The sequence below is a fragment of the Ornithorhynchus anatinus genome, chromosome 4 (genome assembly GCF_004115215.2).
Source record: "Ornithorhynchus anatinus isolate Pmale09 chromosome 4, mOrnAna1.pri.v4, whole genome shotgun sequence".
Lineage (NCBI taxonomy): Eukaryota > Metazoa > Chordata > Mammalia > Monotremata > Ornithorhynchidae > Ornithorhynchus > Ornithorhynchus anatinus.
In genome coordinates this window covers 88,333,237-88,405,325 of record NC_041731.1, presented here as the reverse complement: position 1 = coordinate 88,405,325, position 72,089 = coordinate 88,333,237, and the positions used below count along the sequence as shown (strand labels likewise).

The 72,089-nt window shown below is 43.7% G+C and overlaps 1 protein-coding gene across 3 annotated transcripts; it reads left to right on the top strand.

Moving 5' to 3' along the window:
• The first annotated feature begins 53,010 nt into the window (after positions 1–53,010).
• VCAM1 (vascular cell adhesion molecule 1) lies at positions 53,011–71,556 on the top strand. 3 transcript variants are annotated; one of them, XM_029063701.2, is made up of 9 exons: positions 53,017–53,240; positions 54,097–54,372; positions 57,290–57,610; positions 59,737–60,003; positions 60,625–60,891; positions 62,626–62,892; positions 66,407–66,673; positions 68,544–68,810; positions 70,515–71,556. In XM_029063701.2, the coding sequence occupies exons 1-9, from the start codon at positions 53,177–53,179 to the stop codon at positions 70,673–70,675; spliced, it is 2,157 nt and encodes a 718-aa protein (XP_028919534.1). In that variant the 5' UTR covers positions 53,017–53,176; the 3' UTR covers positions 70,676–71,556. The 3 variants fall into 3 exon arrangements, with proteins under 3 accessions (XP_007663114.1, XP_028919534.1, XP_007663113.2); XM_007664924.4 differs by lacking the exon at positions 60,625–60,891 and having other exon boundaries at positions 53,011–53,240; XM_007664923.3 differs by lacking the exon at positions 68,544–68,810 and having other exon boundaries at positions 53,022–53,240.
• Positions 71,557–72,089: the final 533 nt, after the last annotated feature.

Here is a 72,089-nt window from a genome sequence, read left to right as displayed (position 1 = left end):
TCAAGGCGATGTACAATTCATTAACAAAATAAATAGGGTAACGAAAATATATACAGTTGAGCGGACGAGTACAGTGCTGTGGGGATGGGAAGGGAGAGGTGGAGGAGCAGAGGGAAAAGGGGAAAATGAGGCTTTAGCTGCGGAGAGGTAAAGGGGGGATGGCAGAGGGAGTAGAGGGGAAAGAGGATCTCAGTCTGGGAACGCCTCTTGGAGGAGGTGATTTTTAAGTAAGGTTTTGAAGAGGGAAAGAGAATCAGTTTGGCGGAGGTGAGGAGGGAGGGCGTTCCAGGACCGCGGGAGGACGTGACCCAGGGGTCGACGGCGGGATAGGCGAGACTGAGGGACGGCGAGGAGGTGGGCGGTGGAGGAGCGGAGCGTGCGGGGTGGGCGGTAGAAAGAGAGAAGGGAGGAGAGGTAGGAAGGGGCAAGGTGATGGAGAGCCTTGAAGCCTAGAGTGAGGAGTTTTTGTTTGGAGCGGAGGTCGATAGGCAACCACTGGAGTTGTTTAAGAAGGGGAGTGACAGACCCAGATCGTTTCTGCAGGAAGATGAGCCAGGCAGCGGAGTGAAGAATAGACCGGAGCGGGGCGAGAGAGGAGGAAGGGAGGTCAGAGAGAAGGCTGACACAGTAGTCTAGCCGGGATATAACGAGAGCCCGTAATAGTAAGGTAGCCGTTTGGGTGGAGAGGAAAGGGCGGATCTTGGCGATATTGTAGAGGTGAAACCGGCAGGTCTCGGTAATGGATAGGATGTGTGGGGTGAACGAGAGGGACGAGTCAAGGATGACACCGAGATTGCGGGCCTGCGGGACGGGAAGGATGGTCGTGCCATCCACGGTGATGGAGAAGTCTGGGAGCGGACCGGGCTTGGGAGGGAAGATGAGGAGCTCAGTCTTGCTCATGTTGAGTTTTAGGTGGCGGGCCGACATCCAGGTGGAGACGTCCCGGAGGCGGGAGGAGATGAGAGCCTGAAGGGAGGGGGAGAAGACAGGGGCAGAGATGTAGATCTGTGTGTCATCTGCGTAGAGATGGTAGTCAAAGCCGTGAGAGCGGATGAGTTCACCGAGGGAGTGAGTGTAAATGGAGAACAGAAGAGGGCCAAGAACTGACCCTTGAGGAACTCCAACAGTTAAAGGATGGGAGGGGGAGGAGGCTCCAGCGTAGGAGACCGAGAATGATCGGCCAGAGAGGTAAGAGGAGAACCAGGAGAGGACAGAGTCCGTGAAGCCAAGGTGAGATAAGGTATGGAGGAGGAGGGGATGGTCAACAGTGTCAAAGGCAGCAGAGAGGTCAAGGAGGATCAGAATGGAGTAGGAGCCATTGGATTTGGCAAGAAGGAGGTCATGGGTGACCTTAGAGAGAGCAGTCTCGGTAGAGTGGAGGGGACGGAAGTCAGATTGGAGGGGGTCTAGGAGAGAATGGGAGTTAAGGAATTCTAGGCATCGATTGTAGACGACTCGTTCTAAGATTTTGGAAAGGAAGGGTAGTAGGGAGATAGGACGATAACTGGAGGGGGAAGTGGGGTCAAGAGCGGGTTTTTTTAGGATGGGGGAGATGTGGGCATGTTTGAAGGCAGAGGGGAAGGAGCCCTTGGAGATTGAGTGGTTAAAAATAGAAGTTAAGGAAGGGAGGAGGGCAGGGGCGATGGTTTTAAGAAGGTGAGAGGGAATGGGGTCCGAGGCGCAGGTGGAGGGGGTGGCACTTGCGAGGAGGGAGGAGATCTCCTCTGAGGATACTGCAGGGAAGGATGGGAAAGTAGGGGAGGGGGTTGTTGGGGGGAGGGAGAGGCGGAGGGGTGACTTTGGGGAGCTCAGACCTGATCGTGTTGATTTTCGTGAGGAAATAGGTGGCCAGATCATTAGGGGTGAGAGATGGGGGAGGGGGAGGAACAGGGGGCCTAAGGAGAGAGTTAAAGGTCCGGAACAATCGGCGGGGGTGACGGGCATGGATGTCGATGAGGGAGGAGAAGAAGCTTTGCCTGGTGGAGGAGAGGGCAGAGTTAAGGCAGGAAAGGATAAATTTGAAGTGTGTGAGGTCGGCTTGGTGCTTGGACTTTCGCCAGCAGCGCTCAGCAGCTCGAGCATAGGAGCGTAGGAGGCGGACGGAGGAGGTGATCCAGGGCTGTGGGTTAGTGGAGCAAGAGCGGCGGAGGGAAAGGGGGGCGAGAGAGTCGAGATGAGTAGAGAGGGTGGAGTTGAGAGCGGAGACCCGCTCGTCGAGAGTGGGAAGAGAGGACAGGGTGGCAAGGTGAGGCGAGATGCTATTGGAAAGACGGATGGGATCGAGAGAGCGGAGGTCTCTGTGGGGCAGTAGCGAAGATTTGCAGGGGGAGGGAGTGTGAGAGATGAGGCAGGTGAGAAGGTTATGGTCAGAGAGAGGGATTTCAGAGTTGGTGAGTGAGGAGATAGTGCAGCGGTAGGAGATGACGAGATCGAGGGTGTGACCGAGTCGGTGAGTGGGCGCGGTATGGTGGAGGAGGAGGTCGGCAGAGTCGAGGAGGGATAGCAGGCGGGCGGCAGAGGAGTCGTCGGGTACATCCGTATGGATGTTGAAGTCTCCAAGGATCAGAGTGGGCAGAGAGAAGGAGAGGAGGAAGGTGAGAAAGGGGTCAAGGTGGTTGAAGAAGTCGGAGGTGGGACCGGGAGGGCGGTAGATGACGGCGACAAGTAACTGGAGTGGGTGGTAGAGGCGAATGATATGGGCTTCGAAGGAGGGGAAGGAGAGGGAGGGGGGAGGAGGGATAGTGCGGAAGCGGCATCGGGGCGAGAGGAGGAAGCCGACGCCTCCTCCCTTACCGGTGAGTCTGGGGGAGTGGGAGGAGAGGCCTCCGCTGGAGAGAGTGGCGGCGGAGACCGTGTCTTCGGGAGAGAGCCACGTTTCCGAAAGGGCGAGGAGGAGGAGAGAGCGGGAGAGGAAAAGGTCATGGATGAAAGGTAGCTTGCCTGTAATAGAGCGGGGGTTCCAGAGGCCACACTTGAAAGTAGCTGTGGGTGCAAGGGGAGGAGGAGGGGAAGGGCGGGGGGAGGGGAGGGCTTCACTTCTCTGTGCCTCAGTTACCTATCTGTAACATGGGGATTAAGACCACAAGCCCAACTTGGGCATGAACTATGTCCACCCTGATTTATTTGCATCTATCCCAGCACTTAGTACAGTGCCTGGCACATAGTAAGCAGTTAAAAAGTACCATTCAGCACTTGGTAAATACCACCGATTAATTAATGGCAATTTCTTATATTCTTCTCTGGGTTCCATGGTTAGTTTTGCAATATTAACTCTCTGGTGAAGGGGATACTTAGTAGTCAAGGAAAATGCTCAGTGGTCTTATTAGAACAAGTTTAAATTAAAGTTTAAAATGAAAACAAGTTTAGCATAACTGACTTCATATGTTTCCTGCAAGGTTATCGTATGTCAAAGATTTCTTCCACTTTACTGTACATTTCATGATTTATGCTGGGAGACAGGAAATTTCAAGGTAGAAATTTAATTCTGAAAGATGAACACAAATGGATTTTGGGGTGCCTTCTCCTGGCTCTTGTTTGGGAGGCTCAGTGGCAGCATGACCTAGTGGCTAGAGCATAGGTCTGAAAGTCAGAAGGACCTGGGTTCTAATCTTGGCTCCGCCACTTGCCTGCTGTGTGACCTTGGGCAAGTCACTTCACTTCTCTGTACCTCAGTTATCTTGTCTGGAAAATGGGGATTAAGATTGTGAGCCCCCTGTGAGACAGGTAACTGTCTCACAGTTTGGTATGGGTCTCATATGGGTCACATTTTGCCTGCACCAAACTGGATCACTGAACATTGCCTGAATCCTGGGATGGGTGGCTAGAGGGAGTCATTCTCCTCAGGTTATTCAGACCCAGGGCCTTTCAGTATCTGTCTAGAGCCCCGGCGGTCACTGCCAGTGAAGACATTGCAGGACATGTCTTAACCCAACCCAAGGGACCTAGTGGGTATAAGTGCTCATTAAATACCACAGATACCATATATAAAGATTAAAATGAGTGGATGAGCCTTAGTTCTGCTGCAAAGAGAAAAGTATAAACTGACAGCCATTTAGCTTTCTGTGGTTGGCTGTCATTTGGGGAGCCATTCAGGTTCCATGGGGATTTGGGGGACCATGGGGATGACAAGACAAGTGTATGTGTGTATGCGTGCGTGTGTGTATGTATGAAGGTATGTATGTTGTGTGTCAATGGTTTTGTCTTCCTTTAAGTCCCATCTGCCAACTGGAGGAGAATCTAGAGTTGGGTCCAGCACCCCTTCTTTTAGACTGGCAACTCAGTGGTTAAGTTCATTCTCTTAATCACTGCCTTCCCAAATGAGGAAGTTTCAGTGCTCTTTCCAAAGATGATGGTACTCAGAAATTTATTATCTCTTCCCAATAATAGTCGGATGCAGTTCAGATAAACATTTATTTATCCTCAGATCCAACTGTGAATAAGCACTCCTCTGCTTAATAGGTGTATTTAAGGAGTTCCCACAGTACTGATTTCTATGGGGGGACTCTCCTGTCTTATCAAATACTTTCTCAGCATGGCTGATGTTCCCAGAAGTGCAGGCTAGTTTCTTTCTCTTCAACAACTCTCATTCTTCATGTCCTAAATTAGTCCCTTGGCAGGAATAACACTAAGAAATTTCCTTCATAGCTGCCCAAGGGGCAACGGGAAGCAATCAGTTAAAATTCCATATAAGTGTCATTATAGTTGCTTCCTGTTAGAGTCAACTGATTTCCTTCATTCTGCTAAAGGCCTTTGAATATAGAATACCATTTACCTTACCCTCACTATTACCTAGGAGTTCACTAATAAGAATCCAGCATATCCACCATGGTCAGTGAGAGTTAGAACCAATTCAGCGCCACTCAGGCTTTCTAGGTAGGGCAGTGTCATGGAGCCTGGGGAGTTTTCTGTAAACCTGATGGTCTTTGTAGTCAGTGCACCATTTACATTCCTAATCCAGGCCAGTACTTCCTGGCACTCATGTTTCTTCCCATGGGACGAGTGAGGTTCCAGATGCAGGAAGGCCAAATACAAAACGAGCAAGGGTTCTGCAGGAAAGTCGTGCAGAAAGGAAAGCTTCAAGAAGCTTCCTGCATTGATGAAACTTCTCACTGTGGGCAGAGACTGTGTCTGCTAATTCTGTTGCACTGTGCTCTCCCAAGGTCTTAGTACAGTGCTCTGCATATAGTGATCACTCAATAAATACAGTTGATTGATTAATTGATTGAACCAGAATTCCCATTCACTGCCAGCATTTTTGTTTTTGTGTCTGAAGGGAGTGTAAATCTTGGCACTGGCGATGAGGCTTTAGACACATATCTTGTTCCTCACCCTTCCACTCCAGGAATCCTTATGAAATAGTTTGCTTCCCCACTCTAAAAAGGAGGGACGGGGGCATGATGTCCTGGTGGGGCTACACTACAGGGATGTGAGTTGTGCGAAGTGTGTTTGATTGGATTATGAATTTGCCAGGACACACCGATCCAATCAATCTCCATCCAGTTATAGGGGTTGGTTTACAACCCACTAATAAGCCACAACCTCTGATTGGTTCATGCAGAAGGGATCTGATTTCATTGAAACAGCTGCCAGTTATATGACACACTCTGACACAGATAGAGAGGAGGATTCAGGCAATTTTCACATGGGCCTCACCCCTTGGATCTCCCCACCCCATCCTTAAAATGATCCCACTTGACTTCTCAGGGGCGGTGGCAGGGTTGGGGATGGTGTCATGTCTGTGGCCCTAACTCTTGGCTACTGTGGTCTCTGCCTCTCTGGAAGACCAAGAAGGCGTCTAGGGGTTCTCTGGGCATATTGTGCTGTTGTTGCTGCCCAACCAGAGGATAAAAAAGGAGGTGTGTTGGGGAAAAACTGAGCAGCTGCAGGAGGGCAGGAGCGGGGATCATGGAATGCCCACCACCCTTTCCCCAGTGCCACTCCCTTGTCACTCAGTCAGTGACTATGTAGTTTAAACCATTAAAACCAATGGATGAGGTGCTAAAATAAGATGACTACTAATCAGGTCAGCTTGAAGAACTTCACCTGATAAACGGGCTGTAGCTCAGAATGACACACATTCTTTGTGGTTCCCCAGTGGGTAAAAGGCTCACTGTGACTTTGATGGAGGTTGTGCCCTTGGAACAGACTATAAGGGATGGAAAGAAAACAATTTTAAAACACATCACTTTTCATTATTACATGTTGATGGTGAGAGATTTAATTCTGGAAAAAAACCAAACACTACTAGCAGTGCCATTCTCATACATGGAAGACTGTTCTGCCACTACTTCTGTCTCATTGCCCTTCTAAATAGCACTAGTGTAATACCAGTGTTTCATCCACACTTTAGGAAGCAGCTTCATACCTCAAATCTACACACATACACACAAACATTCCACTCACTCTGAGTGAGCGGCTACCCCACCCACACAAACAAAACTAGGGATGGCACCTTGTCAGAGACGCAGCAACAGAAGGAGAGGACTGGTGAGAGGCTGGTAGAGGCCTCCAACTCTACTTCTCTCCCTGCTGATCTGGGGCTTTCCCTGAATCCAGACTTACCTAAATTGAACAGTAGGCCTCCTGTGTTGATTGGAGCTGTGGTTCCCACATGAGTCCTGCCTCGGGTGGGTCGTGTCATAGCTACTGGAATTTCTATTCTTACTTCCTCTATGGTGGGTTTCCCCTCAACCCTCACCTTTCCTGAGAGATTGGCAGGACATGGACCCGGTAAGAATAGAAGTTCTAGATACTGTCACTGCTGCAGTTGGCTCAGCATTTAAACACTCAGTGACCTTGCCCATTCCTACCTCACCTCACTACTTTCCTACAATAATCCAGTCCACACACTTCACTCCTCTACTGTCAACAGTGTTTGGCACCTAGTAAGTGCTTAACAAATGCCATCATTATTACTCTCACTGGATTTCAATCTCATCTATCTCACCATCGACCTCTCTCCCATGTCCTGTCTCTGCGTTCTTCCTGGAACTCCATCCCTCTTCAGAGCTGACAGACAATTACTCTTCCCAACCTCAAAGCCTTATTGATGGCGTATCTCCTCCAAAAGACCTTCCCTGACTAAGCCCTCCTTTCCTCTTTTCCCACTCCCTTCTGCGTCTGCCTGACCTGCTCCCTTCATTCACCACAGCTCCCAGCCCCACAGCACTTATGTCCATATCTGTAATTTTATTTATATTAATGTCTTTCTCCCCTCTATACTGTAAGCTCACTGTGGGCAGGGAATGTACTTGTTATATTGTTATATTGTATTGTCCCCAGAACTTAGTACAGTGCCCTGCACACAAAAAGTGCAAAATAAATATGATTGACTAACATTTATATCTACTGCGACCAAGTTCTTCTTCTTCCTTCTTCTTTCTTCTTCTTTCTTTTTCTTTCTTCTTTCTTCTTCTTTCTTCTTCCTTCTTCCTTCTTCTTTCTTCTTTCTTCTTCCTTCTCCTTTCTTCTTCTTTCTTCTTCTTCTTCCACTATTCTAAGCACTGGGGTAGATATAAATTAATCAGGTTGGACATAGTCCCTCCCAACATGAGACTCACAGTCTAAGTAGAAGGGAGTAATAATAATAATAATTCTTATAATAATAATAATTCTTATTACATTTGTTAAGCACTTACCATGTGCCAGGCACTGTACTAAGGGCTGGGGTGGAGACAAGCAAATCGGGTTGAACACAGTCCCTGTCTCTCATAGGGCTCACAGTCTTAATCCCTATTTTACAGATGAGGGAACTGAGGCAGGGAGGAGTTAAGTGACTTGCCCAAAGTCACACAGCAGACAAGTGGCAGAGCCAGTATTAGAACCCAGGACCTTCTGACTCCCAGGCCCATGCTCTAACCACTAGACCACACTGCTTCTCCAGGATTGAATCCCCATTTTACAGTAGAGGAAACTGAAGCACAGAGAAGTAAAGTAACTTGCCTAAAATCACACAACACACTTGTGATGGAGTGGCATTAGAACCCAGGTCTTCTGACTCCCAGGTTTGTCTTATTTCCACTAAGCCATGTTGCATATGCATTATAAACTCAATGTGGGCAGTGAATGTGTCCACCAACTCTGTTCTACTGTACTCTTCCAAGCACTTAGTACAGTACAGTGCACAATAAGCACTCAAATACAATTGATTGGTATGGACATCTCGCAATACAGCTGGGTTTTGTTCCTTGAAAGTGTGATTGCATTATGAATAATTGTATTGTAGGGTATATTTTCCCAAGGCCATAGATGTTATAGATTTGGTCCACTTCCAAAACTTCTGGAATGGTAATGTGACATTGCTGTACATGGGGTCTACTGTAAGGTCAAACAAGACTAATCTGTGGTTAAGTATTTCTTCAGTGCTTATAAAAGCATAAGGACACATCATTCAATAAATGAATTAAAATATAGGGAATGTGTCTGTTTCAGTGTTCTGTTGTACTCTCCCAATTGTTTAATACAATGCTCCGCCCACAGTTAGCACTCAATAAATACAATTGGCTGCTTGATTGATTGATTGATTAATCTGAGTGTGAGTTTCTGCAGGAGACTGCAGAAGTAAAGATTTGTTCAGGTCAACCAACTGTTCTTTTGACTGTAATTGGAGTTATTCAATTTAGTGAAGAAATGACTCAGTTCAGGTGAACTGCAGGCTTCTTTTTCCTGAAGCATCTGTTCAGGCTAATTCCTCCTGGACATCTCTGTGAAGTTTTCAGCTTCTCTATCAGGGTCTTCTTCAATCATTTTTATGAATTCACCTACTTTCTTGAACATTGGTGGACTAGTCATAATAATGTTTAGTTTATTTTAGCTGGTGATGGAGAGGTCGTAACTACTGATTCTTGGCGTCTGCTTCATCATCCAGCACACTGGTGCATTGGATCCTCCTAGTTGGATGGATCCTCCTATGCTATTGGCTCCTATGAACAAGATATCCATCAATCATTCAGTGGTATTTATTGAGCACCTTATTATGTGCAGACCACTGTACTAAGCACTTGTAAGAGTACGATATAAGAGAATTAGCATACACATTCCTGCCATAACAAGCTAAATTTACCATCCATTTCTAAAACAAGTTGACTTTCCAGTTCAACAGCTTCTTTGGTTAGCTCTTTATGGGCAAGAAAAATGTCTACCAACTCTGTTTTTGTGTACTCTCCCAAGTACTAAGCACTAAGCACATAGTAAAGCCTCAATAAATACCATTAGTGATGTTCTGTTCAACTCTCTCTTCTGTGCTTTGAAAATTTGAGATAACCTGTGGGCAGAGCTTCTAATGAAATCCCTTTATTATTGATTGCTTAATCTCAATCCAGATTGGGAGGATGAGGGAGAGTTTGATTTACCTGTGGGGCATAACTGGAATGTCAGGATTGGTTAGCCTTATGTGTGGGGCATGGCATCAAGCAATATAAGTTATACGCCAAGAGGGTTATCCCCCTCTAAGCTGCAAGATCCTTGTGTGCAGGGAACACGTCTATCAACTCTGTGGAATTATACTCTCCCATGCATTTAGAAGAGTGCTCTGCACACAGTAAGCACTCAATAAATGCTATTGATTGATGGATTGATCCAGTGATGGTTATAACCTGGGGTAAGACACCAACTAATACCATTTGTATCCTGGAATGGTTGTTAATTATATTCTATTTTCTAGTCTATTATTCAATTTTTTTGTTTTTCTATTCTCTGGCTTTTACCAGCTGTATCTTTGTATCCTCCCCTAGAAGCCACTATTACCAATAATTTTTTTATGATTCCTCCGTTAGATTGTAAACTACTTGAAGGTAAGCATCATGTCTTTTGCTTCTAGAATACTTTCCCAAGCACTCTGCACAATGTGCCACATGCAGAAGGTGTCTACAAGTTGACCAAGCTATTCTCCTTCTCGGAGAAGGTCAGAGATTTCATTTTAATTTTCGTTATCAAGTGGAATGGAAGATTCTGTTGGCCTCACTAAGGCAGATCCTGGTCAACTGGGCTGCTGGGCAGTAGAGTGTGGATGACCCAGTGCAAAACATCACAACTACTACAAAAAACAACTCAAGTACTCAATCCACTGTCCTGCTGGCAGTGGGCTGTACCTTTCCCCTCTTAATCCTTGACATCTGAACATTGTTCCACCTGAACTGAAAAGGTGTGGTTCTATATTTCCACGGGTACAGTGTACAAGTCTGCAAGGGATTTTCCATCAATGACACCCTCACTCAAAGATAATGATAATAATAATAATGATAATGATTGTTGTATTTAAGTGATTATTATGTGTCATGAACTGTTCTAGGCACTGCAATAGATCCAAGGTAATTATGTCAGATGTGGTCCCTGTCCAACATGGGGTTCACAGTCTAAGTAGGAGGGAGAGCAGGGATTGAATCCCCCATTTTTAGATGAGGAAACTGAGGCACAGAGAAGATAAGTCGCTTGACCAAAGTCTCAAAGCAGGTAAATGGTAAAGCTAGGTTTAGAACCCAGGTCCTCTGCCTCCAAGGCTCGTTGTCTTTTCACTAGGCCACACTGCTCCTCAATCTCATCAGTCTAATCTCACTGACAGAGGTGCATCAACTCACCAAAGGATAACGCTACTCCTAATAGTAGGAGGATGTTGGAAGGACACCCTCACAGAATCAGATTACATGAGCATATGAAGATAAACCCCAGGAGGAGAGTCCCCTGCTCTAAAAGCTGAAACTTCCCCAGAGAGCCTAGGATAATAGGTCCCTGGTCCCAAAACAGACTCAATCGTTCACAGGCTGATTCATGCCAAGTGCATCCCAGTGAAAATAGCATAATGAAAATATTATCTGGGACCACTGGTCCCAGTGGACTGACATGGGACCAACTTTCAAGTTAATGCCTGGTTGGTTTTTCAGGTTACTAAAGTCTGGCCCAGTCCCAGGCAGACTTGCTTTGTGCACGTGACTCTTTTGGCCAAGGAAGGAATGTCCTTTTCTTGCGGAATTCCATTGCTCAGGGAAATGAGTGTTCCTGGCCTTCCTTGAAAATTGCTTTCCCTTTTGTTCCAGTGACACATGAGATGAAGCTGTCACCCTAAGGAAGGACAGACAGTTGAGGAATCAAAACAGGAGAATCAGAAAAGCTGATGGCTAAAAAAAGAGGAAAAACAATGGAAATATTGTGCATGTCAGGGTTTTGGGGGCCGTTGCAAAAAGGCTTGCCATTGTTGAATGTTTTCTTCAGACATCCTGTCACTTGTGTTGTGCCCCTGAGACAGGAAAAAAAAATTGTTAGGAAGGTTAAACGCATGGCTGTTTGGAGTGATTGCCTCTGCTCAACTCAAAAAATGGTGGTGCTGCAGGTATAGATGAGGATAGTAGCGTCTCCTGACCGATGAAGAAGCTTTTAAAGTTAGCAATTCCTTTTGGACAGAATAGGAAGCCACCCAAGCCAGGAAGCTGTAAGTCATGGAGGTTGCCAGCTCTTTATACTTGTTATGAAAGGTTTCTAAACAATCAAAAATGGGGTTCTTTAGCCATTTGCAAGTCAGCTCTCTCTGTTTTCTGTAACTGGAAACCAGACACCTCTGGAGCCAGAGCTTTGAACCTCTCTGTGAAGCAGCGTGGCTCAGTGGAAAGAGCCTGGGCTTTGGAGTCAGAGGTCATGAGTTCGAATCCCAGCTCTGCCACTTGTCAGCTGTGTGACTGTGGGCAAGTCACTTAACTTCTCTGTGCCTCAGTTCCCTCATCTGTAAAATGGGGATGAAGACTGTGAGCCCCACGTGGGACAACCTGATTCCCCTGTGTCTACCCCAGCGCTTAGAACAGTGCTCTGCACATAGTAAGCGCTTAACAAATACCAACATTATTATTATTAACAAGTCCCAGAAGATGTTATTAATGCACCACTCCTAATTATTATATTATAAGAATAATTATTGTATTTGTTAATTTGTTAAATGTTTACTATGTGTCAAAGACTATACTAAGCCCTAGGGTAGATACAAGACAATTAGGTCCCATGTGGGGCTTACAATATAACTAGGGGGGAGAACAGGTATTGAACCTCTATTTTGCAGATGAGGAAACTGAGATACAGAGAAGGTAAGTGTCTTGCCCAAGGTCACACAGCAGCTAAGCAGCATAATGGGGGTTAGAATCCAGGTCTTCCAACTCCCAAGCCTGTGTTCTTTCCAGTACACCACATTGCTTCCCTAATAATGATGATGGCAAGGTACCTCTACCCATACCTGAGGTCTTCTCTCCCAGGCACTTATTTAGATCGGGACTGGTTGTGTGTGGTAGAGTGGTAAGAGACCAGGAAGGCAGGGGATATCGTGTCAAGCATTTGTCATTTCCCTGAGGGTCCACACTGGGTTCCTTATAGTGGTTGAGGTGAATGCTGGGAAGATGGGCCCTTGTAAGCTCAATGTGGGCAGGGAATATGCCTGCTATATTGTTGGGTTGTACTCTCCCAAGGGCTTAATATAATGCCCTGCACATAGTAAGCACTCAATGAATGCAATTAATTGATTGATATTCTCTCTTCAAGAATGGCTCCTCCTTGCTGTCTTTACTCCTTTGGAAACCCTCAATACCTGCTTATTCAATTCAGTTCAATCATATTTATTGAGCACTTACTCTATGCAGAACACTGTATTAAGCGCTTGGGAGAGTACAATACAACAATAAGCAGACACATTCCCTGCTCACATTGAGCTTACAGTCTTGAGGGTGAGAGAAAAGACAATAGTATAAATAAACAAGTGCTGCAGGGTTGAGGGGTGGGAGTAGAACAAAGGGAGCAAGTCAGGGCGAGGCAGAAGGAATTGGGAGAAGAGAAAAAGGGTGACCTGATCTGGGAAGGCCTCTTGGAGGAGATGTGCTTTCAGAAAGATTTTGAAAAGAGGGGAAAAGTGATTGTCAGATTTGAGGAGGGAGTGCATTTCAGGCCAGAGGCCAGAGGGTGAGGGGTTGGCGGTGAGATAAGCGAGATCGAGGCACAGTGAGAAGTTTAGCATTAGAGGAGCAAAGTGTGTGGGCTGGGGTGTAGTAGGAAAGTGGTGAGATGAGGTAGGAGGGGGCAAGGAGAAGGAATGCTTTAAAACCAATGGTGAGGAGTTTTTGTTGGATGCAGAGGTGGATGGGCAATCGCTGGAGTTTTTTGAGGAGCAGGGTGATATGTCCTGAGCAATTTTGTAGAAAAATGATGGGGCAGCACAGTGAAGTATGGACTGGAGTGGGGAAGAGGCAGGAGGCTGGGAGGTCAGCAAGGAGACTGATGCAGTAATCAAGGTAGGATAATATCAGTGATTGTATTATCATGATAGCAATTTGGATGGAGAGGCAAGAGCAGATTTTAGCTATGTTGTGAAGATGGGACCAATAGAATTTAGTGATGGATTGAATATACGGGTTGAATGACAGAGAAGAGTCAAGGACAACGCCAAGGTTATGGGCTTGGGAGACAGGAAGGATAATGGTGCCATCTACAGTGATGGGAAAGTCACAGGGAGCACAGGGTTTGGGTGGGAAGATACAGATTTCTGTTTTGGACATGTTAAGTTTGAGGTGATGGGAGGACATCCAAGTAGAGATGTCTTGAAGGCAAGAAGAAATGCGAGACTGCAAAGAGCGAGCAAAAGCCATGCTGGAGATGTAGACCTGGGTATCATCTGGAAAGAGATGGTAGCTGAAGCCAAGGGAGTGAATTAGTTCTTCAAGGGAGTAGGTGTAAATGGAGAATAGATGGGAACCCAGAACTGAACCTTTGGAGATCCCCACAGTATCCCAAAGCAAAGGAAGTTCTAGTCACTATTAAGGCTTAGGCAGAATACTAAACCTTGAAACGTCTCATCATCTGAACATCCTATTTTTTTTTAAAAAGGAAGGATCAGAGGTATATGAAGTTGTGGCTTGCTAAAGTTGTAACTTCCTAAAGGTCACATTGAGTTAAGAGTAAATAGGAGTCAATAAGACTAAAAGAGAGAGATACAATATTTACAATCTAAGGGGGAGACAAGAAGGCACAAATCACCAAATTCACAATTATTATTTTGACTAAAATTTATGAAGTGGTTAGCATGGGTGAGGCCCTCTGGGGTAATTTCGGGAAAATAAATTAAGGTCCACCACTCACAAGGGTCTTACAAGGACGGACCGTTAGAACAATGAGACTATTCATTCAATCGTATTTATTGAGTGCTTACTTTGTGCAGAGCACTGTACTAAGCACTTGGAAAGTGCAATTCAGCAATGAATATAGATAATCCCTGCCCAACAATGGACTCACAGTCTAGAATATAATCCAATAAATATTATGAGCGAGTTAGAATTCTAAAATAAATAACAACAGCAACAGTAATAACAATGGTATTTGTTAAGTGCTTTCTGTGAGCCAAGAACAGTGCTCAATACTGTGATAGATACAGAATGATTTGATCAGGCACAGTCAGCCCACATGGGGCTCTCACAGTCTAAAACAAAGGGGTACAGCAATTTTCTCCACATTTTACATATGAAGTAACAGAGGCATTTAGAAATTAAGTGACTTGGCCAAGGTCACACTACAAGTGAATTGTGAAAGAGGGATTAGAATGAAATTTCCAATAATGAAACATGTCAGAGAAACAGTCTTTGGAGAGTGTGATTGAATGAATGAATGAATGGTCCTTGGCCAGCCACCCCACCTATGCCACTGTTTTATTTGGAGGGCAGGGGGTTCTGGCCCCCCTGCATCCCAGTGAGGGTGAGGGCTGATGTGCCACGGTGACTGGAAGTAGAATGGGGTGGAGCTGTGCCATTAGTCATTGTGCTTTCCCATGTCTTTGGCCTCTCCTCAGGGCTCAGAAAATGAAAGACTATTAGAATCAATCATTCAATCTAACAGTGGTATGTATTAAACACTTACTGCGTGCAGAGCACTGTATTGAGTGATTTGGAGAGTACAGTAAAACAGAGTTGGTAGATACATTTGCTGCCCTCAAAGAGCTTACAATCTGGAGGGGGAGACAGACAGTATAAATGAATAAATTCAGGATATGTACATAAAGGGTCCCCTTTCAGGGTGGCACCTGAGAGTTTCTTGTAAGAAGCAGCATGGCTCAGTGGAAAGAGCACGGGCTTTGTAGTCAGAGGTCATGAGTTCGGATCCTGGCTCTGCCACTTGTCAGCTGTGACTGTGGGCAAGTCACTTCACTTCTCTGTGCCTCAGTTACCTCATCTGTAAAATGGGGATTAAGACTGTGAGCCCCACGTGGGACATCCTGATTCCCCTGTGTCTACCCCAGCGCTTAGAACAGTGCTAGGCACATAGTAAGCTCTTAACAAAAACCAACATTATTTCCAGTACTCTACCAGTCTCAACTATGGGATAGAGAGTCAAGCCGAGGCATATCCATTCCATTCCTAGCTTGGGCAGTGGCTAGCGAGTGGAAAGCAATCTGCTGCAAATCAAAACTCACCCATGCTGGGCAGCAGTGGCATGGGAGAGCGTCGCCGGCAGAGGCTCAGGTTTCCTGCACAGGAGGCAAGGGTAAACCACTTCCATATTTTTACCAAGAAAAGTCTATGGATACACTACCAGAATAATTGCAGGTGGAGGTGGGGCTTTCCGAGAGAGATGTGTCCATGGTGTCGCTGTGGGTCAGAGATGACTCGATGACATAAGACAAGACTAGACATAAAGGATGAAAATCCAAGGGCAAGGGTGATGCAGAAGAGAGAATAGGAAATGAGTATTTAGTTGGAGAAATCTTCTTGGAGGAGATATGCTTTTAATAAGGTTTTGAAGGTAGGGTGAGTGATTGTTGGTCAGATCATATTTATTGAGTGCTTACTGTGTTTAGAGCATTGTACTATGCACTTGGTCGAGCATACTACAACAGAGATGGTAGATATGCTCCATCCCTGAAAGGAGCTTACAGCCTAGAGGGGAAGACATACATTAAAATAAATTATCAATCAGTCTGGAGCAGAGGATGGGGTGAACACAGGGTACAATAAAAATCACTGCTGACTTAAAGATCCCCCCAGCACTCCCACCCCGGCTCAAACCACGTAAACTTTCAAAAAGCAAAGCTCCCCAAGAAAATAATCCAAGGGAGGTGAAATGGAAGTTCAAGGCAAGAACCGCCCTCCAGAAAATCTGTGCTAGATCAGTCAAATCATTTTCCAGGATGTCTGCCATTAATGGGCATGCAAATGACGCGGGTAGCTGTGGTACTTGACCCTCAAGAATGTGACCCATATTGAGATCTCTCGTTTTCTGGAATTTTCACTGGGTTATTAATAGAGCTCTTTGAAGTATGATAAATTGCTTCTTCGGCCAGTTTTTTCCTCCTAACTTTTTCTCTAAGAAATGCTCCATTAATCATAGTTGAAGGAGAGAATAAGTGTTTAGATTTACATTTTTAGGGCATTAAACATCCTTTTTTTAAATGGTATTTGTTAAGCGCTTACTATGTGCTAGGCCCTGTACTAAGTGTTGGGAGATAGATATAAGATAATCATCCTGAACATAGTCCCTGTCCTGCACAGGGCTCCCAGTCTTACACCTCATTTTACAGATGAGGTAAATGAGGCCTAGAGGAGTGAAGTGACTTGCCCATTCATTCAATAGTATTTATTGAGCGCTTACTATGAGCAGAGCACTGTACTAAGCATTTGAAATGTACAATTTGGCAACAGATAGAGACAGTCCCTGCCCAATGATGGGCTCACAGTCTAATCGGGGGAGACAGACAGCAGAGAAAAACAGAACGAAACAAAAACAAGACAACATTATCACGATTAATAGAATCAAGAGGATGTACACCTCATTAACAAAATAAATAGAGTAATAGAAAATGTATACAAATGAGCGCAGTGCTGAGGAAGGGAAGGGGGGGAGGAGCAGAGGGAAAGGGGCTTAGCTGAGGGGAGGTGAAGGGGGAAGGGGGAGAAGTAGAGGGCGGGGGGCAGCAGAGGGGGAGCAGAGGGAGCAGAGGGAAAAGGGGGTAGCTCAGTCTGGGAAGGCCTCTTGGAGGAGGTGAACTCTCAGGAGGGCTTTGAAGAGGGGAAGAGAGTTAGTTTGGCAGACGTGAGGTGGGAGGGCATTCCAGGACAGCGGTAGGACGTGGGCCAGAGGTCGATGGCGGGATAGGCATGAACGCGGGACAGTGAGCAGGTCAGCGGCAGAGGAGCAGAATGTATGGGATGGGCAGTAGAAAGAAAGAAGGGAGGTAAGGTAGGAGGGGGCAAAGTGATGGAGAGCCTTGAAGCCCAGAGTGAAAAGTTTTTGTTGTGTGCGGAGGTTGATGGGCAACCACTGGAAGTTCTTAAGGAGGGGAGTGACATGCCCAGAGCGTTTCTGCAGGAAGATGATCTGGGCAGCGGAATGAAGAATAGACTGGAGTGAGGAGAGACAGGAGGAAGAGAGGTCAGAGAGAAGGCTGATACAATAATACAGCCGGGATATTATGAGAGCTTGTACCAGTATGATAGCCATTTGGACAGAGAGGAAAGGGCGGATCTTGGTGATATTGTAATGGTGAGACTGGCAGGCGTTGGTGACAGATTGGAAGTGTGGGGTGAATGAGAGAGCTGAGTCAAGGATTACACCAAGGTTGTGGGCTTGTGAGACGGGAAGGATGGCCGTGCCGCCCACAGTGACAGGGAAGTCAGGAAGAGGACTGGTCACACAGCAGGCAAGTAGCATAGCTGGAATGAGAACCCAGGTCCTCTGATTCCCAGGCCTGGGCTCTTTCTATTAGGCCATTCTGCTTTTGCTTCACCCTGTCTACAAATAAGCATGACTCACAGTACCAGGCAACCCTGATTTAAACTCTAGTTTTAATTCACTGCCTGGGATCCAGGGGGTGCTTAATAATAATAGTGGATTTGTTAAGTGCTTACTAGGTGCCAAGCACTGTACTAAGCACTGGGGTTGATACATTATAAGCAGGTGGAACATAATTCCTATTTTACAGGGGGCACACAATCTAATAGGGCAGGAGATCAGAAATTCTATCCCATTTTAGAGTTAACAAAAGCACAGAGAAGTTAATTGACTTCACCAAGGTTATCCAGCAGGTAAATGGCAGATTAAACCCCAGCTCCTCTGACTCCTAGACCTGTGCTTTTTCCACTAGGTCATGCTGCTTCTCATAAAAAGAGTCTCAGTAATGTGACTCAATCTGCAAAGCTTTAGGAACTTCTCAGAACAAAGGCACCTTAAGAAGATATATAATAGCAATGAAAATGAAAAGGCCAGTAGCTGTTCTTTCTACCCAGGTATGGTGCATTTGGGTTTTTTATGTTATTTGTTAAGCACTACTGTGTGTCAGACACTGTTCTAAGCACTGGGATAAGTACTGGAAGGCACTGGAAGGTGAGGGCAGGTATTTAATCCCTATTATACAGTTGAGGGAACTGAGGCACAGAGAAGTTAAGTGTCTAGCCCAAGGTCACATACACTGAGCAATTGACTTAACAGAGATTAGAATACAGGTCCTCTGACTCTCAGGTCCTTATTCTTTCCACTAGGCCATGCTGCACCTCTGGTTCCCAGGATTATGAGTGCCACTACTAATAGTGATAATAATGATAATTATGGTACTTTTTAAGTGCTTACTGTGTGCCAAGCATTGTTCTAAGTGCTGGGGTAGATACAAGTTAATCAGGTTGGACATAGTCCCTGTCCCACCTGGGGTTCACAGTCTTAATCCCCATTTTACAGATGAGGCAACTGAGGCCCAGAGAAGTTAAGCAACTTGCTGAAGGCCATACAGCAGACATATGGTGGAGCCAGGATTAAAACCCATGTCCTTCTGACTTCCAAGCCCGTGCTCTTTCTACTATGCCTTGCTCAATCAGTTCTGCTTTCTCCTGTCTGAATGGGAGGGACCATCCAGCCTGGGCATGGAGAACAGCAGGCTCTCCCTTTTGACCTGCCTGCCAAGAGGAAGTAAAACTTCTCCCACCTCAAAGCACTCCTCAGTGGGGCCACCAGGACTACAGCAGCCTGTCTGAAGTTTCGCCGCTGTGTCCTCTATAAACTCTTTCCTCTAATCATGGAGTACAGAGCTCTTTCACATCCTACTCAATTTGTTTCTCTTCTCCCTAAGTTTTATCCCCACCACTACCATTCTGAATGTACCTGCAGGCACCTGAAGCCCTGTTGTACATTCTCTATTACTTAAGCCCGCATTATCCTTCTATATATCTGTCAATCACTTTGGTGTCTGCCTCCCCCAGTTTGACTGTAAACACCTCGAAGACAGGGATTTTGTCTAACACAGTTGTACCCTACCAAATGCTTAGTATTGTGCTCTGAACACAGCAAGAGGTGCTCAACTAATACTACCGATTGAGTGCGAGTCAAGAAAGGCCTTCGTTACACCAGACAAATTACAGACGGAAGGAAGAAGAGACTAGAAAGATGGACATGTGGATGAGTAAGTCCTTAATAAATAGAATGTGTGTCAGTGAATACCAATGGTGGATGTGACGTAAAACTGTTGAAATCAGAGTTGGGAAGATATGAGCTGGGGACAGGATAAATGAATCAGGGAAAGCCTACAGTAGGCAGTTAGATTTCAGAAAGGCTTTGCTCTTCTCCCCTCTCCCTGTCCCAATTCACTTATGTATATATGTAAACATCTATAATTCAATATTTTTATATTGATGCCTGTTTACTTGTTTTGATGTGTATATATCTATAATTCTATTTGTTTATATTGATGCCTGTTGAGTTGTTTTAATGTCTGTCTCCCCCACTCTAGACTGTGAGCTCGTTGTGGGCAGGGATTATCTGTCTTTATTGCTGAATTGTACTTTCCGAGCACTTAATACAGTGCTCTGCACACAGTAAACGCTCAGTGAATGCGGGTGAATGAATGAATGAATGAATGAAAGGGAGAATTGTGGTCTGGCCAGTTTGAATGGGGGAGGGAAATCCAGAAAGGGGAAGAGTGTAAGCAAAGGATCAGAGGTAGGAGAGATGAGATTGAGGTGCACTGAGTAGATTTAGCTTGTGAGGAATGGAGCATGTAAATAAAGATATATTTGAAAAAAGAAGAGTAAATGAATACAAGGCAGAGAGCTGAGGGTGCCTTAAAGCCAATGGTCAGGAGTTTCTGTTTAATGTGGTCATTGGTCAGGAGTTCCTGTTTAATGTGGAGTGGAATAGGTAACCAATGAATTTTTTGAGGAATGAGGAGTTGTGTTAAGATAGATGTTTTAGAAAAATGATCTGGGCAGTAGAAGGAAGTATGGACTAGAGAGAGAAGAGGTTGAAGGCAGAGACACCAATGAGGAGGCTATGGTAATCTAATCAGGATGAGATAAAGGAAAAGTACAGAGAACACTATGAAGACCTCTACAGAGTTTGCATAGGCTTTACCAAAGCATTTGATGTTATCAGTAGATCTGGCCTTGGAAATTTAATGATAATAATTATAATAATAATATTTGTTAAGCACTTACTATGTGCCAAGCACTGTTCTAAGCACTGGGGTAGATATAAGGTAATCAGGTTGGTCACAGTTCCTGTCCCACATGGGGCTTACGGACTTAATCCCCATTTTACAGATGAGGTAACTGAGGCCCAAAGAAGTGAAGTGAATTGCCTCAAGGTGGAGGTGGAATTAGAACCCATGACCTTCTGACTTCCAGGTCCGTGCTCTATCCATTACACAGTGCTGTTTCTAAAAACATTTATTAAACAAATTTACCAAATTCTTTAAGGTTCTAAGATTACTTCATGATAACATGGCTGATTGGTCAGAGGTGAAGGTCATACTGAAGATTAGCAAAAGGCAAGTCAAGTTGGTGAATAATAAAATTCTGGAACATAATCAGTTTCCTAGCACTGGAGCTTTGTGTCTGTTAACTATCCCGCATGGACATGTGAGGACAATGAGTGATAGCAAGATACCCAAATAGTTGCTCTATGGACAGCTGAAATTTGGAAACTCAAAGCAAGGAAGCAAAGTTAGAACTTGGTGAAACAAAGCCTCAGACAATGTTGCATCTCAGGTGAAAACTGGGAGTAGGTTTTTTTAGAAATGACATTTGTTGTTGCAAAGTGCCAGGCACTCTACTAAGTGATGGGGTAGACACAAATTGATCAGGTTAGACACAGCCCTGCCTCATATATAGGTCTCACAGTCTTCTCTCCCATTTTACAGATGAGATAACTGAGGTACAGAGAAATTAAGTGACTTGCCCAAGGTCACACAGCAGACCAATGAGTCAGTTGTCAAGTATAGATCAGCAGATTGTACTGTTATCAAGAAAAGGCTGTCTCTTTTCAGACAAAGACTCCCTAAGGAACCAGAGACGAGGCAGCAGGTAAGTAGAGCCTGGAGCTGCAAATATGGAACATTATAACATAATGAGTGACAACCTTTTTGTTTATGCAATATGGCCAGGATGGTAAGTCCTGCATTGGTATTCATTAGTGAATTTCACCATTGGCAAAATTTTCCTTGAATCTGAAGAACTATATATAATCTAGTCCATATGTCAAATATCTGGCCAGGATATTGGCTGCTTAAATGGAGAGAAAAGGGCAGATTCAAGAAATGTTGAGAAGTAGTGTGTCCTAGTGGGAAGAGCACTGAACTACCATTTTAGTCCTGGCTCTGTTACTTACCTGCTGTGTAATCTTGGACAAGTTACTTAACTTCTCTGTGCCTCAATTTCCTCATCTGTAAAATGGGGATAAAATACTTGTGCTCCCTATCAGGCCCCTGTGGGACAGGGACTGATCTGATTCTCTTATATCTACCTCACACTTAGAACAGTAGTTGGCCATAGTAAGCTTATAAAAGACCATCATTTATTATTGTTGTGGAAGAAAAATTGACAGGCTACAGTGGCAGGCTGAGTTGTGGGATCTTATCTGCAACAAATTCAAACATTCCTTGGTAGGTTGCATCTGACCCAAGGAAGTGTTTATTGCAACATGAACCCATATAAAAATAAACCAGGATTGCCCTGTAGAGAGCAGCTGGGACCCATCTTTGGATCCACTGACCCAAGATAGAGAGCAATGTCATGAATCAATCAATCAATCAATCAAAGGTATTTATTGAGAAGATACCGTATGCAGAACACTGCATTAAGCACTTGGGAAAGTACAATACAAGACACCTAGGAAATGTGAGCAATTCAGTTGTCATGTTGTCTCTGAAGAGGGTCAAACACTTTTAGTCCTGCACCCCTCTTTGGGGGAGTTCCAGGGACAATTAAAACCAGCCTAAAAGTGACCTGGATGATTTAAGCAGATTGTCCAGAGACAAAAATAATCTCATTATTCAGTCAGTCAATTATATTTATTGAGCACTTGCTGTGTGCAGATCACTGTACCCAAGGGCTTGGGAGAGTACAACAGAGTTGGTAGACACATTCCATGCCCACAGCAGGGGGAGGCAGGGAATTGATACAAATAAATATTTTATAGATATGTAAATAGGTGCTGTGGGGCTGAGAGTGGGATGAATACCAAATGCCCAAATGATACGGAGTTTCTCACTGCTCATTAGTTTCACCTTTGGTGACTTTGCTGCCATAAATGTCTTCAGTGTTAGAAGATATTAGCAAGTCACTTGTTTATATTTCTTCTGTCACTTCAGCTGGTACACCTCACAGACTGGGACACTTGTTTCCCAGAACTGCCTTACACACATTTCTTCTGAGACATTGCTAGTAGGAAAAATCCAGGGCATGAAGGGTTATTATGGATTCATTCAGCACCACGATCTCCCCTTTGATTTTCCATTTTCCAGTCTCCAAGGCGCTGGCAGCTAGTGAGTCTTCTTAAAGAGAGGCAGTTTTTTTGTCTAAAAACCAGGGACCCAAACTCCCCCAGGGAGTGAAGGACTTTCTGGCAATAGTTTAGCATCTCTTGAAGGGTGCAGAATGGTTTCAAGCTATTGTGCAGCAAACACTAGCTCTCTGAATGGGACCCTAGTGGACTGAAAGAATTAATTCAGTTTCCAAAGGGGCCCAAGCTACAACCTACTACAAATTTTTCTCCCTCTTTTGTATTCATTTCATATAACTAAATGGCTTTCAGGACCAGCTTGTGTTGTGAAAAGAGCAAAGCTCCTCCTTGAGAATCTTTATTCACTGTAAGTTTACATTATCCAAGCTGCACAAGCTCCACACTGAAGTTGTATTCATTGTGGGGATTTTGTTTTTGTGGATGGTGAGATTGCTTCAAAGGGCCTCTTTTCCGGAAGAGCCATAGCATTCTCTCCTTCTGTGCTCTGCCCATGCCAAGCTGCAGGAAACATAATGAGGCTTTCTGCTGCTTGTTCCAGGTGTTGGGGTTAGGGCTGGTTGAAGATGGCCTAATGATTTTTCCCTCTAAAACTAGTACAGCATTCAGCAGGTACAAATGAATGAATAAATGCCCTTAAATTGTTCTCAGGGGCTAGGAATACATGTGGGCTTATAATCAATCAATCAGTGGTATTTTTTATGGTATTCTTTGAGCACTTACTGTGTGCTAGGCACTGTTCAGATGCTGGGGTAAATACCAGGTAATCAGGTTGGACAAAGTTCACGTCCCACGTGGGGCTCACGGTCTTAATCCCCATTTTAGAGATGAGATAACTGAAGAGAAGTTGTGACTTGCCCAAGCAGACAAGTGGTGGAGCTGGGATTAGAACCTAGGTCCTTCTGAATCCCAGGCCTGTGCCCTATCCATTAGGCCCTGCTGTTTCTCTGGTATTTATTGAGCACTTACTGTGGACATAGCATTTTACTAAGCGCTTGGGAGAACACAATTGCAATAAAGTAGGTAGACATATTTCCCATCCACCACAAGCTTACAGACTAGACATATAAGCAGGGAATGTAATGAGAAGCAGCGTGGCTTATTGCTAAGAGCATGGGCTGGGAAGTCAGAGGATTGGGGAAGCAGCGTGGCTCAATGGAAAGAGCCTGGGCTTCGGAGTCAGAGGTCATGAGTTCGACTCCCGGCTCTGGCACTTGTCAGCTGTGTGACTGTAGGCGAGTCACTTCACTTCTCTCTGCCTCAGTTACCTCATCTGTAAAATGGGGATTAAGACTGTGAGCCTCACGTGGGACAACCTGATGACCCTGTATCTACCCCAGCGCTTAGAACAATGCTCTGCACATAGTAAGCGCTTAACAAATACAAATACCAACATTAGGATGTAGATTCTAATGCTGGCTCTGCCATTTGTCTGCTGTATGACCATGGGCAAGCCACCTAACTTTTCTGTGCCTCAGTTCTCTCATCTGTAAAATGGGGTTAAAGACTGTGAAGCCCACGGGGAACAACCCAGTTACCTTGAATCTCCCCCAGCGCTTAGAATAGGGCTTGGCACATAGTAAGCGTATAACAAATACCATAATTATTATCATTTGTCAAGCATTTTAGGTGGAAGGAATGTGGCCATTGCCTTAGTTAATCAGAATGGGTTTCCCAGATGATAGAAGCTCATCTTCTAACCCCTCAAAATTTTCTTAGTTGCTTCTGTCTCTGAAGGCTAATTCAACTGTAGCCCCAGTGTAGAGGCCCCCATCTGTTTCTATGGATGAATTCCAGCAGGCACAGTGGAAGGATGAATTTAATTTCACTCCAACTCCTTGCTTTCACTACACAGCTGACTCTTGATAATCATGTTTCTGTTTTTATTGTATTTCAAGGATCTTAGGGGATAAAAGTAGATCAATCAATCCATGGTATTTATTATTATTATTGTTATTATTATTATTAATGTAAATAATAATTATTATTATCATATTTGTTAAGCACTTACTATGTGCCAGGCACTGTTCTAAGACTTGGGTAGATACAAGACAAGTGGGCTGGACACAGTCTCTATCCCACAAAGCGTTCACTGTCTTAATCCCCATTTTACAGATGAGGTAACTGAGGCAACAGAGAAGTTAAGTGACTTCCCCAAGGCCACAAAGCAGACAACTGGCAGAAGTGGAATTAGAACCCATGACCTTCTGACTCTTAGGCTTGTGCTTTATCCACTAGGCCATGATGCTTCTCTTGAGCTCTTACTGTGTGCAAAGCACTTTTCTAAATGCTTGGGAGAGTGCAATACAACACATTTGGGAGGTAGGTTCCCTGCCCATAAGAAGTCTTAAATTTAAAGGGAAAGACAGCACAAATAAATAAATACTTAAGTAAGCTATAATAAGTAAATAGCATAATAGTATACTATATACTTAGTATAATAAGTAAATAAAATACAAATATAATTAAAATGATGGTATTTGCTAAGGGCTTACTCTGTTCCAAGCACTGTTCTAAGTGCTGGAGCACTCTTCTGCAAATTAATGCTGTGGGGCTGAAGGTGGGGTGAATATTAAGTACTTAAAGGATACTGGTCCATATGCATAGGCAACACAGAAGCAAGAGTGAGCAAGGGAGAAGAAGGCTTAAATCGGAAAAGGCCTTTTGGAGGAGTTGTGATTTTAGCAAGGCTTTGAAGGTTGGGAGAGTGATGGTCTGTTGTGTATGAAGGGTGAGGGAAGTCCTGGCTAGAGGGAGGGTTGTAGGCAAGGAGACAGCAGCAAGAAAGAGGTCTACAGTGAGTAAATCAGCATTAGAGGAGCAAATGTCTGGGTTGGGTTGCAGTAGGAGGTCAGTGAAGTAAGGTATGAAGTGAGAAAATCTGATTAAGTGCTTTACTTTTAAGCGGGTGGTAAGTAGTTTCTGCTTGATTTAGAGGTGGACGGAACGGATGATTTACTGAGCCCCACGTGGGACAACCTGATTCCCCTGTGTCTACCCCAGCGCTTAGAACAGTGCGCGGCACATAGTAAGCGCTTAACAAATACCAACATTATTATTATTATTATTATTATATCCCCAAATGGAATACTTGGGAGGATTTTCCAGGAGGGAAAAACATTGCCCTTAATGCCATTTAAATCTCACTAGCTTTCAGAGAAACCCTTCTAACCCAGATGAAAATTTTCTATTCCTCAAGCAATTTCCCAACATTTTGTCATCGAGCTACTAGCCTGGCTGAAACAGAGTTTGTCTGTGTTTCCTTTCACAAAGCAGAAAAGTTGTGTCAATCAATCAGGGGTATGTTTCTTGTACTTTTACTCAGTCAGTGGTATTTGTTGAGCACTTACTGTGTACAGAGCACTGCAGTAAGGGCTTGGGAATGTACACTAGAGTAGAGTTGGTGTATGTGACCTCTACCCTCAAGGAGCTAATAGTCCAGATTTGCTCCTTTGTGCACCCCCCTCCTCAGCCCCACAGCACTTTTGTACATATCCGTAATTCATTTATTTATATTAATTTCTGCCTCCCCCACTAGCCTGTAAGCTCACTGTGGGTAGGGAACGTATGTCTACCAATCCTCTTATATTGTTGTCTCGTGTTTGCCCAAGAGTACAGTGCTCTGCACACAGTAAGTGATCAATAAATATGATCGAATGGTTGAGGAGAGGAACTTGGTACCACGTATTACTGTGAAATAAGTTTGAATGGAGTCAAAGAGGGTGAATGGTCCCTGTCTCAGTTGTGTCCCTGGATATTTCCTCAGTGGCCAGCTTCTCCTTGCTGCCTTTCCTTTGATCTCTGATCTCCATGGTTGCTGCCTCAGGGGTCTGTAGGCTGTTTTCTGGATGTTTTGGATGACCGGGAGGGCACAGAGCCCAGCTGAATCCTCTGGTGTCTGTAATTCTAAGAAGAGTTGCAACTTGCTCCCATTTCCCTTGTTTCCTTTTGTCTATATACTTCCAATTTTCCAGGAACAGGACTGGATGTCTAGAAGAAATCGGTATGCCAAACTTCCTTCTTAAGGAACATTTTTTTCAGTTTCTTCTTCCTAGTTTTCCCATGTTTTCCTTGTTCCAGCGCTTTCACTGCAAAGAAGAAATGTGATCTAGTTGAAAGAGCACGGGCTTGGGAGTCAAAAGGACTGAGGTTCTAATCCCAGATCTGCTACTTGTCTGATGTAATAATAATGACGTTGGTATTTGTTAAGTGCTTACTTTGTGCAGAGCACTGTTCTAAGCACTGGGGTAGATTCAGGGTAATCAGGTTGTCACCCGTGAGGCCCACAGTTAATATCCATTTTACAGATGAAGAAACTGAGGCACAGAGAAGTGAAGTGACTTGCCCACGGTCACACAGCTGACAAGTGGCAGAACAGGGATATGAACCCATGACCTCTGACTCCCAAGCCCAGGTTCTTTCCACTGAGCCACACTGCTTCTCTGATGTGTGACCTTGGCCACGTCACTTGTTATATTGTACTCTTCCAAGTATTTATTACTGTGCTCTGCATACAATAAGTGCTCAATAAATAAGACTTGACAACATCTCTATAGATCAGTTTCCTTATTTGTGAAATAGGGATATAAGCCATATGTGGGACGGGGACTGTTTCCAACCCAATTATCATGCATCCACCCCAGTGCTTAGTACAGTGCATGGCAAATCTCATAAAAAAGTTTATGCCTGTTCTACACTTTTGCGAGAAGATCTTGACATCTAACACACCAATATATCAGCTTCAGTAAGAAATCAATAAAATATTATTCTGTCATAATTTTTTCCATCCAGATTGATTTGGTCCAGAAGGATATTTCCTCTTCTCATTGGTTGTTTTTTTCAGTGTGCCTTTTCCTCCATTTTTATTGAGAAATAGGGATGACAAATGTATTTTGTTTAGCAAACAGACAGGATTTTTCAAGTATGGACAACACAGAATTTTGGGTGGCTGACATTGGAAATATTTTTCTTTAGAGTCTCCATGGAGTTAGGAGGTGGGGGAGTTCAGAGGAAATAAGAGGAGGAAGGAGGAGAGTGGGAGAAGGCATCAGCAGCCCCAGCAGCACTGGGAGAAAGGGGGAGGTGTAAAAACAGGGACAGTGTTGGGTTATGAGCCCTGAAAAAGTCCCTCTTTGAAATAAAGAGGGTGGCAGATGCCAAAAAAGAATCTTGGAAGAGAAGAGAATAGGAGAGAACAGAAGAGACAGAGCCAAAGGTCAAAGACATGGTGAGAAGAGTGAACCCAGTAAGAGAGGGTGAGCGAAAGGATAATAATAATAATAATAATGTAGGTATTTGTTAAGCAGTTACTATGTGCCAAGCACTGTTGTAAGCAGTGGGATAGATACAAGGTAATCAGGTTGTCCCACGTAGGGCTGACAGTCTTCATCCCCATTTTATAGATGAGGGAACCGAGGCACCAGAGAAGTTAAGTGACTTGCCCAAGGTCACACAGCTGACAAGTGGTGGAGCCGGGATTAGAACCCGTGATCTTCTGACTCCCAGGCCCGTGCTCTATCCATTCTGAAGCAGCCTGGCCTAATGGATAGAGCACGGGCCTGGGAATCAGAAGCACCTAGATTCTAATCCTTCCAGTTACTTGACAACTTCTTGCCCTTGGACAAGTCATTTCACTTCTCTGTGTCTCAGTTGCCTCATCTGTAAAATGGAGATTAGGACTGTGAGCTCCATGTGGGACAGGGACTATGTCCAACCTAATGAGCTTGCATCAACTCAGTGCTTCGTATAAGTGCCTGGCACATAGTAAGTGTTTAACAAATACCATTAAAAAAAAGGATGGTGGGAATGGGAATGAGGGAGAGTGGGTCTCAGTCCTTATTTACCTTTCTTTTTACTCTTCTTACCTTTAAATGAAGCACCTTAACTTTGTTTTTTGGCCTCTGTTACTTTCTGTCCCACTGTCTGTGCTACTGTTTCCTGGGGTTTTTTGCTCAATCAATCAATCAATCAATCAATCAAGAAGCAGTGTGGCCTAGTAGAAAGAGCACGGGCTTGAGAGTCAGAAAGACTTGTGCTCTATTCCTGGCTCTGCCACTTGTCTGCTATGTGTCCTTGGGCAAATCACTTCACTTCTCTGTGCCTCAGTTACCCTGTCTGTAAAATAGGGATTGACTGTGAGTCCCATATGGGACAGGAACTATGTCCAACCTGATTAGCACTTAATACAGTGGTTGGCACATAGTAAGCTATTAACAAATGCTATAAAAAATCAAAATGATATTTATTGAGCACTTAGTATGTGCTGAGCATTGTATTAAGTGTTTGGGAGAGTCCATCCCTCACTATCTGTCCTTAGTTCTGCTTCTCTCTCTGTGTGTCTCTCCAGAAGCACTTCACCTCCCATCTCCCATCCCCCTAGCCATCCTCAGTATTTCTCCCCCGCACGCCCCACCCCCACCACCGTCTCCCTTTTCTGGTCATTTTTTTCCCTACTCCGCACCCATGAGGAGAACCCAATTTTTAAAATGTGCAGACACAGCAAAAATTTCTTGAGGAAATCTTGTGCTGTAGTATTTTAAAATGGAAAAAAATGTGTATATCCAAAAACCTCATTAATTCAGATGCTACTAATCTGGAATTGCGGTAATTAAGAAAGGGTGCTTGACCCTACTTCTTCCTGTCTGCCCCCTCTCTACTGCTGCAAAGGAAGGTAGGTTTTGATCTAAAGTAGGAAGTTGCTGGTCTACACTGTGGCTCCTCAGGGAAGTGATTAGTGGCAGAAGTGGAGAAGCACTTGGCAGAGGAGTGACACCCAACACTTTCTGTAAATTTAGCTAACATCAGTGCTGATATAAACAATTCATAATGGGACACTTCATTTGCACCATCCCCATCCCCTGCTGGGAAACAGGCTTTCTGAGAGAAGGGGGTGTGATGGTTGTGGTGTTAAGACAGCAGAACTTTGACTGAGCGGCCAGTCAGATGCTGAAGGCTCCGGGGAGGCAGGGCTGTGGCTGCTGGCGACCAAAGAGATTATAGACAGAAAGGGAGCATTGGTCTAGTGGATAGAGCATAGGCCTGGGAGTCAGAAGGTCATGGGTTCTAATCCTGGATCTGCCACTTGTCTGCTGTGTGACCCTGGGTAAGTCACTCAATTTCTCTGTGCCTCAGTTCCCTCATCTGTGAAATGGAGATTGAGACTGTGAGTTCTATATGGGACAGGGACTATGTTCAACCCAATTATCTTGTATCAAGCCCAGTGCTTAGAACAGTGCCTGGAACCATAATAAGTGCTTAACAAATACCAAAATTATTATTATTATTATTATTTTAAAGGGTTGACCCATCCATCCCACCCTTCACACATCTGCCAACTCTCTACTGCCTCATAGTCAGCTGCCCTTGCTGCCCCCTAATACATCAGCCCTGCTGGTCTCAGCCTGCCAGCCCTGCAGCATCAGCCTTCTCTCTGACCTCCCTGCCTCCCCTTCTCCCCTTTCCAGTCCATACTTCACTCTGTGGCCCAAATCATTTTTCTACAGAAATGTTCAATCCATGTTTCCCCACTCCTCAAAAACCTTCAGTGGTTGCCCGTACAACTCCACATCAGATAGACTGGTATTAAATAACTCAATCAGTTCTCCCTCTCCTATCTTACCTCACTCATCTCCTACTGCAGCCCAGCTCCCGCTCTTTGCTTCTTCACCACTAGCATGCTCACTTTGCCCTGATCGCCACTGACCCCTTTCCCACATCCTCCCTCTGTCCTGAGACCCCCTCTCTCCTCTATATATGCCAGACCACCACTCTCCCCACCTTCAAAGCCTTATTAAGGGCACATTTCCTCCAAGAGACCTTCCCTGATTAAGCCCTCTTTCCCCCAACTCTCTCTTAATCAATCCATCAACCAATCAGTCATATTTATTGAGCCCTTACTATGTGCAGGGCACTATTCTAAACTCGTGGGAGAGTACAACAATATAACAGACACATTCCCTGCCCACAGCGAGTTTACAGTCTCTCCCCCCTGCGTCATCTGTGCATTTGGATCTGTAGCCTTTGGGCAATTGATAGTCACCCCACCCTCAGCCCCTCAACACATATACATCTTCAAAACTTATTTATATTAATGTCTATCTCACCCTGTAGGCATTAAGCTAGTTGTAGATGGGGCACTCTCTTGTAGTGTACTTTCTCCAACACTTAGTCAAGTGCTCTGCACATAGTAGTGCTCAATAAATACCATTGATTAACTGATTGCTGCCCCCTACCCTGCCATCTCTGCTGTCCCAACCTGTCCACTCCTTTCCTCTTCTCCCACTCCCTTCTATGTTGCCCTGACTTGATCCCTTTTTTCATCCGCACCTCCCTGCCCACATCACCTATGTACACATTTGTAATTTATTTATTTATATTACTTTCAGTCTCCCCCTCTAGGCTGTAAGCTCACTGTAGGCAGGGAATGGGTCTGTTTGTTGGTATAGTGTACTCTACCAAGCGTTTAGTACAGTGCTTTGCATTCAGTAAGTGCTCAATAAATATTATTGAATGAATGAATGCCTCCCAACCCCGCCAACCCATCCCTCCTATTCAGTCACCACCATCCTGAGCTCCTCACTTAGGAACTTTTTCTTATACTAAAGCCTAGCTCAGGCCTGTTCTCATTTACTTCCAGCTCCAGCTACCGAACAGGCAGATTTAAAGAGATGATCAGAAATAGAGACAGAGCAGGAAGGCCAACTTTGGGCTCTCTCTCTCTCCCTCTCTCCCCTTCCCTCCCCGACCCATACATCAGCACTTAAGAAGGACTTTTTGCTAAGTCACACTGGAAACTCCCCTCCACCCCCTCCCTGGAACCCCATTCTTCCCCTCCCAATCTTTTTTCTCTATTAGTGAGATGTCTTTGCAATCAGTACTTAATGAATTCAGAGAGTGCAACCCATCTACTCTTTATAATTGCGCTATGGAGTGTGTTCCAAGAAACAGTGGGTAGCTACTAAGGGTGCTAGAAAAGGCTGCCACAGGAAGGTTGTTCTTTTCTGGGTGTTCCTAGTATCGCACGAGTTTCAGTGACCCTCAATTTGTATCCCCATAGATCCCTTCTTCACATGGTTTGCCCGGGCTTGAATCCCAGCTCTGCCACTTGTCGGCTGTGTGACTGTGGGCAAGTCACTTAACTTCTCTGTGCCTCAGTTCCCTCATCTGTAAAATGGGGATTAAGACTGTGAGCCCCACGTGGGACAACCTGATTCCCCTATGTCTACCCCAGCGCTTAGAACAGTGCTCAGCACATAGTAAGCGCTTAACAAATACCAACATTATTAAAATACCAACATTATCATTCTCTGCCGACCACCTCCTCACTGTCCCCCGTTCTAGCCTATCCCGCCGTCGACCCCTGGGCCACGTCCTCCGGCCCTGGAATGCCCTTCCTCCTCACCTCCACCAAACTAATTCTCTTCCCCTCTTCAAAACCCTACTTAGAGCTCACCTCCTCCAAGAGGCCTTCCCAGACTGAGCTTCCCCTTTTCCCTCTGCTCCCTCTGCTACCCCTCTACCCTCCTTCACCTCCTCTCAGCTAAGCCCTCTTTTCTCCCCTTTCCCTCTTTATTTATTTTGTTAATGAGATGTACATCAACTTGATTCAATTTATTTGCTATTGTTTTAATGAAATGTTCATCCCCTTGATTTTATTTATTGCTATTGTTTTTGTCTGTCTGTCTCCCCCGATTAGACTGTAAGCCCGTCAATGGGCAGGGACTGTCTCTGTTATCGATTTGTACATTCCAAGCGCTTAGTACAGTGCTCTGCACATAGTAAGCGCTCAATAAATACTATTGAATGAATGAATTGAGTGAATAAATGAATAATTCTCATATAGCCTGGGAATTATACAGGTCATTAGAACAATTCTTATCTTACCCAGGTAGATTGGTGTGGTGATGCTTGTCTTAAAGAGAAGAGCAATTTGAGTCTTTGATATTATCCTGTATTCTTGGGTATAAAGTTCTACTTTTTCAAACTCATTCAGGTCTGAGAACTTTTCATGTCCTTTGATGTTCTAAACTTTCAGATTAGATTAGCTTGCTTTTGATCTCCTCTCCTCCAACCTTCTCAACCTCTCCAACCTTCCTTCCCAACTGCCTCTCCTGAGATCATTCTGGTGTCATTATCTACATATTGCCTCAGGCAGTGAATAATAATGATGGAATTTATTAAGAACTCATTATGTTTCAAACAGTGTGCTAAGCAGTAGGCTACATAGGAGATAGCCAGCTCAGACACAGTACCTGTCCCACAGAGGGCTCACAGTATAAGACAACAGGTATTAAACCCCCCCAATTCACAGCTGAGGCAAATGAGGCACAGAGGTGATAAATGATTGCCTAAGGACACTTAGCAGGAAAGAGGCAAAGGTGGATCTAGAACCTGGCTCTTCTGACTCCCAGATCCATCCATTGGCCACTGGCATTTATTAAGGCAGGTGTCGCTATCAACACCACTCAAATTAGTCCATTTTTTCTTACCTGGGATGCTGATCAGAATAGGTGAATCAACCAAACAATCATATTTACTGAGCACCCACTGTGTTCAGAGCCTTGTACTAAGCATCTGGGAGATTACAATATGAGAAACAGCATAGCCTAGTGGATAGAGCATAGGCCTGGAAGTCAGAAGGACGTGTTTTCTAATCTTGGCTTTGCCACTTGTCTGTTGTGTGACATTGGTCAAATCACTTAACTTCTCTATGCCTTGCTTTACCTCATCTGTAAAGTAGGAATTAAGATTTTAAACCCCATGTGATGTTTGATTAACTTGTATCTACCTCAGTGCTTAGTACAGTGCCTGGCACATAATAAAATAAGCCCTTAACAAATACCATTAAAAAGAAAATATAATGGAACTGATAGACATGTTCCCTACCCACAGTGAGCTAACAGTCTAGAGGGAGTTTATAGTGGTAGTGGTTTGGATGGAGAGAAAAGGGCAGATCTTGGTGATGTTCTGAAGGTGAGACCAACAGGATTTGATGATGGATTGGATATATGAGTTGAATGGGAGAATGGAGTCAAGGATGACTCCAACGTTAAGGGCTTGTGAGACGGGAAGGATGTTGTGCTATCTACAGTGATGAGAAAGTTTGGGAGAAGATAGGGTTTGGGAGAGAAGATAAAGAGCTCTGTCTTGGACATGTTGAGTTTGAGGTGGTGGGAGGACATCCAAGTAGAGATGCCTTGAAGGCAGGAGGAGATGCAAGCCTGGAGGGAGGGAGAGAGAACAGGGGAGGTGATGTAGATTTGGGTGTCATCTGCCTAATGATGGTAGTTGAAACCATGGGAGTGAATGAGTTCTCCAAGGGAGTGAGTGTAGATGGAGAATAGAAGGGGACCAACAACTGAACCTTGAGGGAACCCTACAGTTAGGGGATGGGAGGGGAAGGAGGAGCCCATGAAGGAAACTGAGAATGAATGGCCAGAGAGATAAGAGGAGAACCAGGAGAGGATGGAGTTAATGAAGCCAAGGTTGGATAACGTATCGAGGAGAAGGGGGTGGTCTTCAGAGTCAAGGGAAGCTGAGTGGTCGAGGAGGATTGGGATGGAGTAGGAACCTTTGGATTTGGCAAGAAGGAGATCACTTGTGACCTTTGAGAGGGTGGTTTCAGTGGAGTGAAGGGGGAGGAAGCCAGATTGGAGGGGGCCCAGGAGAGAGTTGGAGTGACTTAACTTCTCTGTGCCTCAGTTCCCTCATCTGTAAAATTGAGATTAAGACTGTGAGGTCCATGTCCAACCTGATTGGCCTGTGTCTCCTCCACTAAATACAGTGCCTGACATAATATTATTGTTATATATCACTTTTAGACTGTGAACCCGTTGTTGGGCAAGGATTGTCTCTGTTGCCAAATTATACATTCCAAGGGCTTAGTATAGTGCTCTGCACACAGTAAGCGCTCAATAAATAAGATTGAATGAATGAATAAACTTAGTTCAGTGCTCTGTGCACAGTAAGTGCTCAATAAATATGATTGAATGAATGAAACACTTAACAAATACCATTAAAAAAAATTCTGGGGCAGGTTCTCTGCTAAGTCTGGCCTTCTGCAGCCACTACCTCCGGCTGAGTCCAGGGCTCTTGTTGGTCAGTCAGTCAGTCAATCATATTTACTGAATGCTTATTGTGTGCAGAACACTGTACAACACACTTGGGAGACTACAATAGAATTGACACATTCCCTGCCCATAACGAGCTCACAGTCTAGAGGGAATGTATCTATTAACTTCGTTTTATTTTCTTTTTAATGTCAGCAATGCTCATCAGTGCCCAAGTCAGTGGGATTTGCCTGCCTTGTGACCTTGGGTGTGTCAATCAATCAATCCTTCAGTGATATTTATTGAGTGCTTACTGTGTGCTGACCACTGTGCTAAGTGTTTGGGAAAGTACACTATAACTGATTTGGTAGATCCCTGCCAACAAGAAGCTTACAGTCACTTAAATTCTCTGGGTTTCAGTTTCCTAATTTGTAAACAGGGGAGTAGATCGTGTGAACGCCATGTGAGGCAGGCACCATTTCTGGTCTGATTGCATTGTATCTACCCCAGAGCTTAGCATACTGCAGAGTGCTTAGAAAGTGCTCAACAAATACTATTATTATGATCACTGTTACCATTATTACTGTTATTGTTATTTGAGGAGTAGAAATACATGAGAAGAGTCAGCTGGATGGTCCCCGCTCCATAGACAGCTCTAACATCAACCTGGGTTTCCACCCACGTTTCCCTGCCATCTGTGGTCAGCTAAGAGATGCAGGGCCCTTCCAGCTTTAAGTCTCCACCACCATCTTGGAAGACTAATGCTACAGATTTCTGGCCCAAGACCAAGCTCTTCTCTTGATGACCAAGGTCAGCAACATCAGCATTTATGGAGGAGAGCCCACTCTAAGCTGAGCCACTTCTGCACTTATCCCGCTCAGTTCTGAATATAGTTTATCACTGGGAATGCTTATTTTTATCTAATGTCACATGGCCTTAGCTAATAGTGTCCATGGATGCTTCTCTCTTCTGCATTAGACTATCTTCTTCAGTAGGGGAAACAAACATCCTTTTTTGTTATTGTTATTATTATACTTAAGTGCTTACTATATAATAATAATTATTATTATTATGGCATTTATTAAGCATTTACTATGTGCCAGATACTGTTCTAGGCACTGGGATAAATACAATTAATCAAGTTGGATCCTATCCCTGTTCCACATGGAGTTCACAGTCTAAGTAGGAGGGAGTAGGATTTAGCCCCCATTTAGCACTCATCTATAGATGAGGGAACTGAGGCACAGTGAAGTTAAGTGACTTGCCCCAGGTCACAGAGCAGACACAAGGCAGAGCTGGGATTAGAAGCCAGGTCCTCTGATTCCCAGGCCTGGGCTCTTTTCCACTAGGCCATACTGCTTCCATATTATAGGCAGGCATATGTGAGCCCTAGCGGCCCTCTGGATTCAAGGATGACATTACTGACAGTGAGAGCCTACTCGTGGGTGGGCGAGAATGCAAGGAGCTCTATTCCTGACCCTCTTTTCCAAATTCTGCTCATAAAAAGATGGTCTTAGGCCACTCTGAGGCTTTGGCCATTTACAGTCTGTCCCTGCTTCACACTTGCCACTTGGTCTCCTGATTATTGCACAATGTGATCTTAGGGAGAAGACCAGCTTTAAAGAGACTAGCTCGATCTCATCTGTCTCACCACTGATCTATTGCCCACATTCTGCCTCTGGCTTGGAATGCCCTCCCTCCTCATATCCAACAGGCAATTACTCTCTCTCCTTCAAAGCCTTACTGAAGGCACATCTCCTCCAAAAGGTTTTCCCTGACTAAGCCCCCCCACTTTCCTCCCTTCTGTGTAACTGTGACTTGCTCCCTTTATTCATCCCCCACTCCTAGCCTTGCAGCACTAATGTAAAAATCTATAATTTATTTATATTAATGTCTGTCTCCCCCTCCAGACTGATAGCTTGTTGTAGGCAGGGAATTCATCTGTTATATTGTTATGTTGTACTCTGCACATAGTAAGCTTTCAATAAATATGATTGGTGACTGACTTGATTGACTACCTGGTTTCTTGATTGATGCAAGTCAGAGTGATCCTGCTAATTTCAGTCATCACCCTAGAGACTTCTGCTGTTCCACAGTTCCGGTCAAAGGGACACTGTTGAAGTTTGAAAGCGTAGGTTCCAAACAAAGAAAAGGAAGCATTTCTTCACTCAGCTGGGGATAAGCAGATGGAATTTATTCCCTCAGAAAGTTGTTTAGACAGAAAATGTTAGCAGGCTCAAGAAGAGATTGGCTCAATTATTGGATGAGCAGTCAGAGTGGGTTACTGGAGAGAAAGTCAAAAATGTAAAAGGGAAATGTTAGGCATGTTAGATGGTACATAGATTTAGGCTCCTCCTGTAGACTGGAAGTTCCTTGTGGGCAAGGCTTGTGTCTACAGACTTAATTGTGGTGTACTTTACTGAGTGTTTATAGTACAGGGATTTGTACATAGTAAGCACTCAATTAATGCAATTGGTTGATTGATTGATTGATTGATTGATGATGCCAGACAAGACAAGCCTTACACAATTCCTCTAAACATCCCAATGTCACTGGTGGAAAGGAAACACTGGCCTGACCCAGAAATCTCATGAGAAATCTGATGAGAAGCAGCATGGCCTAGGGAAAAGAGCACGGACCTGGGAATCCGAGGACCTGGATTCTAATCCCAACTCTGCCACTTATCTGCTGTATGACCTTGGGCAAGACACTTAACCTCTGTGCTTCCATTTCCTCATCTGTAAAATGTGGATTAAATCCTACTTCCTTCTAACTGGAGAGTGATCCCTATGCAGGACAGGGACTGTGTCCAACTTGATAACCTTGTATATACCTAGTACTTAGAACAGTGCTTGGCACATAGTAAGTGCTTAACAAATACCATTTTTATGGCCTAGAGAAGCAGCATGACCTAATGGCAAAAGTACTGGCTTGAGAGTCAGAGATACTGGGTTCTAATCCCAGCTCTGCCACTTGTCTGCTGTGTGTCCTGGGACAAGTCACTTAACTTCTCTGTGGCTCAGTTACATCATCTATAAAATGGGGATTGAGACTGTGAGCCCCATGTGGAACAACCTGATTACCTTGTATCTACCCCAGCGCTCAGAGCAGTTCTTGGCAAATAGTAAGCACTTAAAAATACCATTATTATTATTAGTAGTAGTAATAATAATAATAAATGCCTTTTCTTAGGTTCTCATTGTTTGAGATTAAGCTTCACTCTTTAAAGGGATGTTCTGTTTCTCGTACAGTGGCAAACAGGGTGTTTTGCCTTCAGCCATCCTTCTCACCTGCTCCTCTGCCCAGCAGAGCTCTCTGTGGGGGTTCCCTCATGTCAGTGACTGGGTCCCCGGTAGTGATCCTGCTCTGATGCCTGAGCTTTGTGTAGATCATAGGTGACCCTGATGAAATTGCTGTCCCAGCTATAAGGAGGATGGGGATGAACTTAATGCGATGCACGATTGAATGATGCTAAGAAGCCAGTACCGTGCTTCATAGTGGGAAGACATTCAATACTTAGAGTGGGTAAAGAGGCCTTGTGGTGGAGCCCAAATCTGGGCTGGATAGGGCTTTGCTGGGGATCGTGGGTGTGGAGCTGGCACAGGAATGAGGAATGATAGTAATTATCATATTGTCAACTGCCAAGCACTGGACTAAGCTGTCTGGTAGACACAAGATCATCAGGCCAGACACAGTCCCTGTCCCATTTGGGGCTCACAGCCCAAGTAAGAGGTAGTAGAATTTAATCACCTTTTTACAGAGGCAATAACAGAGGTACAGAGAAGTTAAGTGAATTGCTCAAGGTCACATAGCAGACAAGTGGCAGAGCAGGAATTAGAACCCAGGCCTTCTGACTCCCAATCCTGGGATCTTTCCACTAGGTCACTTTATTTCCCTACCTTATAGGGTAGTGAAGACCTTGGTCCCTGTGGCCAGCATGAGGTCCCTCTAAGTCTGGAACCCAGAGAATTAGTTTACTGTCCCCTTCCTCTAGACTGTAAGCTCATTGTGGGCAGGGAATGTGACTACTAACTCAGTTGAATTATACTTTCCCAAGTGCTTACTATAGTGCTCTGCACAAAGGAAGCACTCAATTAATGCCATTGATTGATGGATTGCTCCTTTCATCCTCCCCTTTTCTTCTGGCCCAGATGTATTTGATTCTCTCCAATTTTAAAGTGTAATAATAACAATAATAATTATGATAATAATTAATAGTGGTATTTGTTAAGTACTTGTTATGTGTCTATTCCTGTTTTAAGAGTCGGGGTAAATACAAGGTAATCATGTGGATATGATCCCTGCCCATCATGGCGTTCACAGTCTAAATAGGAAGGAGAAGAGGGCTTGAATCCCCATTTTACAGACGAGGAAGCTAAGGCACTGAGAAGTTAAGTCATAGAGCAGATGAGTGGTGGAGACAGGATTAGAACCCAGATCCTCTGATTCCAAGGCCATCATGCTCTAATAATGATAATAATAATAATGGTATTTGTTGAACGCTATGATCTAAGGTCTAGGGTAGACACAAGTTAAGGTTGGACACTGTCCCTGCCCCATATGGGGCTCATGGTGAAGTTCATGGTCTAAAAAGGAGTGTGAATGGAAACTGTCAGGGAGCATGAGGAGAAGACAAAGGCACACCCAGTGATCTTTTCAATCCATCTTCCTTCATTGATTCAGTCATATTTATTGAGCACTTACTGGGTGCAGAGCACAGTACTAAGCCCTTGGGAAAGTACAATATATCAACACATACCCTTGGGAAAGTACAATATATCAACACATACATTCCCTGCCCACAGCAAGCTTATAGTCTAGAGGGGTAGAGAGAGAGACATCAATACAAATAAATCAATTACAGATATGTAAATAAATGCTACGAGGCTGGGAGGGGGGAATAACAAAGGGAGTATTTCAGGGTCAAGCAGAAGGGAGTGTAAGATGAGGAAAAGTGGGGCTTAAGCCTGGGAAGGCCTCTTGGAGGAGATGTGCCTACAATAAGGCTTTGATGTAGGAGAGAGTAAATGTCTGTCAGATTTGAGGAGGGAGGGCATTCCAGGCCAGAGGCAGGATGTGGGCTAAGGATTGGCAGTGAGATAGGCAAGATGGAGGCCCAGTAAGAAGGTTAGCACTAGAGGAGTGAAGTGTGCAGGATGGGTTGTAGAAGGCGAGTAGCGAGGTGAGATAGGAGGGGGCAAGGTAGTGGACTGCTTTAAAGCCAGTGGTGAGGAGTTTTTGTTAGATTTGCAAGTGGATGGGAAACCACTGGAATTTTTTAAGGAGTAGGGTGACATGTGTCACGAATGTTTTTGTAGTAAAATGATCTGAGTAGCAGAGTGGACTGGAGAGGGGAGAGGCAGGAGCCGGAGAGGACAGCAAGAAAGCTGATGCAGTAATCCAGGTGGGATAGATGAGTGATTGTAGTAACATGGTAGCAGTTTGGATGGAGGAAAGGGCAGATTTTAGCTCTGTTGTGAAGGTGGACCCAACAGGATTTAGTGTTAGATTGAACATGCCAGTTGAATGACAGAGAGGAATCAGGGATAATGTAAGGTTACGGACTCTGCCCGAAACCAGCCGGGGCACCCATCTTCAGAACCATACCCAATATACCTTGTGTCTGACATCTAAATGATGTTCCACCTTGCAAATGCAAATACAATGTGGCTCTCGGTTTGTCTTCTTCTAAATGCTGCACTCTGTGTGTGGAACAGACTGAATATTCAGAGAAGGCTGAGCAAGGGCATTCAATGCAAAAAACAAACAGTTCCAAATAACAGATGCTCTCAGAATGGGCCACTACAAAGGATTGGTAGTTTACAAATCTACGGTACCAGGGTACTCAAAATGGAGTTGGTCTTTTTGGGAGGTTATTATTATTAATATATTTCTTACTATGTGTCAAGCCCTGTTCTAAGCACTGGGATTGGTTAATCAGGTTGGACAGAATTCCTGTCCTACATGGGGCTCACAGTCTAAGATTGCAGGAAGTTTAAATAAAGTCATCTGTGGTTTGAGATCGGCCTTATGTCTTCTAGCAATTCTACACATACATCTCTGCTCAGTTGCAATACCTCGCTTATCACTAGAAAGGGCTATAGTCCCTGATAAAGCTTGACATAGCCATTCAAACCATTTCTATCTTTAACAAGGGCACTCGGCTTCGTTTCTGAGCCAAACAATTCCCTTTCAGGGAGAACACATCTCAGCAATGTTTCAATGAACTTGGCCTGTCCAGAAGGCAGACTGTCAGATGGTCTAAATTTAAACCTCCCAAACATTCCAACCCCAGCAGATTCCAAGCATCCATATTTCCACACTTGAAGTCAATCTTCTTCCAACCTCAGTCACCAAAGGTTTGTTCTAGTTGACAAGTCACCAGTGCAAGGAGAAATCCGTAATTACTTTTTATATTATTGTCGGTCTTGCCCTCTAGACTTCAAGCTTGTTGTGGACAGGGAATGTGCCTGTCAATTCTGCTATATCATACTCTCCCAAATGCTTGGTACAGTGCTCTGCACACAGAAAGCACTCAATAAATATGATTGATTAATTGACTGAGTGGGGGTTTCAACCTAGAAAAAGAGGTGCCCATCAAAGAGCACTAGGCTGAGTCTTTCAAACAAGGTATTGCCCGAGGGCTTGCTATCTCGTTCATTCATTATTTGTTATATTGTACTCTTCCATAGTGCTTTGCCCCCAGTAAGTGCTCAATAAATATGACTAAATTAATTAATGAATTTAGTGCTTACTGTGTGTAGAGAACACTGTACTAAAAGCTCTTGGAAGAGTACAGTATAACAATAAACAGACACATTCTCTGCTCCATAGGCATCTGAGAGACAAAGCTGAACCCTGGAGGCCAGAGTCACCCTCCTTGGACCACTTTCCAAACTGAAGAGCCAAATCACTGGTACCTAAAACTGGGCACAGCATATTTCAGCTAGGGACTAGGAATATGGAGATCTGGGTTCTAATCCTGACTCCATCGCGTGCCTGTTGTGTGACCTTGTGCAAATCATAAATTTCTCTATACTGAAGTTTCCTCATCTATAAAATGGAGATTAAATACCTGTTCTTCCTCCCCCTTAGATTGTGGGGCAACACCATGTGGGACAACGACTGGTGCCCATCCCTTTTAGACTCAAAGCTCATTGTGGGCAGGGAAGGAGACTACGAACTCTGAATATATCTGTAATTTATTTATACTAATGTCTGTCTCCTCCTCTAGACTATGAGCTTGTTGTGGGCAGGAATGTGCCTGTTGTTATATTTGTTGTTATATTGTACTCTCCCAAGTGCTTAGTACAGTGATTTGCACACTGTAAGTGCTCAATAAATGATTAAATGAATGAGTGAACTCTCTTATAAAGCACTTTCCCAAGTGCTTAATACAGCATTTTGCACACAGTAAGCACCCAATAAATATGATTGAATGAATGAACTCTCGTATCACACTCTCCCAAGTGCTTAATACAGTGGTCTGCACACAATAAATGTTCAAGAAATACCACTGATTGACCCTGTATCTACCCATTGCACAGCATAGTACTAGACCCATAGTGAACACTTAGCAGATCGTAATAATAATTGTGGTATTTGATGAGCACTTACTATGTGCCAGGCACTGTACTAATTAGGTTATGGCTATTGCTGGGGTGGATACAAGATGATCAGGAATCATCTTAATCTTAATCCCCGTTTTACAGATGAGGTAATTGAGGCCTAGAGAAGTGAAGGGACTTGCCCAAGGTCATACAGCAGACAAGTGGGGGAGCTGGGATTAGAACCCAGGTCCTTCTGGCTCCCTGTCCCATGCTCTATTCACTAGGTCATGCTGCTTCCCAATTACCATGGTTAATAACAATAATAATGTTGGTATTTGCTAAGCACTTACTATGTACAGAGCACTGTTCTAAACGCTGGGGTATACAGGTAATCAGGTTGTCCCACATGAGGCTCACAGTCTTAATAATGTTGGTATTTGTTAAGCGCTTACTATGTGCCAAGCACTGTTCTAAGCGCTGGGGTAGACACAGGGTCATCAGGTTGTCCCACGTGGGGCTCACAGTCTTAATCCCCATTTTACAGATGAGGTAACTGAGGCACCAAGAAGTGAAGTGACTTGCCCAAAGTCACACAGCTGACAAGTGGCTGAGGGGTATTCGAACCCATGACCTCTGACACCAAAGCCCGTGCTCTTTCCACACAGCCAAACAGATGAGGTAATTGAGCACAGAGAAGTTAAGTGACTTGCCCACAGTCACACAGCTGACAAGTGGCAGAGCCTGGATTCGAACCCATGACCTCTGAGTCCCAAGCCCATGCTCTTTCCACTGAGTTCTTACTATAACAGTGCTCCGGAAGAAAGCTTCCAGGAGCACAGTGATATCCAGACGGGAAAGGAATGAGAGGAGCCACTCCAAAGAAATAAAGCAAAGCAACTTTTTCCTGGGGTCTTCCTTCCTCAGAGTTCTGCCCACAGAGAAAACATCTTCACCTGTCAACACAGCATTCCTATAGGAGCTATCAGGTCCTTTTACATTTCTCCTCTCCTTTTGATTTTTACCATCATCATATTTTTATGATTCCTATGAACTTCTGCTTTTTTGTAACGGGGAAGTGACATCCCAGTCATTGCTTGACTAGCACTTTAGTGGCCAGGGGTATGCTGAGTAGGGAAGTTGAATGGCCTCAGAAGAGTCATGGGCAGTTGAATCACTTCAGTGTAATGAAACAATTAATGTTAAATCATTGACAATGTGATTATTTTCCACAATAATCAAGGGCAGAAGGGCAGAAGTGTCAGTACAGCCCTTTTCTATGGGGGAGAGTCCCTCCAGTTGGTATTTGGTATTTGTTAAGCGCTTACTATGTGCCGAGCACTGTTCTAAGCACTGGGGTAGACACAGGGGAATCAGGTTGTCCCACGTGGGGCTCACAGTCTTAATCCCCATTTTACAGATGAGGTAACTGAGGCACAGAGAAGTTAAGTGATTTGCCCAAAGTCACACAGCTGACATGTGGCCGAGCCAGGATTCGAACCCATGAACTCTGACTCCAAAGCCCGTGCTCTTTCCACTGAGCCACGCAGTTGACTTGTGACTCATCCTTCTCAATCAATCGGGAGAAGTAGCATGGCCTGGGGGATAGAACAAGGGCCTGGAAGCCAGAAGGACCTGCGTTCTAAACCCCAATCCAGCCTTTGTCTACTGGGTGACCTTAGGCAAGCCACTTAACTTCTCTGTGCCTCAGTTGCCTTGTCTGTAAAAAAAGGACTATGACTGTGAGCACCATATGGGGGTGCTTATTACAGTGCCTGGTACATAGTAAGTGCTTAACAAATACCTCAGTTATTATTATTATTATGGTGGACTGTTTCTCACCTGATTAGGTTGTATCTAGCCCAGTGCTCAGTGCAGTGTCTGACACATAGTAAGCACTTAACAAATACAATAAAAAACAAAACACAAAACACCAGTAAATCAGAGCACATGAGAACTCCCAGAAGGTGACATCTTCTACTTTATATCATCACCAGTGTTATTTATTGAATACTTCCCGAATTCAGAGCACTGTACTAAGCACTTGGTAGACTGCAGTACAAAAGGGTAGGTACAGACCATGATAAATAGCAATAATTATAGTATTTGTTAAGTGCCTAGTATGTGCCAAGCACTATGCTAAACGCTGGGGTTGATACAAGATAATTACATCCTACATGGGACTCAGTCTAAATGGGAGGGAGAACAGGTTTGAATCCCCATTTTGCAGATGAGGGAACTGAGGCACAGAGAAGTTAAGTGACTTTTTTAATGGTATTTGTTAAGTGCTAACTAGGTCCCCGGCACCATATTAAGTGATGGGGTAGATTCAAGAGAATCAGGTTGTACACAGTCCACATTCCACATGGGGCTCACGGTCTACCCTAAAAGGAATAGGATTGAATCCCAATTTTACAGATCAGGTTACTGAGGCACCAGGGGAGTTAAGTGACTTGCCCAAGGTCACACAGCAGACAAGTGGCAGAGTCATTTGCCATCAAATGATTTGATAGAGTGAAATGCCAGGATTGGAGAAGGCACTTATTTAGTGTAGCAATATTCATTCATTCAATAGTATTTATTGAGCAATACTTACTGGCTAAGTAATATTCACAACCCTACTGGTCTTAGCCCAGCAAAAATGGATGGAATACAGAGTCCTGCTGAGACAAAAGTGGTTTTAAATCAGTGAAAGGAATTTCCCTTAGTAAAGCAAATCAGTTCTCTTCAATTTGATATTCTGTATTTCTGCTCCTAATTTGCCAGTTTTTTTTCACTCCCTCAGAATCCAACAAATGGTGGAGGGACTTTTTAAGAAATATTTTTAGTTCATCTGAAGACAATGGACTAATAGCAGTGCAAACTCGTAAGGTTTCCTTTTCAACATTTTAATCTTCTTGCTTCACCCATATTTATCCTGGCATAAGGGATTCAAAAACAGGATATACTCACCACATCTCCCATTTTAGCTAGAACATGGTAAATCATAAATAAACCTCACATTTTTACCGCAGAGCCTGGTAATTTCCTTGACGTGTTCCGTGCCAACAATAATATACAAAGATGGGTTAAAGGGAAATTTTAATTCAGTGTATTTATTTTGCAGATGTTATTATAGCAGAGATTCACTGATATAAGCCCCTTAACAGTAATTCTCTGGCAGATACAGAAGAAATGTTTTCTGACAGTCAAAGGTAGTAAAAAGTAATTTGGGTTGAACGATGTCTTACCTAGGAAAGGGTGAAACCGCAGTAACTGGCAGAGTTTACTTGGAGAATCTTGTGAACGGGAATGCCAAATATGATGTTGTGGTGAGCTGGGTCAACACTTCTGGCTGAGTGCAGTGAGAGAGGGAGGGAGGGAGGAAAAAAGGAGGGAGTGTGTGGAGTGTGTGTATGTGTTTCTGTGTGTTTGAGTGTGTTTGTGCATGTTGAAGGTGACACATTAGGTTCTGGACAGGTGAAATTTATTTATTTATATTAATGTCTGTCTCCCCTTCTAGACTGTAGTCTCAATGTGGGCAGGGAATGTGCCTGTTTATTGTTATATTGTAATGTAATTACAAATTATGTAATAATTATGGTACTTATTAAGTGCTTTCTATGTTCATTCATTCATTCATTCAATAGTATTTATTGAGCGCTTACTATGTGCAGAGCACTGTACTAAGCGCTTGGGATGAACAAGTCGGCAACAGATAGAGACAGTCCCTGCCGTTTGACGGGCTTACAGTCTAATCGGGGGAGATGGACAGACAAGAACAATGGCAATAAATAGAGTCGAGGGGAAGAACATCTCGTAAAAACAATGGCAACTAAATAGAATCAAGGCGATGTACAATTCATTAACAAAATAAATAGGGTAATGAAAATATATACAGTGTCAAACACTGTTCTAAGCTATCCCTATTTTACAGATGAGGGAACTGAGATCCAGAGAAGTGAAATGAAATAAAGTGACTTGCCCAGGGTCACACAGCAAACAAGTGGTGGAGCCGGGATTAGAATCTAGAATCTTCTGACTCCCAGACCTGTGCTCTATCCACTGAGCCACACTGCTTCTCTTGCGCTCCCAAATGCTTAGTACAGTGATTTGCTCACAGTAAGCACTCAATACATATTATTGAATGAACGAATGAATGAAAGAAATGGCCCGAGTTGCTTCTGGCAAAGGCCTGGGAGTCCATCTCCAGGCCTTCATGGCCTATCCATCCATCTGTGCACACTCCTGGCCCTCCACAAGCCATCTAGATGTATTCTTAGTGGACCACTGATGTGCAAATAAACAAAGGGAGAGAATGAATGTGTGGAGCAAAGAGGCAGGTGAAGCAAGCAGTTGCACAGGGCAATTGATTTTAAGGGGACCCTGGCTGAGGCAAAATCCAGTGTAAAACTGGAAATAAGGTCCAGCCTTGATCGATCTGGAGGAGAGAGAAAGGAAAAAGAGGAGAAATTGAAGGAGTAGTGCTATGGAATCACCAAGTGACTAGGCTCTCCAGTGGCCCCAAGTGGGCACCAAGTGACCCCAGCCCGATTCCAGAAGCAAGGTAACGTTGACCCCGTGCTGTGCCCAGTTCAGGTTCTGCAGACAGGGAAAGAGCGAGGGCCAGAATCTGTGGCTCCTCTCCCACCATGAAGATGCTGGGGCTCTCAGCGGGTCCACACTGAAGATATGCTTCACTCAAAGTCAGGACCCTTCTCCTCTATCTCAGCCTCCTCCACATCAAAAAAATCCTGCAATGCCTTTGGAATATTTTGGGACTATTACAAGTGTATGGACTAAGCCACACTTGGCAACTAGCCACACAGCCACTCAGGGAACATAACTTAGAGAGAAAGGAGAGGAGGTACCATGGTGACCTGGGTGTTATCTTGGGAGAACAGTAATAACTGTGGCATTTTGAAATGCTTACCCTCTGCCAAGCACTGTACTAAGCAGTGTTGGCAGATACAAGATAATCAGGTGAAACACAGTCCCTTTCCCACATGGGACGCACAGTCTAAGGAAGAGGTAGAACAGGTATTGAGTTTCCTGGGGAGTAGCAGACTGAGAGTCCCAGAGAACGAGTTGCTGATGACTTTACCATTTGAAAATTATCCAGTCGTACTGAAAATTGTCTTGGGCAGACTTTGCCAGCAGGGAGTTCTTTCTTCTTGTGGTTCTCATTCCAGAAAATCTCAAATCAGTATCAATTTCCTGAAAGAAATCTCCCTTTCCTGGATGTAGTTGAAAGATGAATGACTCCTGCTGAAATGTATCCCAGTGGGCCTCTGTAAAAGTTTCCTACCTCACCCTCCAGCAGAAGAAATTCCCCTAAATTCTGGTTCATTCTGAACTTTTAGGTCAGGCGGGGTTCAGGCAGAGGCGTGGTGAGATTCATGCCCTTAGAGGGGAAATCCCTATCACTTCCTTTGGATACCACACAGTAGCTTCTGGATCAGCTTTTTGTAATAATAGTAATAATTGTAGTATTTGTTAAGCACTTGGTCTAGCAGTGTGGACTAGTGGGAAGAGTATGGGTCTGGGAAACAGAGGTGTTGGGTTCTAATTCTGACTCTGCCACTTGCTTTCTGTGTGACCTTAGGCAAGTCACTTATCTTCTCAGTGCCTCATTTGCCTCATCTGCAAAATGAGGGCGGTAAATACCTGTTCTCCCTCCTACTTGGACTGTGAGCTCCATGAAGGACAGGGACTATGTCCAATTTGATTTGCTTGAATCCACCCTAGTGCCTGACACATAGTAAGCACTTAAATACCACAATTATTATTACAATTACTAAATGCTCAATAGGTACCACTCACTTGACCCCTCCCACGTTATCTCACTGTTCTCCTATTAGAGTCCAGCCAACATATTTCGCTCCCCTACAGCTAGCTTTTTCACTGGGTGCCCTGATTTCATCTATCTCACTGCTGAGCCCATTCCCACATCTTCCCTCTGGCCTGGAACTCCCTCCCCCGAGAAGCAACAGGGTTCTTTTGCCCGGGCCGGAAAGAGCCCGGGCTTGGGAGTCAGAGGATGTGGGTTCTAATCCCGGCTCTGCCAGTTGTCTGTTGTGTGACCTTGGGCAAGCCACTTAACTTCTCTGGGCCTCAATTGCCTCATCTGTAAAATGGGAGTTGAGACCGTGAGCCCCACTTGGGACAACCTGATGACCTAGTATCTACCTCAGCATGTACAGCAGTGCTTGGCACATAGTAAGTGTTTAGCAAATACCATCATTATTATTATTATATTATATGCCAGACTACCATTGTCCTCACTTTCAAAGCCTAATTGAGGTCACACCTCCTCCAAGAAGCCTTTCCTGATTAAGCCCTCTTTCCCCAACTCCCTCTCTGCGTGTGTCATCTATGGATTTGTATCTGTATCCTTTAGGCAATGGTATTCACCCCTACCTCGGCTCCCTCACAATTTATGTATATATCTGTAATTTTATTTCTATTAATATCTGTCTCACCAACTAGAAAAGTAGTATGGTAGTAGTAATAAGTACTATTAGAAGTAGAAGCAGCGTGGCTCAGTCGAAAGAGCACGGGCTTTGGAGTCAGGGCTCATGAGTTCGAATCCCAGCTCTGCCACTTGGCTGTGTGACTGTGGGCAAGTCACTTAACTTCTCTGTGCCTCAGTTCCCTCATCTGTAAAATGGGGATTAAGACTGTGAGCCCCACGTGGGACAACCTGATTCCCTTATGTCTACCCCAGCGCTTAGAACAGTGCTCGGCACATAGTAAGCGCTTAACAAATACCAACATTATTATTATTATTATTATTAGACTAGACAACTAATAAGGTCACTGTGGGCACACTGGAAACGTGTCTACCAACTCTGCTATAGCGTACTCTCCCAAGCGCTTAGTACAATGCTCTGCATACAGTAAGCACTCAATAAATACCACCAATTGATTGACTGATTGATATGGGGCTCACGGTCCACGTAGGAAGGAGAACAGGTATTCAATCACATTTTACAGTCACAGAGCACAGAGAAGTTAAGGGACTTGCCCAAATGCAGAGCTGGGACTAGAACCCAGGTTTGTGACTCCCAGGTCTGTGCTTTTTTAAAAAAAAAATTGTATTTGTTAAGTGCTTACTATGTGCAAAGCACTCTTCTAAGCACTGGGGCGATACAAAGTGATCAGGTTGTCCCACATGGGGCTCACAGTCTTAATCCCTATTTTACAGATGATGTAACTGAGGCACAGAGACGTTAAGTGACTTGCCCAAAGTCACACAGCTGACAAGTGGCGGTGCCGGGATTAGAACCCATTAGAACTCTTCCTCTAGTCCAGACTGCTTCACTAGGATTTCATCTTCAAATGGATTTTTTTCAGCAATTGAGACTGCTAGCTCCAGGGGTCACCAGAGGACAAGGCAGGCCGTTCTCCTTCCTTTAGGGAGGCTGCTGATGGCACTGAAGAATTTCAGACATCCTTTTGCCAACCCTCAAATGTGAGAGCGTCGTACGGAAGAACAAACGGGAAAAAGTTGTTTGCGAAATTCACAGAACCTGTATAGTTGCTGAGCTGAGCGACTCACCAGAAGGGCTGCCGGCCCCTTCCCATTCTCCAGAATCATGTCCCCTGACCCGTCCTTGTCAACCTAGACTCCCTTTCCAAGGTGGAGAATTCGCTGGCAGGAGTTGTGATGGAGAAAAGATGGATATCTAGAAATAAAAATACTGAGCATAAAGGCCTCTGGTGCCATATCAGAATTGAATAGAAACGGAATAGCGATAAACAGAATTTCTATAAATATCTGGATGAGTGGTCACCCTACCTCTCTCCCCGACTCCCTTGCTCATATTACCCCTTAGTGGGGAGGCCTAAATGGTCAGGAGAAGATGAACTCCTCACTCACACTGACTCCCAGGCTCAGCTCTGCCAATGACTGGCTGTGAGACCTTGGGAAAATCACTTGACTTCTGTTTCCTCATCTGTAAAATGGGTATGATACCTGCTCTCCTTGCCTCTTGGATTATGGGTCCTGTGTGGGACAGGGACTGTGTTAGGTCTGATTATCTTGTATGGACCCTTTTTCTGCCCAGGTGGTGCTCAATTATAACCGTAATCATTATCGATCCAGGGCTGTGCTGCTCTCAGCCTGAGCTCTTGGCATCTCAATCCATAGATATTTATTTAGCTCTTACTTTGTGCAGAGCACTGTGCTAAGGGTTTGGGAGAGTACAATATAACAATATAACAGACACCTTCCCTATCCACCTCCCCAAGTGCCTAGTTATCTAGTCACTTCCTGAGTGCACAGCAGTATTCTAGGAGCTTCGGAACATACTGTGGCAGTAGAAGACATGATTTTGGCCTTTTTGATGCTTAGAAATTAATAAAGGAGATAAGCAAAACTAGGTCATATATACATATATACCTAGTTTTGCTTATCTATATGTAGATATAGATACATGTATCTATATGTATCTATCATCTATCTATTGACATACACGCAGACGTAATGGGAACAAGCATGTACCTGCTGTGTGACCTTGGGCAAGTCACCTAACTTCTCTGTTACCTCATCTGCAAAATGGGTATTAAGACTATGATGATCCAGATGTGGGACATGGACTGTGTCCAACCTAATCAACGTGTACCTAACCCAGCGTTTAGTACAGAGTAAGTACTTAAAAAAAACTATATAAAAAGAGGGTAACAACAAAACTAAGCATAAGGTAAACAAATGAATAAATGAATGAGCACAGGAAGTTATCCATCAACTCTATTATACTGTACTCTCCCAAGTAGTTAGTTCAGTGCTGTGCACACAGTAAGCTCTCAATCAATTGGTGGAATTTACTGAGTGCTTTACTATGTGCAGGGCATTGTACTTGGGGGAGTACAATATAACAGGATTAATAGACACTTTCCCCTCCCACAAAGAGCTCAATAAAAACGATTGAATGATATTTGGACATTCTGGGTGGCTGATGGGACAGCAAGGCCAGGGAATCAATCAGTCAACCCCCCAATCAAGAATCAATTGAATCAATCAATCAATAGGGGAAGCAGCATGGCGCAGTGGAAAGAGCATGGGCTTTGGAGCCAGAGCTCATGAGTTCGAATCCCAGCTCTGCCACTTGTCAGCTGTGTGACTGTGGGCAAGTCACTTAACTTCTCTGTGCCTCAGTTCCCTCATCTGTAAAATGGGGATTAAGACTGTGAGCCCCACGTGGGACAACCTGATTCCCCTGTGTTTACCCCAGCGCTTAGAACAGTGCTCTGCACATAGTAAGCACTTAACAAATACCAACATTATTATTATTATTATTATAATCAAGGAAAGGGGAGATTAGGGAATGCAGCTTGGCGTTTCTCAGATCCGGCTCTTCTTCTATCCTTATGCTTACCATCTGGTCGAAGACTTTGAAGATGGGAAGGGTGCGATGAGGTGGATTTGAGTGGGTTTGGTGTTGCATGGAGTGGGAGTTGCAAGTGCCATGGGTTAGTCATGGGAGAGTTGTAAATGATGTACAGTTAGGAGGTTTGCTTGGAAGGAGTGAAGAGTGTGAGCTGGGGTGGAGCAGAAGAGGGAGGAAAGATAAGGAGGAAGGAGCTGGTCAGGAGTCTTGAAGGGCATTGGTCAGTCATTTATATTGGAGATGAGGAGAGAGTCTGGTAGCTATTGGAGGTTCTTGAAGTAAAGTGTGCTGAACAGCCTTTTAGGAAGATGATCCATGCAGCTAAATGTAGGATAAACAGGCTGCAGGGAGGCTGAAGCAGGCAGACTAGTGTAGAAGCAGATGCAGTTAACCATCCAGGAGGTGACAAAGCCTCGGACCCGGTGGTAATCGTAAGGGTGAAGAGAAAGGGGGAGATCTGGGAAATATCATGGAAGAAAAATCAGCATAATTTAGTGGCAGATAGCGTGGGAAGTGTGTCCTGAGGGGGTGGCTGTGATCCTAATGAAAACCACTAGAGATGTTTCAGATGACCCAGAATTTTCAATAATGGGGTTATCACAGGCAGATAATTCCACTAGGTAAATGTTGGACTACCTGATCCTTCATCTTCCCCCAGCTCCAGGGGAAGTTTCAGCTCCTGCCTAGTTTCAGAGTGGACCCTGGGTATAGTGCCTCTGGCCTGAGGAGACAATCTAATAGTCCTGGGTCAGGCTCCCACCTCTCTTATCTGGCACCCAGATAGATCTGAGTGCCAGGTCTTAATTTCAAAAGACCCGAATGCCATCCTATTAAAAGGTTCAAATTCATCCCCCAAAGTCATTTCTTGTTGAGAAAGTAAACAAGCGAGGTGTCCAGGTGGCCCTCTCCCAAACCACAGCAGATTGCTTCCATTTAACTGCCAGAAGAAAATTCAGTCCCATTTTTGAGCAGCCAATCCAGCACGTCCACACACCAGGGAAGAATCTCATCTCCAAGCACTGTAGTAATTTGCTCCATCTGAGGATTATGGCTCGGTCTCCATAATTGATGTGTTCATTTTGCATCTGCTCCTCTTATCAGCTCTCTCTGGAATATTCTAATTATTGGGCTTTTGGTTTCTGTGATCAAAATCATAGCATCTCAGGAACAGGATAGGCTCTGACTTGCTTACCTTTCTGCTTGCGGTGCAGTACGTCCAGAGCATAGAGATCTGGCTCGGTGAGCAGCCGAAGGGTTAACCCCATGGGGAACTTGGCTCTGTGACAGATTTTCTGCCTGTTGTCTGGGTTTCCCCGTTAAGGGATTTCCCTCCTCCTTTGCAACCGGCCCCTTTATAAAGAGCAATTTCCATTCCACTTCTGATTCAGGCGGACTCTGAGCTGCAGCTGCTCCCGGCTCTTTCCAAGAAGGCCCAGACAACTGAGATTCGAACTTCACTTTTCCTCCTCAAACCATTTCTAAAATGGCTGGGAAATGTGTCGGACTCGTCCTAGCCACAGAAGCAATTTTGCTGGCGCTGGTGACCTGTGAGTTTTTCTCTTTGATTCATTTCAATCACTAACAAATCGTGGTCAGTGACTTTAACTAATGATACTTTATAATGCAGCCAAGAAATAGGTACTGGGCTTCAAAAACAGGTGGAACTGTAAACAGTAAACATGTGTCACTTTCAAAGTGATTTTGAAATAGTTACAATTTATTTTAGTGACTGTCTTTCCCCTGACTGCCACCAGAATGTTAACTCCTTGACGGCAGCAATCAAGACGATTGATTATCAGCTGTGTGATTTCGGGCAAGTCACCTAACTTCTCTGAGCCTCATTTACTTCATCTATAAAATGGGGATTAAGACTGTGAGCCCCACGTGGGACAACCTGATTACCTTGTATCTACCCCAGTGCTTAGAACACTGCTTGGCACATAGTAAGTGCTTAACAAATACCATCATCATTATCATGCTGTGCTCTCCCAAAAGTTTTCTGCACAGAGCAGGCACTCAATAAATATTTTTGATTGATGATTGATTCATCAAACTGTAGTCAGATGAGGGCATTATTTCCCAACTAGAAGGGCTGGAGTGGGCTGTTTAGGTAACTTTGGTGGGTCTTCCTCAGCTAGGGTAACAGTTTTGTCACAATTGAGGATGAAATCAATATTGCTGGTAGAAATCAGCTCTGCTAAACCAGAGGAAAGCTCTGCTGTGTTTGCCAAGGAAAGATGATTCCAGCACTTCTCTCGATGGCTTGTGTAGAATTTCTTTGCCTGCAAGCACATGTGGGGAGCAGATCAGCTTGAACATAGTTTGCATGCTGGGTTTGAGAGGACAAAAGGGAAAGAGAATATAGAGTGAGTTGTAAGTCTGTTTCTCTTTACATATTTTCAGCTGAAACTTTTAAGGTTGAGATCACACCGGGACCCAAAATCGCCGCTCAGATTGGCAATGTAACCGTGTTGACCTGCATAGCTACTGGGTGTGCGGCTCCAACTTTCTCTTGGAGAACCCAGATAGACAGTCCTCTGGGTGGGGATTTAGAACAAGGAGTGAACAAGTCCATCTTGACCATGAACCCCGTGGACTTCAAGAATGAACACTCTTACTTGTGTACCGCCTCTTGTGATACTAAGAAAATGGAGAGGGCCATCCAGGTGGAGCTTTACTGTAAGTGATTTTGTCTTTTCTGTGCATATGGTTTAAGGTGGTTTCATGGAGAAAAATGATTTGATGGTGTCTGATTGAGTAAACAGCCTTTAAATTCCTGGGCCTTGTTTCTAGGCCATGTTGCCAAAGGACGCTGCTGGTAGGATTCCAGATTCTTTGTTATGGAGATCGCTCCTTAAAATTCTTAATCAGGAATCAGGGGTGGAATGGGATCGGGAAATCTCTAATGCCATCACTTTTTGACTGAGCTTGGGGCCAGATTCTTTCTCCCTTGCCTGTCGCTTTAGCTTATTATAGTGTCATTGGAAACTAGAGTCTTTGTTAACGCCATCAAAGCCCTGGTACTCATTTACAAAATATTTGGTGGACTAAATGTTTAGTGCCTTACACTCAGAAGGTGCTCAATAAATACTATCGTTATTACTACTAAAAGCAGCATAACCTAGAGGAAAAAGCACAGCACCAGGAGTCAGAGGACCTGGATCTAACCCTGGCTCTGTCTTCTGCCTGCTGTGTAACCTTGGGTAAGTCATTTAGCTTCTCTGTACCTTAGTTTCCTCATCTGTAAAATGGAGATTCAATATGGTTCACCTTCCTCCTTAGCCTGTGAGCATCATGTGGGAAAGGAACTGCATCTGATCTGATTGTATTCATTCATTCAATAGTATTTATTGAGCGCTTACTCTGTGCAGAGCACTGTATTAAGCCCTTGGAATGTACAATTTGGCAACAGATAGAGAAAATCCCTGCCCAGTAAGGGGCTCACAGTCTAAATGAGGGAGACAGACAGCAAAGAATTTGTACCTACCCTAGTGTTTGGCACAAAACTTGGCATAGAGTAAGTGCTTAACAAACACCACCCTCATGATCATTATTACTAATTAACTGCTAAATCAATTTTGCATTACTAGTGTTTATACCAAAAACATATTAGCCGAGGAAAATGTTTCTTGACACTCAGGTGGCACTTCCGTATAAAATCACTGAAGCCAGGTTCTTCTCAATGGTTATTCATCATGGTGAATTCATTCATTCAATTGTATTTATTGAGCACTTACTGTGTTCAAAGCACTGTGCTAAGCACTTGGAAAGTACTGTTCAGCAATACAGAGAGACAATCCCTATCCATACAGGGCTTACAGTCTAGAAGGAGAGGAGACAGACATCAAAACAAGTAAACAGGCTTCAATATAATAAAATAGAATTATAGATATATACACAGCAGAACAAGTAAACAGGAATCAATATAAATAAATAGAATTAAGGATATGTACCTATATATATGAGTACTGCGGGGTGGAGAGAGGAGAGCAGTGCAAAGGGAGTGAATCAAGGTGATACGGAGAGGAGGGGGAGCTGAAAAAAGGGGGAGCTTAATCTGGGAAGGCCACTTGGAGGAGATGAGCCTTCAGTAGGGCTTTAAAGGGAGGGAAGTGTGATTATTTGGTGGATTTGAGGAGGGAGGGCGTTCCAGGCCAGAGGTAGGACATGGGTCAGGGGTTGATAGTGGGACTGGCGAGAACAAGGCACAGTGAGAAAGTTAGCACCAAAGGAGCAGAGTGTGCGGGCTGGGCTGTAGAAGGAGAGAAGGGAGGTGAGGTAAGAAGGGGCAAGTTGATGGAGAGTTTTGAAACCAATAGTGAGGAATTTTTTGTTTGATAAAGGAGATTGATAGACAACCACTGGAAATTTTTAAGGAGCGGGGGTGACATACCCAGAGTGTTTCTGTAGAAAGATAATCCAGGCAGCAGAGTAGTATGGACTGAAGTGGGGAGAGACAGGAAGTTGGGTGGTCAGAAAGGAGGCTGATGCAGTAATCCAGTCAGGATGGGATGAGTGATTGTACTAATGTGGTAGCAGTTTGAATGTAGAGGAAAGGGTGGATCTTGGAGATGTGAAGGTGAGACCGGCAGGCTTTAGTGATGGTGAATGGGAGAGAGAGTGGCTATCAGCTACAAGCTATGTTTGGAAAAGAGAATGAGTGCCTCAAAAGGAAGGCTCTTTATCTTCTGAGCAAATAAGGCACTTGGTAATATTCCATAAAATTGAGCTTTCCCTCCTAGTTGTACATTCCTTACAGTGGATGAGACAAAGATTTAACAGCAAAAGAAAGGAGTATAGAGATCTCCTTCTGTTTCTCAGCAACCAAACAGGGCGTTGCTCAGTTTACTTTTCCTCACAAATAAAGAAGAGGTGTAAGATTTAAGAGGAAAAAGTAGGCTTGTCTATCTAATCTCATCTCCCTCCTATTAGGTTGCAAGTGTTTTACAAACTCCTTGAAGTGATGAGTGATGTCTTCAACACATATTTCCCCATCCTGCAAAGCCCCACTCAGTTTCTCGCAAAAATGGGACTTTTATTTTAATGAAATTGATAAGGAGGGGGCAAAGGAGACATAAGATTTGAACAATGACAATAAGAAAATTAAAACAACCTAAAAGTAAATCCTGAAGACACTTTTTGTTTAGAGAAAAATGGTTTGAGCAAATTACTTATATGGATTGTTTAGCTTAACAAGACTCTGGTTTTAGGACATTAGTACACCCTTCATTTAGCTGCCCCTATTTCCATCTTCATGCTACCTATTTCAAAGCTGCCTAGTTTAGCTACTAATTGCAATAGAAGCAGTAGTTTCTCTAAGACATTTCTGTGAAAGAGCACAGGTGTTACATCTCCTTTCAGAACATTAGGAATGTAATGGGTCCTCTGAAAGACTATTTAATCTTGCTACCAATCTACAGACAAGAAAAGACTAAAACCATGGCAGAAACTGAGAGGCATCCACAGAGAACTAAGAGGTTGTTTTTGTTTTTCATTCTCCTTGGTTGTAATTGTTGGCTTCATCCAAGAATGCTGTAAATGCACTTGTGGGACTAATAACGGAGAGCATATACTCAGATTTCTTTGTCCATTGCAGCTTTCCCCCATGATCCAGTGATTACAATGAGTGACTTTCTGGAGGTGGGGAAACCTGCTACCATCACCTGCCAAGTCTCCCAGGTGTATCCATCGGAACGCTTGAAGATTGAACTCCTGAAAGATGGGCACATCATCAGGGAAAAAGAGTTTTTCATGGATGAGGAGAAGAAATCTCTGGAGACCAAGAGCTTGGAGGTGACGATTACCCCCACCACTCTTGACATTGGGAAATCGATCACATGTCAGGCTGAATTACCTATTGTTGACATGGAGTTTTTTCCCAAGCTGAGGAAAACCACACAGAAACTCCCTATTAATAGTAAGTATAGTTTCCTTGTGATCAAAGTTTCAGTTGGAATTTATTGACTCAACTGGGCAGGAAGTGATATTGAAAGGCAATAGGAGGAGATTGGGTTTTTTTGTCTTCACCTTTTGTTTTCGTTGGGAAATCGATCACATGTCAGGCTGAATTACCTATTGATGACATGGAGTTTTTTCCCAAGCTGAGGAACACCACACAGAAACTCCCCATTTATAGTAAGTATATTTTCCTTTCGATCAAAGTTTCAGTTGGAATTTATTGACTCAACTGGGCAGGAAGTGATATTGAAAGGCAATAGGAGGAGATTGGGTTTTTTTGTCTTTACATTCATATTTTTCTGGAGCTATTTCCATCATGATTCCCTGAGACATGAATTTTGTTCTCCAATGAAGCGGCCTAGTGATGAATGAACATAATGAGTCAACCAGACTGAGTAAATAAATATGCCTTTTGGTCCTTATAATTCCTAGCCCATCTAGAAAGCTTCTAGAGTTAATGTACTCAACTCTGCTGCACCAGCACTATCCACAACCAAGTTGTATTCCCCACAACAAAATGTAGCCTATAATACAGAAATGTAAAGGGCCAAAAGAAGGACTGGTTTGGAAAGGATTTTTAAAATATAAGATAGGTCTGGGGCCTGACGTACAATTTAAATATAATTTGGGCTGCTATCAAAATGAGTAAAGGAATTATTCTTTGGTCCTCGGCCTCCCTAGACACCTCTTCTTATTTTGTTTATTTGAGTTCTCAAATTTAAATTGGTAATTCTGGGTTAAAGCTGAAATGAATCCTTGGCTTGGGGAAACTGAGGGGTGCTTACTCAATTACTAAGTGAATTGGAATTTGACACTAAAATAATGATAACTCATTTGAATCTTTCGAAAAATGGGTTTTTCACTTTTGGGGGGGGTGTTTGGTCTGAAAGATTCATTCTGCTTCAGGTATGAAGACTTTCAGCCCCTTTCCCCTGCTCCCCTCAGCCCCCACCACCAGAAAAGACTTTAGTTTGATATGCAGGGCATTATTTTTCAATAGTGTTTTTTATAATCATACTATATATAATCATATATGTATAGTTGAGCAATGCTGTTGATCCACTGGGAAGAGTATCTATCTGGGAAGCAGGAGACCTGAGTTATAGTCAGAACTCCATAGGGTGAATAGGCCCATCAGTAATCTTGAAGAATGGCTAGGGAGGGGAGCCAAAATTGCCCTAGCCACCAAGGCAGCCACTGACTGCATCATGATATGTGGGAGAAGTAGCATGGCCTAGCAGGGAATGGCCTGGGAGTCAGAAGATCATGGGTTCTAATCCTGGCTCTGCCACTTGTTTTCTGTGTGAATTTGTGCAAGTCACTTAATTTCTCTGGGCCTCAGTTCCCTCATTTGTAAAATGGGGATTTAAACTGTGAGCTCTATGTGGGACAGGGACTGTGTCCAACCCGATTAATTTGTATCTGCTCCATTGCTTAGAACAGTGTCTGGCACATAGGAAGAGCTTAACAAATACCATAAAATAGAAATGGGGATACTTGGGCCAAAAATGGGTTCTTCAAATCCCAGCCTGCTTCCCCTTTGTCCACCAACTTGCTTGTCACATTCTGGGGGCCCCCGGGAACATAACTAGGCCAGGAATGGTAAGTGGGAGTGAGAACTCTGAGTGCTCTTATCAATTCCTCAGGGCAGACTCTTGGTTCTCAAGCTTTAGGATTAAAGCATGAGTGTCACCCCAACAGGGGGACTCTCCATCATCATTTATTCAGTGGTTCTGCTTTAAGAAGTTTAGTTCACCTGGAGACGTCTATGGATGAGAGATCAAAAAGCATCAGGAGTAACCATCTATGCCTCTAGACTGTAAGTGTGTTGTAAGCAGGGAACGGGTCAACCCATACTGTCATTTTATACTCTTCCAAGTGGTGAGTGCAGTGCTTTGCAAGCAGCAAGTAATACCATTGATTGATTGATTGATCCCAGGGAAATAGGGTTTGTGCCACTCTGGGGTTAACTACAGAAATCCCATTACTATTGCTGACAGGACATCTCTTGCCCCCCAGACACCCAGCATATGCCAGGGTAGTGGTGCCACAAGTTATACTCATGCGGTGGTTCTGCCTTTTCAGCTGCACCAAAGAATACAGTTGTCTCCGTCACCCCCTCCACTGTCATACAGGAAGGTAACTATGTGATGATGACATGTTCCAGTGAAGGCCTTCCTGCTCCAGAGATTTCTTGGAGTAAGAAACAGAAAGATGGGAATCTGGAAATTCTTTCCCATAATGCAACTCTCATTCTAAATGCTGCGATGACAGCAGATTCTGGACTGTATGTGTGTGAAGGAACTAATCGGGTTGGCAAAGATAAAAAAGAAGTGGAATTGATTGTTCAAGGTAAGAGGAATGAATTAATTGTTACTAATTATGAAAATAATAAAGGACTGAATTGGTGTTTAGGGTGCAGGAAAACAAGTGTCAGGAAAGCAAATGGCAAATGGTTAATTATTTCTCAAAGAACACTATAGTTCCAAATAGTATAAAAGTAGATTTGGCATTAAACTGGACATTTTAGCTATGGCTTTTGCTGAACGCACAATACTGATCTAATCTCCTATAATGTCATTTAAAAGATACTTTATGTAGGAGTCAAATAAGGTATTATTCCCAGCCATCAGATGATAAGTAGCATCTGTAGTAGATGATACGTAGATCAAAAAGCATCAGGAGTAACCATCTATGCCTCTAGACTGTAAGTGTGTTGTAAGCAGGGAACGGGTCAACCCATACTGTCATTTTATACTCTTCCAAGTGGTGAGTGCAGTGCTTTGCAAGCAGCAAGTAATACCATTGATTGATTGATTGATCCCAGGGAAATAGGGTTTGTGCCACTCTGGGGTTAACTACAGAAATCCCATTACTATTGCTGACAGGACATCTCTTGCCCCCCAGACACCCAGCATATGCCAGGGTAGTGGTGCCACAAGTTATACTCATGCGGTGGTTCTGCCTTTTCAGCTGCACCAAAGAATACAGTTGTCTCCGTCACCCCCTCCACTGTCGTACAGGAAGGTAACTATGTGATGATGACATGTTCCAGTGAAGGCCTTCCTGCTCCAGAGATTTCTTGGAGTAAGAAACAGAAAGATGGGAATCTGGAAATTCTTTCCCATAATGCAACTCTCATTCTAAATGCTGCGATGACAGCAGATTCTGGACTGTATGTGTGTGAAGGAACTAATCGGGTTGGCAAAGATAAAAAAGAAGTGGAATTGACTGTTCAAGGTAAGAGGAATGAATTAATTGTTACTAATTATGAAAATAATAAAGGACTGAATTGGTGTTTAGGGTGCAGGAAAACAAGTGTCAGGAAAGCAAATGGCAAATGGTTAATTATTTCTCAAAGAACACTATAGTTCCAAATAGTATAAAAGTAGATTTGGCATTAAACTGGACATTTTAGCTATGGTTTTTGCTGAACGCACAATACTGATCTAATCTCCTATAATGTCATTTAAAAGATATTTTATGTAGGAGTCAAATAAGGTATTATTCCCAGCCATCAGATGATAAGTAGCATTTATTCAGCACCTACCGTCCATAGAGACCTGTACTAGACACTTGCAAGAATACAATAAAATTAAGGTGCTGCCTCTGCTCTAGGGCAACAGCAAGGAATAATTAATAATGTCTTTCAACATCTTTAACACCTCATTTCATCTTTCTCCCTGCCTCACAGCAGGGTCTGTTAAGTTTCTCTAGAGACCGGCTAACCTCGTCACCAAACCCACCGGTGTCAGATCCAGAGCCAGATCTAGATCAAATCTAGAGACTTCTTCCTGCTAAGGCCGGGAAAGATGATGCCCTATTGCCTCTGAACAATTTTTTCTTCTAATGCACATTCACTGTTATTAAATACTACTATTTTATATAATGAACTAGATCCTTTATTCAATACAGATGGGGAAGCAGCATGGCCTAGTGGATAAATCACAGGCCTGTGAGTCAGAATTAGCTAGGTTCTAATCCCAGGTCGGCCACTTTTCTGCTGCTTGACCCCCATTTTACAGATGTGGTAACTGAGGCACAAAGAAGCGAAGTTGCTTGCCCAGGGTCATCCAGCAGACAAGTTGCAGAGCCAGAATTACAACCCAGGTTCTTCTAGCTCACAGGCCCATGCTCTACCCACTAGGCCAACAATTTTTCGATCTGAGGACTCTGACTCATCCTGAGTTCCTCTGTCCCCACAGCAGGTGAGAATGCTTGTGCACCTCTCTGCTTTTGTGCATCCTAAATGAGAAACCAATTATGAAGAGATGCAGCAAGGTCTAGTGGAAAGAGTATAGATTTGGGTATAAGGGGACCTGGGTTCTAAGCCCTGTTCCAGCACTTGCCAGCTGAGTGACCTTGGGAAAGTCACTAACCTTCTTTCTAGCTCAGTTTCCTCATCTGTAAAATGGGAGAAAATACTTGCTCTGCCTTCCTCTTAGACCGTGAGCCCCATGTGGGTCTGAGACTGTGTCTGATCTGATTGCACTGTATCAACCCCAATCTTGGCACCTACTAAGCCCTTAACAAATACCACACTTATAATCATTACTACTCTTACCATGAAAGACCCTCTGGAAATAAGAGTGAAGGTCATTATGCACTTAATGTTATGACATTCTAATTACATAGTCTACCCTACAAAATGAATACCTTTTCCCTATTCCACTAAGTCCACAAAATAAGGAAAAAAGATGACATTTTGGGACTGATTGAAATGCTCTCAAGGCACAGCAGGCTACTGTAATTAAAGAAAAAATGAGTTTCTATCAATCAACTGTATTTATTGAGCACTTACTACATACAGAGCACTGTACTAAACATTTGAGAACAGTATAACAATATAATAATTCACTGACCACAAAGAGCTTTCAGTCTAGAAGAGGAATTTACAGTCTATAGGGATTCTAGAATTCTCAGTTACTAGGATTAGATAATCTAATCACTAACCCACTGATTCTTTATTTTTAGTCGCACCAAGGAATACAGTCATCTCTGGAGCTCCCACCACTACCGTGCAGGAAGGTGATTATGTGACAATGTCATGTTCCAGTGATGGCCTTCCGGCTCCAGAGATTTCTTGGAGTAAAAAACTGGATAATGGGGTTCTGGAATTTCTTTCCCAGAATGCAACTCTCACTTTCAATGCTACAGTGACAGAAAATTCTGGAATTTATGTGTGTGAAGGAAGTAACAAGGCTGGCAAAGAAAGAAAAGAGGTGGAGTTAATCATTCAAGGTTAGTAGTGCACAAGTGATGAATTAATACCATTCTGGTTCCATTGGATCTGAAATTCCTTTTGACTTTCGGTGTCTATTATTGAGCATACATCAGGTGAAGGGTCATTTGAGAAAGTTGAGTAGTGTTAGGACAATACTGGTTTGGAAGAGCCCAAAGAGCCCCTTGAGGCTGGGTCAGTTCTGGGCTTATTTTTCTAAAATGTCATTTGGCATACATTTTTTCCACTACTCAAAAACCTCCAGTGTTAACGATTTCTCTCAATATCAAATAGAAGCTCTGCAACTCTCTCCCTCTTACACATCAGCTCTCTTCTTCTGCTTCATCACAAGTCACACTCTTTCCTCACCTCTAGCTAGGCTTCTCACTATGCCTCATTCTTGGACTCGCCTGTCTCCAACCCTTGCTCATGCACTTCTTCCATCCTAGAACTCCCTCCTGCTTCAAATGGACTAGATTACTAGCATTTTTGCAGCCCTTCTAAAAGCCTCCCCGAGGAGACATTTCCAGTTAAGTTCCACTTTTCCTGGTCACATCAATCCAACAATCAACCTTAGCACTTATGCTTGCAACTGTTGCTTCCTTCACTCATTCATTATGTCTATACACCCATCAATAATAATAGTAATAATAATTTTGGTATTTGTTAAACTCTTACTCTATAATAATAATTATAATAATGGCATTTGTTAAGCGCTTACTATGTGCAAAACACTGTTCTAAGATCTGAGGAGGACACATGGTGATCAGGTTGTCTCACATGGGGCTCACATTCTTAATGCCCATTTTACAGATGAGGTAACTAAGGCACAGAGAAGTTAAGTGATTTGCCCAAAGTCACATAGCTGACAAGAGGTGGAGCCAGGATTTGAACCCATGATCTCTGACTCCCCAGCCTGTGCTTCTTCCACTGAGCCACGCTGTCAAGCACTGTACTAAGCACTGGAGTGGATACAAGATAATTATGTGTCAAGCACTGCATTTCCTGCTGCTACATGCAAGATAATCAGGTCCCACATGGGTCTCACAATCTAAGTAGGAAGGAGAAGAGGAGTTGAATCCCCATTTTGCACATGAGGGAACTGAGGCACAGAGAAGTTAAATGACTTACCCAAGGTCACGCAGCAGTTAACTGCAGAACCAGAATTAAAACCCAGGGCTTCTTACTCCCAGGTCTTTGTCCTTTCCACTAGGTCATGCTGCTCAGTCAGCAGTAGTACTTACTGAGGGCCTACTGTGTATGCTGTACTAAGTGTTGGAGAGATTACAATAGATTAGCTGCTTGAACCCTGCCCTCAAGCAGTTTACAGTGTAGATGGGGAGACAGACACTAAAATAAATAACAGATAAGAGAGTGATATAGAGAATAAAGATATGTACATGAAGGCAAGAGGAGGAGTGTTGTGTGTACATAAGTGCTTAGATGGCACCCAAGTGCTGAATTGGAAGTTGAGGGATAAAAAGTGGGGAGATCAGAAAACCACCAGGAAGACCTCCTGGAGGAGATGGGATTTCAAATGGGCTTTAAAGATGGGGAAAGCAGTGGTCTGCTAGGTGTTCAGGGTATAAATGGGAGAGCAGAGAGATTGGAAACAAAAAGCTGGGGAATAGTCAAGCTGGGGTATGAAAAACCTGGAACAGTGCAGTGGCAGTCTGGAGAAGAAAGGGCAGATGCTGGAAATGTAGAGGAGCAGTGTGACCTAGTGGATAGAGCATGGGCCTGGAAGTCAGAAGGACCTGGTTTCTAATTCTGGCTCTGTCTCTTATCTGCTGTGTGACCTTGGGCAAGTCACTTCACTTCTCTGTGCCTCAGTTGCCTCATCCATAAAATGGGGATTAAAACTGTGAGCCCCATAGGAGACATGGACTGGGTCCTACCTGATTAGGTTGTATCTACCCCAGCACTTAGTACAGTGCCAGGCACATAGAAAGTGCTTATAAAATACCGTTAAAAAAAGAGAAGAAAATGGACAAGATTTAATAACAGACTGAATGTGAGAATTGAAAAAGAGGGAGTCTAGGATTGAGGGATTGAGAGATGAGGAGGATGGTGGTGTTGTTAACTGTGATCCCTGCCTGGAGAAGAGGATTTGGGAGGAAAGATGAGAAGGAGTTCAGTTTTGGATATGTTGAAATTGAGTTAATGATGACACATCCACTTAGAGATATTTTGGAGGCAGGAGGAAATGTGAGATTACAGAGGAAAGGGAGGTCAGGGCCAGCCAGGGATAATGAGTAATTTATTTTCTCAATTTACATCAAATTAATCTTATTTATCATTTCATTTTCCTGCCACCAGTCACTGGGGAATTCTTTCTTTTTCCTCGTGTATTTATAAATTACTCATATCTGTTCAATTTTGAAACCTTTGAGGGCTGAGACCATGTTTCTTACTCAGTTGTACTCACCAAGCACTCAGTACAGTTCTCTACACCTAGTAGGTGCTCAATAAGTGCTATTTATTGTTCAAGAGATTGGGGCCTTGTCAGGATCTCAGTAATGCTGTACCATGGTTGACAAACCCAAGATATAGTCTGAGGTCAGGCTGGATTCCCCTGAATTGCTGCTCGAAACAGAATGCCTTCCGCTGCCTTAAAAGACTGCCCTGCCCCATGGAAAGAAGCTGGGACTGGGAGTCAGGAGACCTGGGTTCTAGTTTCGGCTCCACCATGTTCCTGTTGTATCACCCTGGGACAAGTTGCTTAATCTCTCTGTGCTTCATTGTCCCCTGGTGTAAAATAGGGCTAAAGTATTTATTCTTCATCCTCTTTAGACTGTAAGGCCAATGAGGAGCAGGGATACTGTCTGACTTGATTATTGAGATGCAGCGTGGTGTAGTGGATAAAGCATGGGCCTAGGAGTCAGAAGATCATGGGTTCTAATCCTACCTCCACCAGTTGTCTGCTGTGTGACCTTGGGCAAATCACTTCACTTCTCCATGCCTCAGTTACCTCATCTGTAAAAAATGGGGATTAAGAGTGTGAGCCCAATCTGGGACAGGGGCTGTGTTCAACCTGATTAACTTGTATCTACCTCAGCACTTAGGAAAATGCTTGGCACATAGTAAGTGCTTAACAAATATACTAATTTTTAACAAGTACCATACCTCAGTGCTTATTGCAGTACTAAACTCAAAGTACATCTTAACCTCCATCCTGAATGACAGAAATTGGGTTCAATTATTAATTTTTTATCAATTTCAGTGCTTGGTAGTAGAATGTGCTGCATAAATAGCTTTATTATTATTATTAGTGGTATTCCACCCCAAACCTGTGGGACTTCACAAGTGAAAATAAAAATAAAAAGAAGAAGAAACACTTAAGTTCTAATGGTGGGTAATGGCATTCCCTAACCTGACCAGGAAGTTGGGGATTACTTGGAGAATGCTTATTAGAAAGGTACTTTTGAGGAGGGATTGGAAAGTGAAGAGGGATGTTAATAAAATCATCTGTTACAGACATTTCATGGTTCATACTTTACATTTACCAACAGTTCACTTATTTTCTTTCTGCAGTTCCACCCAAAGACACAGTGCTTGTAGCTTTCCCTTCCAACAGTGTTAAAGAAGGAGACACTGTTACTATCTCTTGCACATCTGTGGGTGTTTCTCCCAGCCAAATTGTTTTGAGGAAGAAAGCCAATCCTGGACAGCGAGTACTGGCATCCAGAAATGGTCATTATACTATACGTGATGCTCGGTTAGAAGATGCGGGAATTTATGAATGTGAATCGAAAACTGAGGTTGGACAGCAATTGAGAAGCCTAAAACTTGATGTTAAAGGTTGGTGCACGTATTTTGAAATCTCTAGATTATTGGGTTCCTCAAGGTGAAAGTATCCTCTGAGAATTTGTTGGAGAAATGTGGCTGGTTCTTTTGTATTTGACTGCCACTTCCTAACCCAGTGAGCCTTAAAATGATCAACTAGGAGCTTACCTTAAATCATTAGTGGAGGTGGGATTGTCACTCCTCAACTCCACAGTCACAACAGGGCTGAATTTATGAAGATTTGCTTTTGAAGATTTTAATCTTTAAAGTGTTTGATCAGATCTTCTGAGCTGACTATAGCCATTATATTAGACTACTAGGACTACTACAGGTTCTTCATAAAAAGAACCCAATACAGCAGAGTCAGAAAATAAAAATGGTCATGGCAAAAAACTGGCCAGAAAACCCTTTCCTCTTCTCTTCCTCTCCTCCTTCTCCTTTTTCTTCTTCTTTTCTTCCTCCTTTCCTTCTCTCCTTCTTGTTTCCATCTCTTTGCTCCTCCTCCAGTCTCCTTCCTCCCTTACTTTGCTCAACTCTCAGCAGAGAGTGCCATTCTTCAAACGATTAGTATTTACTTAGTTTTCCAGAGGAACTTTTTTCAGGATAATTATTTTATAGTCCCAGTTGCAGTAAAGTTTCTGCAGCCAATCACCCTCTTCTGAGGAGGAAATGAGAGGGCAGCTGCCCAGGCCCATGGGATTGGATCCGAGAGCAGCTCAAAAATGGATCTACAGCTGCTGCTGCTCCCCAGTGGCTTTGCATACCCTGAGGACAGGCTCTTACTCTTGCCTCAGTCTCTCTCTAATCCCTTCCTTCCTCTCCCAGCTCCCTCCCATAATCTGGTTAAGTGATAAAAAGAAGTTTCTAAATTTACTGATAACCCAGGATGATGCAAAATGCTTAATCCTTAAAGTCTCTATGATATCTAAAGGACACTTGTTGGAGGTCTGAAATTCTACTGAGAAGGATTATTACTGTGTAATTACTGTAGACCTCAAGTTTCGCATGTGCCAAAAATGGACCTTGAAAGGAACTCACGTCAACCTATTAACCATCTACACAACATTTCCCCTCCTATTTTCTTTTAGTGTCCATTTATAACACACGAATCATGTCCAAGTAATTCTCTCCCCCAGAGTAGGTTCAAGTTTCACTTTTGTCCCTTTTTGAATGGATTGGAGAACAGTTTCTCTACCCTATGGCTTATTCATTGGTTCTGCTGGTTTGGGTAAAGTTGAATTAGGAAAAATTCTGGCTGCTTAGAATGGAGGTTCTGGGTTTGCTGCAGCAGAATTCCCACCTACATAGGGCAGCATGCTCTGTGACTCTCATGGAGGGAGCAGGGTATAGGGGCTACTCTTTCTGAGAGATTTGGGGAGACCCAATGTCTATTTTGGAGTTTATCACTCTGTGGTTCTCAACCCACACCAGGAGGGTAATGGGACAGTCAAAATCTGTCTACTGCTCCTCAGTCTTTGTAGACTGAGTTGGTGGTGTTCAGGAAATTACCTGTAATTGGGAGTCGGGTCAGGAGAAGAGTCTTGGAGTCTTAATGACCTCTTAGCCAAGGAAGTTGTCCAGGGAAACTTGGATTGTTATAGTCCAGGCTGAAGATTCCAGTCTTTAAAGCTGCAGAGCTAGTCCTTTCAGGGGACATTATTAGAGAACCTATTTCCTCCATATTTTAAAGGAAAAAATGGAGTTCAAAATGATTGGAAACATGCACCGAGACATTACTAGCTGTGGTCCATAGCATAGGAAAATGACTATTACCAGGCTTAGTTTAGTCAAATCATTCCCACATAAGAAAAGCAGGTATAGATTAGTGAAATTTACCCCATTAAACCAGGCTTTAAACTTGTCCCTGTGTTTTCTGTTTCCACAGTACCTCCTCGAAACACAACAATATTGATTCACCCATCTAGAAATGTAAATGAAGGGGAAAATGTCACCATTACATGTAAAACATTTAGCCATCCACCTGCAGTGATTGTCCTGAAAAAAGTTGATCTGGCAAACGAAGTGTCTATATGTTCAAAGAATGGAACCTTTACTTTATATCATGTCACCCCAAATGACACCGGGGTATACCTGATTAGTGTTTCCAATGAGGTTGGAAACGACTCGGGACAGATTGAAATCTCAGTTAAGAGTATGTGTACATTTGTTTATTCTTTTTATATTCCTTTGTGCTTGGTAGTCTTTCATGACTGAGTCCACAAGATTATTGCGTTCTCAGTGTTTATGCTGAAGCTGTTTTCCTGTAGTAAATATTACCTGAGGGACGTGGCCAAAACCATCACTTGAATGTTTAATTCATTTCCTTTATTTTTCTATTGTCTCACATAATGAGAATTTAGGCAAAACACAGCAAACTCTTCCATCTCTAAATAGCAAGTGAACAGCTTTCCAGATACATAAAGTTCCTTCATCAATGCAAGAGGGCATCAATGGATGCCCTTCTTTCATTGCTGCTCAGGATTCTGAACAAGGATAAGCTAAATATAACCCAGTTTCCTCCAGAGTCTGGGATCCTGGGGATGTTTCTATCTTAGTGCCTTTTGCCTTTGGTGGACCCAGGAGGGGCAAGAATATTTTCAAAGGGTTCTTTCTTGGTGTCCAGAGTAGGGGAAGGAGAGCTTAAGTCCCATTTCTGGCACTCAGGTGGAGGCCAATGAGTTCCTCTCAAAGAACAGTAGTCCAAACTGGAAGTGGGACAAAGGTAGTTCCTCTCAGATCTTCACAATAATAGATTTATCCACAATAGAGTGGATCCTGACCATTGTGCATAAATGAAAGTTTGGCACATTATCAAAGCATCTTCATAATTAAATTTTCAACCATGATCATGGTCTACAGAGTTCAAGCAAAGCCCACTGCAATAATCAGGTTTTTTTAAAAAAAGCATTAGGGTCTAGATTCCCTGCATCTGCGGGTTCTAATGAGACCTGAAAAGTTTAGATGAAATCAAGCTTTTAGCCTGGATTGCCTGGGTAATTGCCCTGGATAATCGTACAACCCTCCGTTTCATTTTGGAAGTGGAGCCTGGTCGTGGAAAGTTTTAGCTGATCATCTAGTCTGTTTCATCATATTCATTATATTTTATGACACCACAGTTCATACCTCTAAGCAATTCCCCTTATGTGCCCAGGTGATTGAACTCGCCCCTCTAATGTTGCCTGGGTAACTCTCTGGACCGCTAATTTTAGGTTATGAGTGAAGCTGCAGGTGGTTGAGAGATGAGAGACAAACTGACAGAGAAACCAATAAACTTAATATATTATTCATTCCTACTGGGCATAGAGACACCCAGGCCCAACACATAGCCGGTACCGATAACTAAACCATAATGGTGGCACTGAAAGGTGGGACATTGAATAGAGTGACTCATCATGAATGCTCTGAGTAATTGAGGAGCCGCATAGCCTAGTGGAAAGAGCATGGGCCTGGGAGTCAGAGGAACCGGGTTCTAAACATGGCTCTCACACTTGCCTGCTATCTCACCTTAGGCAAGTCACCTCACAGTGCCTCAGTTTCCTCATCTGTAAAATGGGGATTTAATGCCTGTTCTCCCTCCTACTTAAACTGTGAGCCCTTGTGGTACAGGGACTCCCCGACCTGATTAACTCATATCTACCTCAGCATTTAGACAGTGCTTGACACACAGTAAGGGCTTAACAAATATAATAATAATATTAACAATAATAATATAGTTTTTGTTGGAATTATCTGAATTGTTGCTTTAGTGCTCTTCATTTTGGCTGCAAAGATGCGAATAGGCCTTTCAGATGAATGCTAGGCTTACCATTATTTGCAGTAATTATTCTCAACATCCTCACCTTTTCTTCCTTTCTAGGAAGGGAAAACCACATAGACTACTTTTCTCCTGAACTTGTTGCACTCTACTGCGTCGCCTCCCTCATCATCCCAAGCGTCGGAATGATCATTTTCCTCGTGAGGAAAGCCAATGTCAAGGGTTCCTACAGCCTGGTAGATGCACTCAAATCCAAAGTGTAGCTTTCAAGCCTTCTGCAAGAGACAGTGGGGGTGTCTATCACCTGAACCCAATATGGACTCCGGCCATAACCTTGGACTCTGCCTGTGGTGATCACATGACCTCAGTCTCCTATCTGTGGTAATCACATGGAAGCAAATGTTTGCAGAGTGTTTGCACTTAGTGCTACAGGCTGGAAGCCAGTGGGAAATCCCTGGGAAATTAATCCCTGGGCGGATTTCTTCAGCCGTAAGAGCAGAGTGGAGGCAACTCTGATTCTGATGTAAATTTAGCGTTCTCAGTTCTTGTACATATGTATGATAAATGTTCCAGTTCCACTGAAGATTAGTTTGGAATAAAACAATTTTGCTCAGAAATATCTTCCAAAGAAGATTGTCAAATACTGTTTTGCTTAATACATTTAGATAATAGTTGACCTTTAATTTTGATTGTTCATATCTCGTTAACATTTATGAATTATGTCTTTTTTTGCAGTCCTAATTCCTCTTCGAGCAAATTCATTTCTCTAGCAGTACTGAAAGTGATATTATGCTTGGTAAAAATGCCAGCATTTCAGAACCCCAGCAAATTTACCAAATGTACACTTGCTTGGCTTTCAGGTACAATCATCAGAAATGACCAGTGGTGGCCCTTACCACCTATGAAGGGGAAAGTTCATGGTAAATAGAAAAGTTTTATGGTCCTTCAGTACTCTCATGGAACTTGCCCTCAACTTCTAGTTACAGTTAGTCTCCAGGACCAAGCTCCTCACTAGAGTAGTCACTTGGACTACAGATACGGTACGGTTGTGGTATTTTCAGAAAGCAGAATCCTGGGTAATTTTGACTCTGTGTCTCTCGTGAATGTTCAGTCTGTGAATAGTAAACTGGTTAAAATTGTGAAACTGGAGGCTGCGTGTTTATTTTCTCTTCAGTCACTGGATCTTTTTAACTGGAAGCATTTTGGCATCCAGATCACCGGAATGAAAACCCGTCATACGGGAAAAAGATAAGGAACTGGAAAAGTTGGCAGACTAATGATGTTCAAGTATTTTAAAGTTATTACTCAGGGTCATCTGATTTCCAACTGCAGGGAGGACAAACCAGAGGCAGTAGGCCTAAATGCATCATAAAAGAATTTATCTTATATAAGACTTCCCTGTCAATAATGAACAATTAGCCTTTGGAAGGAGGATGTGGAATTTACTGGAGACCATTAGAAAGAGGATGGATCTCATCTGTGTCACTGCCTGAAAGTTGAAAAATGTTACAAGAACCTCTCGACTCTTGTGATTGGCAGTGCAGGGATGAAGGAGAGGAGCCCAGTGGGCTGGTCTTGAGAACCTTAGTGAGGAACAAGGAAGGGTTGTTTTCTGTTAGGATGTATTTGAAGTGAAATCACAATCAATCAATCAGTCAGTCAATCGGTGATATTTAT

What these genes read in the sequence shown, in the direction of transcription:
- VCAM1 (XM_029063701.2), top strand. Translation starts at nt 53,177, where the DNA reads ATGGCTGGGAAATGTGTCGGACTCGTCCTAGCCACAGAAGCAATTTTG. An exon ending in AGTGGAATTGATTGTTCAAG is followed by an intron (nt 60,004 to 60,624) that starts GTAAGAGGAATG and finishes CTGCCTTTTCAG; the next exon opens with CTGCACCAAAGAATACAGTT. An exon ending in AGTGGAATTGACTGTTCAAG is followed by an intron (nt 60,892 to 62,625) that starts GTAAGAGGAATG and finishes CTTTATTTTTAG; the next exon opens with TCGCACCAAGGAATACAGTC.